The 72089-nt window shown below is 40.3% G+C and overlaps 1 protein-coding gene across 1 annotated transcript; it reads right to left on the bottom strand.

The window, feature by feature from the left end:
- Positions 1–14987: 14987 nt before the first annotated feature.
- On the bottom strand, positions 14988–66425 carry LOC125120747 (coiled-coil domain-containing protein 43-like). The gene is given in 3 exon segments (XM_047769186.1): positions 14988–15644; positions 64657–64740; positions 66354–66425. Coding segments are annotated over 3 exon segments (813 nt in total).
- Between the last annotated feature and the right edge of the window lie 5664 nt (positions 66426–72089).

Genomic DNA, 72089 nt, shown 5'->3' with positions numbered 1-72089 from the left:
ATCTGTGCCCCCATATCCTGTTTCTATCTGAATTGTTTGTTTGAGACTGGTAACTTCGACTATTTTAGCTATATTAGGGTTATTTTGAGGATGGATTGGGAAGAGGTGAGGGTCTACGGGGAGGAGTGGATCTTGGAGATTGGGAAGAAAGAGTATTTTCTTGGGCTGAAGGTACTAACCTAAGAGCCATTCGTCCTACCAGGTCTGTCCCAGAAATATCAGCTCCTAAACCATATATACAAGTTGCCACCAATGGTGGCTGGGCTAGGGTGACTGAATTGTTGATAGTCAACAAGATTGGATTACATGTTAAGTAGGTACAACTAATTGGGAGCTCTCCCTTTGAGATGTGAATCTTGTCTCTTAATGCTTGTAAATTACGAGCATGGGGGAGAGTCCACCCCTTGTATTGGGTGGTCCACCACATGTCATTCCAACTTGTACATGTGTGTTTATAGTCCCATTTCCCCCCTTGTCTATATAGTTCTTGTGGGCTGAGTTCTGCACAAAGATATTTATCTACAGATGAAAGTTGTCTTTGACTTCCTAGAGTTCCACAATCTAGGACCTGGCAAGCATCAAATTTTATGACTATTGGGTTAGGAGTCTGGGTTAAGTTAATAACTAATTTGGGTGGATAACCTGCCCATAATCCCAGGCCCTCGGGAAACACCCCACTGCCTCTAGGAAGACTGGCCAACACCACCAGCCCTCGGGAAACACTCCACAGCAGTGCCAGGGAAAACCCTGCCTGGCCATGGGGAGTACACCTCCACCACAAAAAAGAAAATAACAAGCAAGATGAAGCTCAGAAACCACTCCCAGTTAAACCAACAGGAGAACTCAGCTAAAGCAGTCAGCAATGAAACAGAACTCTGCAGTCTGACAGACACAGAGTTCAAAAGGGAGATAGTGAAAATACTGAAGGAATTAAGAGAAGATATGAACAGTAATGCAGATACCCTCAGAAAGGAACTAGAAAATATAAGGAGGAGCCAAGAAAAACTAGAAAATTCATTTGCAGAGATACCAACTGAGCTAAGGGCAGTAAAAACCAGAATGAATAATATAGAAGAACGAATTAGTGATGTGGAAGATAGAATAATGGAAATCACCCAAACAGGACAGCAGACAGAAAACCAAATGAAAAAACATGAAAGCAATATGAGACCTATGGGATAATATAAAGCAGGCCAAGCTACACATAATAGGAATTCCAAAAGGAGTAGAAAAAGATAAGGGGATGGAAAATATATTTGAAGAAATTATCATTGGAAACTTCCCAAATCTAAAGGATACTGATTTCAAGATACAAGAAGCACAGAGGGCTGCAAACAAGTTGAACCCAAATAGACCCACAGCAAGACACATTATAATAAAAATGGCAAAAGTTAATGATAAAGAGAGGATCCTAAAGGCAGCAAGAGAAAAGCAAAATGTTACTTATAAGGGAACCCCCATAAGGCTATGAGCTGATTTCTCTACAGAAACTCTACAGGCCAGGAGGGAATGGCAAGAGATATTTAAAGTGCTGAAAGGGAAAAAAAATGCAACTTAGAATACTCTATCCAGCAAGAATATCATTTAAAATAGAAGGGGAAATAAAAATTTTTTCCAACACACAAAAGCTAAAAGAATACACCAATACAAAACCCATTCTAAAAGAAATATTGAAAGGAGGGCTTCTCTAAATCAAAGGAAAAAAAAAAGAGAGAAAGAGGAAGAACTAGGATGGAGGAAACCACAATCAGAGAGCAGTCATTCAAATAAGCCAGCATACAGATCTAAGCATGAACATGTTTAAAACAAAATAAAATTAAAAAGAAAAAAAGAGACATCAAAATCACAAAATGTGGGCAAGGGAAGTAAGGAAATAAATAGATTCTTTTTTAATTTTCTTTTTTTTTAATTTTAGTATGGTAATGAAGTGTTTGAACCTATCGGACTATCAGGCTAAAACACACAATTATAGGAAGAGGTTAACATACTTAAAAAACAGGGCAACCACAAATCAAAACCAAACATTACATTTGCAAAAAATGAAAAGAAAAACACTCAAACAGAAAATAATTGGAAACTATCCAACCAAAAAAAGAAAGGAAGAATGGAGAATCACAGAATCAACTGGAAAATGAGGTTTAAAATGGCAATAAATAATCATCTATCAATTTTCACCTTAAATGTCAATGGACAGAATGCCCCAATCAAAAGACACAGAGTGGCTGAGTGGATAAAAAGGCAAAAAACTTCAATCTGCTGCCTACAAGAAACTCACCTTAGGACAAAAGACACATACAGATTGAAAGTGAGGGGGTGGGAAAAACTATTTCATGCCAATGGACATGACAGGAAAGCAGGAGTTGCAATACTGACATCAGACAAAATAGACTTTAAAACGAAATCCATAAAGAAAGACAAAGAAGGACACTATTTAATGATTAAGGGATCCATTCAAGAAGACGATATACTATTGTCAACATATATGCCCTGAATATAGGAGCACCCAGATACATACAACAAATATTAACAGACATAAAGGGAGATATTGATGAGAATACAATCATAGTAGGAGACCTTAATACCCCCCCTCACATCAATGGACAGATCCTCTAGACAGAAAACCAATAAAGCAACAGACATCCTAAAGGAAACAATAGAAAAGTTAGACATAATCAACATCTTCAGGACACTACATCCAAAAAAATCAGAATACACATTCTTCTCAAGTACACATGGGACATTCTCAAGAATTGATCACATATTGAGGCACAAAGCTAACCTCAATAAATTTAGGAGCACAGAAATTATTTCAAGTATCTTCTCTGACCACAATGGTATGAAACTAGAAATCAACCACGGGAAAAGAAATGAGAAAAAACCTACTACATGGAGACTAAACAACATGCTACTAAAAAACCAACGGGTCAATGAGGAAATCAAGAAGGAAATTAAACAATACCTCGAGACAAAAGATAATGAAGGAACAACTGCTCAAAATCTATGGGATGCCACAAAGGCAATGCTCAGAGGGAAATTCATAGCAATACAGGCCTTCCTCAAAAAAGAAGAAAGATCTCAAATTGACAACTTAACCTACCACCTAAATGAATTAGAAAAAGAACAAAAAAGACCTAAAGTCAGCAGAAGGAAGGAAATCATAAAGATCAAAGAAGAAATCAATAAAATAGAGACTCAAAAAACAATAGAGAAAATTAATAAAACCAAGAGCTGGTTCTTTGAAAAGGTAAACAAAATTGACAAACCCCTGGCTAGACTCACTAAGAAGAGGAGAAAAAGAACCCAAATAAACAAAATTAGAAATGAAAAAGGAGGAGTTCCTGTCATGGCTCAGTGGTTAACGAATCCGATTGAGAACCATGAGGTTGCAGGTTCCATCCCTGGCCTTGCTCAGTGGGTTAAGGATCTGGCTGGCGTTGCTGTGAGCTGTGGTGTAGGCTGCAGATGTGGCTCGGATCCCACGTTGCTGTGGCTCTGGGTGTAGGCCGGTGGCTACAGCTCTGATTTGACCCCTAGCCTGGGAACCTCTATATGCTATGGGAGTGGCCCAAGAAATGGCAAAAAGACAAAAAAAGAAAAAGAAAAAAGGAAATGAAAAAGGAGAAATCACAACAGATACTGAAGAAATACAAAAAACCATAAGAGAATACTATGAACAACTATATGCCAACAAATTTGACAATCTGGAAGAAATGGACAATTTTCTAGAATCTTACAGCCTGCCAAAACTGAATCAAGTAGAAACAGACCAACTGAACAGACCAGTCACTAGAAATGAAATTGAATACGTCATAAAAACACTCCCTACAAATAAAAGCCCAGGACCAGATGGCTTCACAGGCAAATTCTACCAAACATACAAAGAGGATCTGGTGCCCATCCTCCTTAAATTTTTTCAAAAGGTTGAGGAAGAAGGAACACTCCCAAAGGCATTCTACAACACCACCATCACGCTAATTCCAAAACCAGGCAAAGATACCACCAAAAAGGAAAAGATATCGGCCAATATCTTTGATGACTATAGACGCAAAAATTCTCAACAAAAATTTTAGCCAACCAAATCCAACAACATATCAAAAAGATCGTACACCATGACCAGGTGGGGTTCATCCCAGGTTCACAAAGATGGTTCAACATACACACATCAATCAACGTCATACACCACATTAACAAAAGATAAGTCAAAAACCATATGATCATCTCAATAGATGCAGAAAAAGCATTTGACAAAGTCCAACATCCATTTATGATAAAAACTCTCGCCAAAGTGGGTATAGAGGGAATATTTCTGAACATAATCAAAGCCATTTATGACAAACCCACAGCAAATATAATACTCAATGGGGAAAAGCTGAAAGCCTTTCCACTCAAATCTGGTATAAGACAGGGATGCTTATTCTCACCACTGCTATTCAACATAGTTTTGGAAGTACTAGCCACAGCAATTAGACAAACAAAAGAAATAAAAGGCATCCAAATAGGAAGAGAAGAAATAAAACTGTCACTGTATGCAGACATGATACTATACATAGAAAACCCTAAGGACTCAACCCAAAAACCACTTGAACTGATTATAAATTCAGCAAAGTAGCAGGATATAAGATTAACACTCAGAAATCAGTCGCATTTCTGTGTACTAACAACAAAACATTAGAAAAGGAATACAAAAATACAATACCTTTTAAAATTGCACCTCACAAAATCAAATACCTGGGAATACACCTGACCAAGGAGGTAAAGGACTTATACACCGAGAACTATAAAACGTTAATCAAGGAAATTAAAGAAGACATAAAGAAATGGAAAGATATTCCATGCTCCATGTTTGGAAAAATTAATATTGTAAAAATGGCCATACTACCCAAAGCAATCTGCAGATTCAATGCAATCCCTATCAAATTACTCATGACATTTTTCACAAAACTAGAACAAACAATCCAAAAATTTATATGGAACCACAAAAGACCCAAAACTGCCAAAGCAATCCTGAGGAACAAAAACCAAGGAGGAGGCATAACTCTCCCACACTTCAGGCAATATTACAAAGCCACAGTCATCAAGACAGTGTGGTACTGGTACCAAAACAGACAGACAGACCAACAGAGAACCCATAAATAAACCCAGACACCTACGGTCAACTAATCTTTGACAAAGGAGGTAAGAATATAAAATGGGAAAAAGACAGTCTTTTCAGTAAGTGGTGCTGGGAAATCTGGACAGCTACATGCAAATCAATGAAATTAGAACACACCCTCACACCATGCAAGAAAATAAACTCAAAATGGCTGAAAGACTTAAATATAAGACAAGACACCATCAAACTCCTGGAAGAGAACATAAGCAAAACATTTTCTGACATCAACCTCATGAATATTTTCTCAGGTCAGTCTCCCAAAGCAACAGAAATAAAAGCAAAAATAAGCCAATGGGACCTAATCAAACTGACAAGCTTTTGCACAGCAAAGAAAATAAAAAAGAAAACAAAAAGACAACTTACAGAATGGGAGAAAATAGTTTCAAATGATGCAACTGACAAGGGCTTAATCTCTATAATACACAAGCAACTTATGCAAGTCAACAGCAAAAAAGCCAACAACCCAATGGAAAAACAGACAAAAGACCTGAATAGACTGTTCTCCAAGGAAGATGTACAGATGGCCAACAAGCATATGAAAAAATGCTCAACATACCTGATTATTAGAGAAATGCAAATCACACTAGTTAGAATGGCCATCATTAATAAGTCCACAAATAACAAATGCTGGAGGGGTTGTGGAGAAAAGGGAACTCTCTTGCATTGTTGGTGGGAATGTAAGCTGGTACAGCCACTATGGAGACCAGTATGGAGGTACCTTAGAAACCTATACATACAATTGCCATATGACCCAGCAATCCCACTCTTGGGCATATATCCAGACAAAACTTTCCTTAAAAAAGACACATGCGGAGTTCCCGTCGTGGCGCAGTGGTTAACGAATCCGACTAGGAACCACGAGGTTGCAGGTTCGATCCCTGGCCTTGCTCAGTGGGTTAAAAGATCCGGCATTGCTGTGAGCTGTGGTGTAGGTTGCAGACACGGCTCAGATCCCACTTTGCTGTGGGTCTGGTGTAGGCTGGTGGCTACAATTCCAATTCGACCCCTAGCTTGGGAAACTCCATATGCCGCAGGAGCAGCCCAAGAAATGGCAAAAAGACAAAAAAAAAAAAAAAGACACATGCACTGCATATTCATTGCAGCACTATTCACAACAGCCAGGGCATGGAAACAACCCAAATGTCCACTGACAGGTGATTGGATTAGGAAGATGTGGTATATATATATACACAATGGAATACTACTCAGCCATCAAAAAGAATGACATAATGCCATTTGCAGCAACATGGATGAAACTAGAGAATCTCATACTGAGTGAAATAAGAAAGAGAAAGACAAATACCATATGATATCACTTATAACTGGAATCTAATATACAGCACAAGTGAACTTTTCCACAGAAAAGAAAATCAGGGACTTGGAGAATAGACTTGTGGCTGCCGGCGGGGGGGAGAGGGAGGGAGTGGGATGGACTGGGAGCTTGGGGTTAACAGATGCTTCCTATTGCTCTTAGAATGGATTTACAATGAGATCCTGCTGTGTAGCATTGAGAACTATGTCTAGATACTTACATCGCAACACAAGAATGGGAGGAAAAAGTATATACATGTATGTGTAACCTGGTCCCCATGCTGTACAGTGGGAAAAATAAAAAGATATTTTAAAAAATTGATCTTTGGTTTCAAAGGTAGGCAGGTCAGATGATCTACTCAGGTAAGGAAGTCCATATAACATTTCATATGGAGATAGACTGACATCCTTTCAGAGAGCAGTTCTAATTCTAAGTAAAGCAATAGGGAGACATTTGGTCCAGGGTAGCCAGGTTTCTAGTATTAATTTAGTTAAGTGAGCTTTTAGAGTTTGGTTCCTTCTCTCAATTCGACCAGAAGAGGGAGGATGCCATGGGTGTGGTATTCCCATTTAATATCTAATTCTCTGGAGAGTCCCTTCATTATCTGAGCTGTACAATGACTTCCATCATCCGAATCTATATTTTCAACCATCCCAAATCGGGGAATAATTTGCTCTAATAGGGTCTTTGTCACATAATTGGTAGTGGCACTGGGTAATGGGGTGGCCTCTACCCAATGAGTTAGATGGTCTACTATGACTAAGAGGTATTTAAGTCGCCCTACTTTGGGCATTTAGGTGTAATCAATTTGGATACTCTGGAAAAGCCTTAAACCAGGAGACCTTCTTCCAGTAGCTGTTTTTCATAAATTCCTTTTATTGGTCTTTTTGCATGTTAAGCAACCTTCTACTACCTGTTTGGTCATTGTACAAATACCAGCACACCCATAGACCCTTAAGACTGTGTCACACATGGCCTGAGGCCCCCAGTGGCTCCCTTGGTGTAGGTGTGTCAGAATTTCTTTCATAATGGGTTTGGATAGCATTTCCCTCTCGTCTGGGAGGAACCATCTTCCCTGAGTGTCAGGTTGGGCCCCCAGCTGTTGTAGCTGTTCCTTCTCTTTCTGAAAAGGAGGGAGAGATCATTATTTTGGGAAGGGAGGGAGTAGATGGAAGATAGAAACCTCCTATTCTAATGCCACTCTCTTGGCTTCCTCATCTGCTAAGGTATTTCCCCGGGGTTCAAATGAGGCCCCCTTCTGGTGTCCTGGCACATATACCACTGCTATCTCTTCTGGGAGTTGGAGATTATTAAGTACTTGTTTAATTATTCTTCATGTATTAGTCCCTGTCCTTTATTGTTAATAAGTCCCCTTTCCATCCAAATTTTTCCAAAGGTATGGACCACTCCAAAGACATATTTAGAGTCAGTATAGATTGTGCCCTCCTTTCTTTGTAAATATTTTAAGGCTTGGTTAAGGGCAGAGAGTTCTCAAGTTTGAGCCGACCATGCATTTGGGAGTCTTCCTGACTCAGTTATTGATTGAGTCTCTCCATCAATGACTGAGTAACCATTGTGTCATTTTCCCTGGATGACCCCAGAAGATCCATCAATGAATAAATGTCTCCCTGAACGGAAGGGAGTTTCCCATAGATTGGGTCAAGTTTTGGTCTGATAGTCTTATTAAATTTAAACAATGATGTTCTCTGGGAGTTCAGAGCTCCCTTTGAGTGAGGAAAGAAGCAGGGTTTAAGGCCTCATCAGTGGTTAAAGTTAAGGCATCCCTTTCCAATAAGATTGCCTCGTATTTTAAAATTCGGGAGTCAGTGAGCCATCTCCCTACCCTTTGGTTTAGGATGGCTCGTACCTGGTGTGGGGTACTCACGGTTAGCCTTCCTCCAAAGGTGAGTTTCCTGCTCTCTTCAGTTAAGAGGGCAATGGCGGCTACCGACTGTATGCACTCTGGCGACAGGGTTCAGGAAGTGGGAAAGAAAGGCCACTGGCTGGCGACTTCCCCCATGTTCCTGTATGAGGACCCCTAGAGCCATTCCCCTGTCCACACTTCAAATAAATGAAAAGGTTTTTCAAGGGGTGGTAGAGCCAGAACAGGGGCACCCGTCAGCGCCTCCTTCAGATCCCTGAATTGTTGTATTTCCTCCTGGCTCCACAGTAGGGGGTCAGGGCCTTCCTCCACAAGCTTAGAATATAGATTTTTAGTTTTTAATGCATAAGAATCAATCCAAAGGCAACAATATCCAATTAGGCCTAGGAATTTTCTAAGTTTGTGTTTGGTAGTTGGTAGAGACAGGCCTATGATTCCCTGTATTCTTTCTGGGCTGAGTTTTCTTTTACCCCCACTTATTAGATGCCTTAAGTATTTTATTTACCTCCTTTTCAACAAATTGTAACTTCTTCTTGGAGACCCCAAGGCCTTGTTCCCCAAGGAAATTGAGAAGGGAAACTGTAGCTGCTCTAAATTTCTTTTGATCAGTGTTTGATAGTAACAAGTCATCTACATATTGGAGTAGACAGGCCCCGTGAGGGGGTATAAAGTCTCCCAACACCTGTTCTAAAATTTGCTTGAAAAGATGTGGGGAGTCTGCAAATCCCTGGGGGAGGACTGTCCATCTATACTGTTGTCCTCTTCCTGTTACTGGGTCCTCCCATTTGAAGGTGAATAGGTCCTGACTGTCTGAGTCCAGGGGGCATACCCAAAAGGCATCCTTTAAGTCAATTACACTGAACCATTGGTGGTCAAATGGAATTTTACTCAGGAGGGTATGGGGATTTGGGACCACTGGATGTTTAGTCTTAACAATGTGGTTAATTGCCCGCAAATCCTGGACTAAGCGATAGGACCCATCTGCCTTACACACAGAAAGAATAGGGGTATTATAGGAAAATATGCAGGGTTCTAAGAGACCCTCTTGAAGTAGTCCCTGTATAATTGGTTTAAGTCCTATCCTTCTTTGTAGAGGGATAGGGTATTGTTTTTTCCAGACTACGTCTCCAGGGATCTTTAACTGTATTTTAATTGGGGTCACTTTAAGTCCCCCATGACTTCCCTCTGATGCCTACACTTGTGGTTGAATTTGTCCCTCCACTGTTGGGGTTAAAAGATTCAATTTTACTTGTAAAGTTTTTTTTGTAACCTGTAAGCTCAGTCCCAATTCGGCCATTAGGTCTCTTCCGCACAGGTTTGTGCCAGCCTCTGGAATAAAAAGTAAGCATATTTTGGCACATCTGTTTTGGAAATTTACTTTGGTTTCTTCTAAAATTTTTGTGGAAAATCCTTCCCCTTTTACCCCAGATACTAGTATTTGTTCATATGAAGGGGAAAGCCCTTTGGGCAAATAACAAAGCGAGGAGCGAGACACCCCTCAATCAATAAGAAAAATCATAATTTCAGGGCTCTGGGTAGGGCACCTGTGGATTTTTAAGTTGGTCAATCACTATTGAGAGCTCCTGACCCCCCTAGTCCTCATCCTCCTCAAATAACATGAGAGGGATTATTTCTTCTTTTTCCACTCAGGGCATTCCCTTTTGAAATGTCCCAGTTTGCCACACCTAAAGCACTTGTTTTCACTTTGCCATCTATTCCCCTTTCCCTATGCCCTGTTTCTGGGTAGCGGTGAGGCTGATATTGTGACCCTCTCTTACTTTTGTTTTTAGGACCCCTTTGATTTGACCTGTCTTGTTTTTGTTGATATGCAAACATGATCTTGGTCCTTTGCCTTTGCTTTTCCTCATCCCTTCTCACATAAACCTTCTGTGCCTCTTTTAATAGGTCCTCTAATGGTTTATCTTTCCAATCCTCTATTTTTTGTAACTTCTTGGAAATATCTGGCCAACTATTAGTTACGAAGTGAAGTCTGAGCATGCCCTGTCCCAGAGGGTCAGTGGAATCTATTCCATCATATCTTCTCATCTGAATTCTGAGTCCTTCCAAAAACTCAGTTGGTCTCTCCTCTTTACCTTGCTGTACCTCAAATGCCTTAGATATATTTTGAGTTCAAGGTACAGCATCCTTAATTCCCTGAAATATCAGATTTCTCAAGTTCATCACATGCCCCCAGTGGACTACATTGTTATTGTCCCATCCGGGGTCCTCGTTGGGAAATTTTGTTTCTGCCCTAACTTCCCCTGGTTGAGGAGGATGGGTTCGTTCCCACAAGGCCATGGCTGCCCTTCAAATCATTCCCCTTTCTTCTCCAGAGAACAGACATTAATTTGGACCATGTATAGACTTGTGGTCCAAGGAATTGATCTAGTTGATCTGCTACCCCATATGGGTCTTCCAGCAATGGTCACAATTGTCTCCTAAAATTTCAGACCTCGGTGCTGGTTAAAGGGGCATTTACATGTCCTATTCCTCCCCCATCTAAGGGAACCTCCCATAGTGGGAAGAGCATTTGTGGCCCTTCTTGTCTATCCCCACGGGTAGCAGTGGGAAAAGGAAAATTTTGAATATCCTCCTGACATTGTTTTAACTCTCTCCTAAGTCTGGAATAAGGCTCTGCCATATCCTCTGGTTTTGTTGAGGCACTGGGCTTTGATCCCGCAGGTTGCAGCAGTGTGCCTATGCCTGTAGTGCCCCCCTCCTGTTCTGACTCCCCAAACAGTGGCAGTGCACTTGTGCCTGCACAGTGGGCTCTAGGCTCCTCCCCTTCCTGCTCTGGCTCAGCTAGTGGGGGCAGTGTGCTTGTGCCTGTGCAATGGGCTCTGCGCCCCTCCCCCTCTCGTGCTAACTCCATGACCAGAGGCAGTGCCCTTGCACCTGTGCGGTGGGCTCTGCACCCCTCTCCCTCTTGTGTTCCCCGGGCAGTGGCAGCTGCGGCTGGAGGGGAGCCAGCGCCATTTGGGGGATTGTAAGGTGGCAGTAGCAAGCCAAGGAGAGGAAGTCCCTGAATGTTCTTGAGTTTCCTCCTCTTTTTCCTTCTTATCCCATGCTCTGAGAGGAAATAAGACCACCAGTCCCTGCCGCCAACAGAGAGCATCATCAGTTTCCTCCTGAGACCCCGGTGTCTTGTTCTGGACAAACTGAATAAGTAGCTGATAGACCCAATCCTTGTCTAATCCGAACTTTGGCCAGAAGACAGATGGGGTGAGGACAGGTGTCCGTGTCAAGATAAAACAGCAATACTTAATCATTTTTCCCATCTTTTTGTCCTTCGTCCAGCGATTGTTGCCCCAATACTTTAACATTAATCCCAGAGGACCATCTGAAGGAATTTGGTCCTGCCCCCCCCCATTTGATCCTCCAGGTGGAGGTACAAGTTAGGAAGACTTACTTTCCATTTCCCAAGATAGTGTTTCAATCCTCCAATTTCACTCGAAATCGTCGGTCTCACCCGAGACCTTTGAGGGTCATGCTCTGATTTTATGATTTCACCCGAAATTGCCCAAATTGATTTCTCAATTCAGGGCCACCGCAACAGAGCCATGGGATGCGTCTCCCCTCCTCAAGAGTTTGCAGTCCAATGGACTCCGAATCCCAGACAACCACCCAAGTCTGTTGGAAATTAAGATAACTCTGGCTCGGGTTGCCAGTGTCGGAAAGTGAGACACATGGACAAGGAGAAATCTCGACAAGGCTCTTTACTTCTGCAGAAGGGCGCAGTTACTCCAAAAAGTGTGCACGCTGAACAAAGGACCCTCCCCTATTTATCCCTAACGCAGGTGATGTACCTGTCCCCTCTCATTGGTCAGGTCAGGGCGCACATTCTTCCTGGTTGGCTAATTGAAACGAACTATTGCTGGGAAAAGAGGTAAAGAGGAAGGGGGTTGCAGGGGCGTTTCAGCCGAAACCGAAACTAGATCAAAATGGAGTAACCAAGATTTCCTTTGGAGTTCCTGTCATGGCGCAGTGGTTAACGAATCCAACTAGGAACCATGAGGTTGCGGGTTCGGTCCCTGCCCTTGCTCAGTGGGTTAATGATCCAGCGTTGCCGTGAGCTGTGGGGTAGGTTGCAGACGCAGCTCGGATCCCGTGTTGCTGTGGCTCCAGCGTAGGCCGGTGGCTACAGCTCCAATTCGACCCCTAGCCTGGGAACCTCCATATGCCGTGGGAGCAGCCCAAGGAAATAACCAAAAAAAAAAGATAGAAAAGACATTATGTTACTTTCCACAAGCACAAGGCAGGCTTGCTTGACTAGTGGAGGCTTGAGAACTGTCGCAGGCCCTTGGGTGGGGGATGGGATGAGGCCTGCATTCAGATTCAGATCAAGGGCAAGAGTTTGAGGACTGCCCTTCCACTGATTTGAATACACACCTTACTGGATACCAAGGAGGAGCTGCTACTCCCAGAAAGGAAGACGTGGGCTTTTCCAACCCCCACTCCCCTTGAAGAATAAAAACTGCAGCCCACTGGATCTGCAGGGCAGAGCTTCAGTGCCTGCCCACTTGCATCTCTCACAAGCGTCCTATCCTAATAAATCTACTTCTTGCCTAGCACTTTATCTCTCACTGAATTCTTCTACTCAGAGACATGAAGAACCTGAACCTCAGTGAGTCCAGACACAAGGTGAGTGATTCTAATTTAAAACCATGGGTTCAAGTCCCAGGCTGGGTTCTGGCTAGGTTCAGGATGTTAATACTGTCAGTTTCAAAGGGAAGCAGACCTCTGGCAGAGAGAACAATAAACGTAAAGGCTATGAGGCAGGAACAGACCTGCAAGTTGGGGGAACAGAAAGGAAGCAACTAGAAAGGCCAGAGGATGCTGAGCATGGGAGAGAAGGGAACACATGAGGGGCTGGGAGAGGCAGGCAGTACCTGGGCCACATGATCAGAGGTCTGACTTTAATCCTGGTTGTCCTGGGAATCTGTGTGTGTGTGTGTGTGTGTGTGTGTGATTTAAATAGTTTATTTTCTAAAAAGGTGGTTATTTTTAAAAACTTTTGCAATGCCACAGTTCTAGGAGTGTAGAGAAGTGACACATCTTCTCCTTCAGCATGCTTTTGACCTTCTGCAAAAAGGTAAAAATTTTTGTTAATCTCATAGTTAATGGTATAAAACAGGGGTCGGCAAACATTTTCTCCAAAGAGCCAGGTAGTAAATATTTTAGGCTTTATAGGTCACATAAGGTCTCTGTCACATATTCTTTCTTTTACAACCCTTTAAAAATGTAAAGTCCATTGTTAGCTTGCCCATACCAAACAGACTGGGCCAAATTTGGTTGCCAACAGTTTGCCCACCCCTGGTAAAAAGTAGCTACTCTGTCTTGTCAGAGAAATTGCTCTCTTCAGCCTTCTTGACAGTCTGCTGCCTGAAGTAGAAAAAGGCCTATTTACAACCAAATGTGGCTTGTGACCAAAGTAGAAATGGCAGAGAGTCCCTGCTTACTTTGGACTCTCCCAAGCGGTTTTTTCCATTCACTCACTCATTCAATAAATCTGTTGAGCACCTACTATGTACACTCTTAAATATCTTTGTGTTAGCAGAGATTTCCAGTGTTTCCTCCTTAAAAGGGTTTCTAAACCTGTAATTATCAGGTCTTTATATGCATATGTTTCAGGGCAGATCAGGATTAAAATCTCTACTGGCACTCAAGAGGATTCATGATTATAAAAATGAATCCAGCTAACAGTAATATCTTTACAGTCAATACTGACACATCCTTCTTAAAAATCACAGCCTAGATAAGGAAAAAAATATAACTACCTCTATTTAAAAGACACTTTGTTTCCTACCATAGGCTGAAACTTTATTTAAAAAAAAAAAAAGCCTCAATTTTAGGACATCCACCAAATAATTTCATCTTCCTTATTTGTTGCCATGTGACATAAAATCTGACCCAGGTAGGGCTCTTCCTTAGTTTCCTATTTCAGCCATAAAACAATACATTTAGGGGTGAATACTACTTTCAAAGCAATTAACACTCCTACATTTCATCTCGGGGAGGGAGTGGTCATGATTCTGCTCCTTCAGGATAAAAACTGTCAGCTTTCTGAATATTCCTGTTTACCCAATGTGACGGAAGACTTTTTTTTTTTTTTGTCTTTTTAGGGCTGCACCCACAGCATACAGAGGTTCCCAGGCTAGGGGTCCAGTCGGAGCGACAGCTGCCAGCCTACAACAGAGCCACAGCAATGCCAGACCTGCGCCGCGTGTGTGACCTACACCACAACTCATGGCAACGCCAGATCCCCAACCCATTGAGTGAGGCCCCATGGTTCCTAGTTGGACTCGTTTCCACTGCACCACGATGGGACTCCCAGGGAAGACTTTTTAAGGTGGGCAAAAGGAGTACGGGGCTTCAGTGTTAAAATACAAAAGCTGCCCACATTCCAGATCTTTGGTACAGACATCAACTACAATAATCTGATTACCCACACCACAGAGACATTGGCACATTTTATAATTAGAAGTGTTTGTGATTTTCCTCTTGACCATGTAAACAAAAGGGGAAATGCCTTGGGAAACCACTTTGCGATGTTCTCTCATTTCTCTTAAATACACATGTGCACAACCAGTTCTCCCTTTGACCAAGTCCACGAGGAGAAAGAACAGAGTGGACCAAGGTTATCACTTTTGCTCCCCTCTTTGTATCCTTTTCTTTTCCTTTTCCTTGTGCTCCTGCTTGGCTCGTTTGTCCCTCTCCCTTTGCAGCTTGTCCTGTTCCTTCTTCCTTTGGGACTCATCCCGAAGCGAGTCCTGCTCCAGTTTTTGGGCATTGAGAACGTCTTCCACATTGGTGTTTTGGAAGAGAGATTTGTCAGAACCAAGGTTCATCGTGGAGGCACCTGAATCATCCTTCTCATCTGCTTCATCCTCTTCGTCTGTCACGTCAGCATACTGGGCCAGGAGCGCGGCTTTCCTCTGCTTCTCCTCTTCTGACACCATCCTGGGCTTCACCACGATCTGCGCCTGCTTCTCAATGAGGGTGGCGATGGCCTGGACCTCATCTTCTTTTTTCACTTTAGTGATAACATTCTGAGTTTCCAACCATCATTCCACAATCTCCTTGCAGATGTTCAGGAGGTAATCTCCTTCCGGAGAAGCAGAGAGGATACCCTGCAGAGCGTCCAGCTTCTCTTCTTCCTCTTTCTCCTGCAGGACCCCCAGGATGTAGGCACCATAAATGGCTTGGTCCACTCCCAGTGCCTCCAATGGTCCATCTAGCCCGGATCCCAAGCCACTGCCTGCTTCATCGCTCTCCCCAGAGGAGGCAGCTGGGAATCTCTTAAAAGACACTGACACAGAAGCTCTTGCCTCATCCCCACTTCCCAAGAGTCAGACAAAATCCTTGCATGTCAGTATCTGCATTTTCCCACAGAAGTGAGGAACACGGCACTATGGATTGCCCCTGTATCTGATAGAGACCCTACCCCTTCACATCTGGGCAAGAATGCAAACTGCTCTGGCAGGCACTAACCAGCATTCCTAAGAAACTTCCAGGCAGTATCTGAGAAGTTCTCTTGCTTAGCACAGCTTTGAAAAGTATTTGTCTACAATGAAGCTGCTCTGATCCTGGGCTTTCCCTGCCCCCAGCAGAGGCTGGCACCCACAAGCACCCAACCTCCTAACAATGTTCTGGGGACCATTTTTTTCCCTGGGCAACTTTTTTTTGCACACAAGCATATCTTCATCTCCTCCAAACCTTTTCTCCCCAGCAACTGGAAAGAACAAGCTTTAGAATCCCATAGTTGTGGTGTATACTGAGACCAACGGATGATTTAGAATTCTGTATTTTGCAGTAACAGAATTATCCTCTTAGAGCTTACATGCCTTATCTACAGAATGATGGTAGAAAAACACATACCACAGGATTGTTGCAGAAAAAAAACATGATGACATAAAAACATGATGACATACGTTGACTAAAAAAATACAACCTGAAAATTAAGTTTTATTTGGGGTAAAATTAGGACCTAAGTCTGGGAGACAGCATTTGGGGTAGCACCAAGAAAACGCTGAGCAGGTGAGCTGGGGGGGTGGGGGTGGGGAGGGTGTGCCAGGGTATGTCAGTTTTGCAACAAAGGGAAGGTAGTAGGAACAAAAGCTTTACAGATAACCAGATTTACAGAAAACCAGTCTCTCTGGGAAGATGTAAATGTCTGTGCTTACTGGAGTCCCTCCGTTGATATGCACCTTAACTTTGGGCCAGTCTTCTTTGTTTCTTCCCTGAGTTCCCTCAGGGCTCACTAGCCCGCCCTTGGGAATGGTTGTTGTCACAGATGACCGTGACATCTTTTGCCCACTAACTGTGGCCCAGGAGGCAGTATTTGCCACTGAAATACTGCCCCAAGGAGGACAGGGGGAATATCCAGATACAAGTCATAAAGGTGAAGGGGGAGGTGCATGCAGCCATGCACACATTTTACAGACGTTTGCTGCTGGTCTCGTGAAGGCTGCTACTAGTCACAGACATCAGTCATCATTGAAGGATTTTAGTGTGTTTCTAGATATGGGGAGATGCAAGAACGGGGCTCATAAAATCTTCTCCTAAAAATATCTTAACTATTGGAAGGCTCGGTCTTCCAGTTTTCCCAGAGCACAGAGTGCCTCACTCCTGGTCTCCACCCTGAGCTCCACTCAGGTGGTGCTACAGGTTGGTAGCTGCAGTGGTTCATGTTTTAGAGGCTGATAGCAAAGTTCAGTTCACACATATGTGAAAGCATCTTGCACAGTGCCTACCATATTTTCAGTGCTCAGAAACATATTTTTGAGACATCTTGCAGACAGTTAATGGCCAGCCGCTTTCTCAGGGCTCTGAAAGTGTACCCGTGAGTGGATGTTGAGTAGCGGAGCCCAAGATGTAGAAGTATGAGAAGATCAAAGAAGTGGTTAAGGGGACTCTACCATCTGTGTGCAACAGCAGCATGAAATGAAAACATGAGAGGAAAATGGTAGCACTGGATGTGGAAGGGTAAAAATTATCAAAGGACACTGTAAGGAGTAGAACAAATTTACTCAGAGGAAGTACTGCATTTTGAGTATGTTACCTCACACTCTCCTGGCCTTCAAGATTCCTCCTAAAGGGGAAGGATCAAAATGGCAGAGGAGTAAGACGTCCTGATCACCTTCTGCCACAAACACATCAAAAAAACACATCTACATGTAGAACAATTTGCACGGAACATCTACTGAACATTGGCAGAAGAAATTAAGCCTCCAAAAAGGGCAAGAAACCCAAGACAAAACTGGTAGAACAAAAGAAAAAAGAAGAGAGAGAGAGAAAAAAAAAAAGGAACCAGGATGGGACTAGCATTCATGAGAGGGAGCTGTGAAAGAGAAAAGGAACTCACACCCTGGGAAGCCACCTATCTGACAGGGAGATCAGCCAAGATGGAGGGACCTCAAAGTCATCGAGAAAAGCTCAGCAGCTGAACTGAGGAGGACAAAGTAGAGTGAGAGCTGCACAGACCATCTGCACCACTGCCCAGGACACCATAGCCTGAGATGCTTGGGTAGGGGCTGAGCGCTGAGACTCAGGCTCTGGAGGATGAAGAAGGAACACTCCCAAAGACATTCTATGAAGCCATCACTGGAATACCAAAACCAAAGATACTACCAAAAAAGAAAATTATAGGCCACTATCTCTGATGAATATAGACACAAAAATTCTCAACAAAAATTTTAGCCAACTGAATCCAACAACATATAAAAAAGATCATACACCACAACCAAGTGGGATTCATCCCAGGTTCACAGGATGGTTCAACATATGCAAATCAATGTCATACACCACATAAACAAAAGAAAAATCAAAAACCACATGATCACCAATAGATGCACAAAAAGCATTTCAAGTCCAACATCCATTCATGATAAAAACTCTTACCAAAGTGGTTTAGAAGGAACATACTTAACATAATAAAAGCGATTTATGACAAACCCAGAGCCAATATAACACTCAATGAAGAAAAGCTGAAAGCCTTCCCACTAAAATCTGGAACAAGACAAGGCTGCCCACTCTCATCACTTTTATTCAATATGTTGAATACTAGAAGTCCTAGCTATAGCAGTTTGACAAACAAAAGAAATAAAAGGTATCCAAATTGGAAGAGTTAAAATTGTCACTATATGGAGATGGCATGATACTATATATAGAAAACCCTAAGGACTCCATACAAAAACTACTCAAACTGATCAACAAATTCAGCAAAGTAGCAGGACACAAGATTAACACTCAGAAATTGGTTGCATTTCTGTATACTCTCAATGAACTATTCGAAAAGGAATACAAAAATACAATACCTTTTAAAATCACACCCAGGAGTTTCCATCGTGGCTCAGCATTTAGTGAGTCTGACTAGGATCCATGAGGGTGCAGGTTTGATCCCTGGCCTCGATCAGTGGGTTAGGGATCCAGTGTTGCCATGAGATGTGTTGTAAGTAGCAGATGTGACTCAGATCCTGCATTGCTGTGGCTGTGGAATAGGCTGGAGGCTACAGTTCTGATTGGACCCCTAGCTTGAGAACCTCCATATGGGTGGTGTGGCTCTAGAAGACAAAAAGACCAAAAATAAATAAATAAAATAAAATAAAATCGTACCCCCCAAAATTAAATATCTGGGAATAAACCTGATCAAGGAGGTGAAAGACTTATCTGCTGAGAAGTATAAAACACTAAACAAGGAAAGTATAAAACACTAAACAAGAAGATTCAAAGAAATGGAAAGATATTCCATGCAACTGGGTTGGAAAAATTAATACTGTAAAAATGGCCACACCACCCAAAACAATCTACAGATTCAAATTACCCATGACATTTTTCACAGAACTAGAACAAACAATCCAAAAATTTATATGGAACCATAAAAGACCCAGAATTGCCAAAGCAATCCTGAGGAACAAAAACCAAGCAGGAGGCATAACCCTCCCAGACTTCAGGTAATATTACAAAGCTACTGCAATCAAGACAATGCGGTACCAGTACCAAAACAGACATACTGACCCATGGATCAGAACAGAAAACCCAGAAAATAAAGTCAGGCACCTATGGTCGATTAATCTTTGACAAAGGAGGTAAGAATATAAAATGGGAAAAAGACAGTCTTTTCGGCAAGTGGTGCTGGGAAAACTGGACAACTGCATGTAAATAAATGAAACTGGAACACACCCTCACACCATGCACAAAAATAAACTCAAAATGGCTTAAAGACTTAAACATAAAACAAGACACCATCAAACTCCTAGAAGAGAACATAGGCAAAACATTCTCTGACGTCAACATTATAAATGTTTTCTCAGGTCAGTCTCCCAAGGCAATAGGAAAAAAAAAAAAAAAAAAAAGCCAATGGGACCTAATCAAACTGACAAGCTTTTGCACAACAAAGGAAACCATTAAAAAAAAAAAAGACAACAAAGGAAACCATTTAAAAAAAAAAACCTACAGAATTGTCAAACAATGCAACTGACAAGGGCTTAATCTCTAAAATATACAAACTTATACAACTCCACAGCAAAAAAAAAAAAAAAAACTCAATTGAAAAATGGACAAAAAAATCTGAACAGACATTTCTCCAAAGAAGATATATAGATGGCCAACCAGCACATGACAAAATGCTAAACATCACTGATTATTAGTGAAATGCAAATCAAAACTACTATGAGGTACCACCTCACACCAGTCAGAATGGCCATCATTAATACTTCCATAAACAACAAATGTTGGAGAGGGTGTGGAGAAAAGGGAATCCTCCTACACTGTTGGTGGGAATGTAAATTGCTACAACTACTATGGAAAACACTATGGAGGTACCTCGAAAAACCAAATATATAACTACCGTATGATCTAGCCATCCCACTCTTGGGCACACATGCAGACAAAACTTTCCTTGAATAAGACACATGTAGGAGTTCCCATCATGGCACAGGGGAAACAAATCCGACTAGGAACCATGACATTGCTGGTTCAATCCCTGACCTCGGTCAGTAGACTAAGGATCTGGCATTGCTGTGAGCTGTGGTGTAGGTTGCAGAAGCGGCTCGGATCCTGCAGAAGCTGTTGCTGTGGTGTAGGCTGGCAGCTGTAGCTGATTGGACCCCTAGCCTGGGAACCTCCATATGCAGCAAGAGCAGTCCTAAAAAGACCAAAAGAAAAAAAAAAAGACACATGCACCCATATGTTCATTGCAGCACTATTCACAAGAGCCAAGACATGGAAACAACCTCAATGTCCATCAATAGATGAATGGATTAAGAAGATGTGATATATATACACAATGGAATACTACTCAGCCATAAAAAAGAACAAAATAATGCCATTTGCAACAACATGGATGGAGCTAGAGACTCTCATACACGTTAAGTAAGTAAGAAAGAGAAAGACAAATACCATATTATATCACTTATATCTGGAATCTAATACATGGCACAAATGAACCATTCACAGAAAAGAAACTCATGTACTTGGAGAACAGACTTGTGGTTGCCAAGGGGGAGGGAGTGGGATGGACTGGGAATCTGGGGTTAACAGATGCAAACTATTGCCTTTGGAATGGATAAGCAATGAGATCCTGCTGTATACCGCTGGGAACTATATCTATCATTTGTGATGGAGCATGATGGAGGATAATGTGAGTAAAAGATTTTATATATATGTGTGTGTGCGTGTGTGTGCGTGTGTGTGTGTGTGTGTGTGTGTGTGTGTGTGTGTGATTGGGTCACTTTGCTGTACAGCAGAAAACTGACAGAACACCGTAAACCAACTATAATGGAAAAAATAAACATATTTAATAAAAAAATTAAAAAAGATTTCTGCTAAAAAGTCTGCTTATAATCTTAATAGAGTTCTGTTCTAAAAAAAAACCCATATATTTTTTAAAAAATGGAGCAGTTATTAAACCTTGTCACCTGAACCTAGGATCAGATAAGAAACACTGCCTGGGAATTTCCATAAGCCACCTGCATCCTCTATCTGTGGAAGAAGAGAAGAAGACAAGAACAACTTCACATTCAAAATATTGCTTCAAAATACAAATATATTCACCATTGAAAATAATGTAAAATTTAAATATTAGAATCAAACTTGGGAGAGAGGAAAATGAATAATAAATGCAGGTAAAAATTTAGAGTTCTGTTTTATGCATACAAGGGGAGTAATTAACTAATCTCAAAACATGTAAATGAAGGCTTAGAAGCATTTTCAAAATACCACATCCAATTCCAGTTACATATGCAGAATTTGCTACATTATAATAATTAGGTTTTTTTTTTTTACAAAAGATTTATTTATTTTGAATAGAAGTATTAAATATTATACTAATTACTGGTTATTTTACTTTGTACCCAGGGAAAAGAAATGAATATTCATTAGCTCCTTAAGCTACTGATCCTCCACCAACTAGACAGATTCCAACATTACCGAGAAGCTATGGGTGGGTGGAAAATGCTCCCTGTAAAATCAGGCTCATGCTACAAATCACAGCTCAATCTATTCTGCTAACGTGCACATGCTAGAACCCCCAAGTGAATTCTGCTAACACTGTACTCCCAGAGTCCCCAGCTGAATAGCCAATAAGTGAGAATAACTATTAAACTAATCACAAGACAACAGAATTTTTCTGTCTACATAATCCAGGGACCTAAAGACAACTCTTAAAATATTAAACCTGGTTTCACACAGTAAAATTAACATTTCCATCTGTCCAAAACATGCCTAGTTCATTCCAAAAGAATATTTCAATATACATATTTCAACCATTTAGCTCATTTGGTTTTTGATCCAACACTAAGGAAAAGAACCTCCCAAAAGAACAGGCTTGAGATTTCAACTTGTAAGCAATTTTCACCATAGTTCAACAGGCAAACACTATTTTTTTTTTTCTCCAACGAAAGGGAAAACTAAGTAAGCAATATATTTTTCAAGACAGCAGCCCAGTTACCTTTTTAACCTTTGCTCAGTTTAGGGCACCTCTGTGTTAAGAGTCTGCGCAGCTTGATTTTTGTGTTTTGGTTTGTGAAATTTTGTGAGCCATTTCATGACCGAGCAAGTCACTACCCCAGAGCAGGGAAGGGGCCGTAGCTCTGGGGAACCTTGTCTAGCAGAAGGGGCCTCTGGGTTCCCTCTTTGCCTGTGATGCAGACCCACAGTCCCTGCGGGACATCTCTCCAGGGCAGAGATTGCTCATCATGCTAGACTGGGCTGGGAAAGGGTGACTGGATCAGACCTGCAGAGCAACACTAGCTACGGGAAAAACAGCCCTAGGACCTGCAGGCAGAACATTGGGATGCGCATAGAGGTGTGTAAAATATAATAGTGTGACAGCTCTCCAGAAAGTAAAACTACCTCACAGTCTCACAGAGAGAACAAAGAGGAAGGGTGTGTTCCTAACACGTGGATTCACATTGTGGGGGTTAAGAAAGAAGAAGACTCATTCAAAAAATTATTAAGTACCAAGCATGGGCTCTACACTCTTGCTACTTCAAGTGTGTTTCCTGGACCAGCCACTATGACATAACCTGGAACTTCTTAGAAATCCAAGTTCAAGGGTTTCTCCAGACTCAATGAGTCAGCATTCTGAAGTGGTTCCTACGTTAAAGTTCGAGAAGCACTGTTAACACACTGTGTTTGGTGTCCACCATTGATCTCCATTTACCAAAATGAAAAATCCAAGTCACACACAGGCTTATGTCACAACTGAAGAGACGGCTCTAACTCACTGCAAGGGACATGACATAGGCATTTACAAGGATGTGAAATAATAAGGGACCTTTCATAAAGACCTCATGTGCTAAGCCAAGGAAGGGCCTCACTTCAGAGCCAATAAATGTGCCTCAAATGACCACATGCAGGCAATCCAACAGAGCTCCCGTTTCTAATGCAGGTTGGAAGAGTTTCCACATAGAAACTCCAGACACTAGGAAGACCTAGGAAATACAGGCTGGTCTCCTCTGGTTTCCAGGTGGCAATGAGTGAGGGCTAGAAGGAGAATTAGCCAGTTCAGCTAGCCAGCAAATTTATTTAGGTCTCTTGCCAGTCCATGGCCCTTGCACAGAAGAAATCACAGGACGTAGATAAATGTGGGGGGGAGGATGTCTCCCCTGATTTCACTGATCCTTTGTGTTACCTTTTTTCTTCATTTTCTGCTCTAACAGATGCTAGTAATACTTTCTGACAGGTTGTATAGAGCCACAGATTTTCTGGAACCAAATGGAAGTGACTTTAAAGATACTACAGAAATTAATGACCTGTGAAGGTTTTCTATGGACTTATAACCACTCTTCCCAGAGGTTTCTCCATGTCATTCTTTGTCAACTTGTCTGTTTCCCAACATCTCACATTTTTAATTTCTCATTACAAAATCATTATGTAAATTCATGTTCTAGAAAAAATGAAAACAATGCAAAAATATATATAGTAAAAACATGAAATACCTCCTTTACTCTCCTACTCAAAGCTGAGTAATGTTAACCTTGGGATGCTTTTTTCCAGACCTTATTCCGTGCTTTTATATATATATATAAATACCCACAAGTAGTTTTACATACTTGGACCTTATTATTACTCTGCAACTTGTTTTGGTTAACTGCTTTTTTCAATTTATCCTGGAGATGGTTCTCTTCCTCACCATATATGTATCTACATATATATAAAAACTCTAAAGAGCTGCATAATATTCCACAGACTAGATTTACCCTAATTACTTTAATCATTTCCCTTGATGAAGATTGAGATTATTTACAATGAATTTTTAAACAATTATAACTTTTTTCAGATGGCTAGACATAACAGCAACATAAAAATCAAGACCTTTTCATATACCATCAGTAACTAATTACAAAACATAATATTTAAAAAGACCATTCACAGAAGATATATGTAAGAACAATATTTTCAAAAATTTGTATAATGTATTGACAGACATACAAGAAAATAGGAAGAGAAGAGACACATACCTTGTTTCCAGGTACAATATTGCAAACATAAAAACTATCTCAGTTATCTTTACAAAAAAACAGTGCAATCCCAAACAAATAGCAGTGGGATAGTTTATTCACAACCTGCCAAATTGAGTGTAAAATTATTCTGGAATAGTAAGTGTGAGCAATAGGCAAGTACATTTGGGGAGGAAAAAGAAGAGACTGCCGAGATATTCTCAATTTTGGTAAGTAGATTTGTTGTAATTCTAATATCACTGCAACATAGGAGCCCAAAGCCAGCAGAATAAGCATGTTTTTGTACTAGAGGCCCCAGTGAGAGAGACAGCAAGCGAGGAGAGGGAGAGAGAGGGAAAGGACCAAAATCCAATTTAAGGTAAATTTGCAAAGAAAATTTCAGAAAACTATCACTTAAAAAATCAGCCAATAAAGTCGACATAGTCTTTGCGACCATCTGTCAACTACAGAAAATACTCAGGAGTTATTTGAAAGGAACAGCAGTTCTCCATTTGTGGGCTAAAAAAAATAACACATATTGAGGAGTTCATGTCGTGGCTCAGCGGAAATGAACCCATGAGGATGCGGGTTCAATCGCTGGCCTCGCTTAGCAGGTTAAGGATCCTTAAGGATCCGGCGTTGCTGTGAGCTGTGGTGTAGGTACAGATGCAGCTCAAATCTGGCAATGCTGTGGCTGTGGTGTAGGCCGGCAGTTGCAGCTCAGATTCGACCCCTAGCCCGGGAACTTCCATATGCCGTGGGTGCAGCCCTAAAAAGCAAAATAAATAAATAAATATATAAGCATATAAACGTGTATGTATATATGGCATATTTTTGTACTCAAAGCAGATAATGTCACCCAAACAAGTAAATATTTTTGGTTCAACATGGTATATTGATTCTTGAGAGAGGTGAACACTGTGTCTTTCTTTAGCTTAGGGAAATTTTATTTTATTATAGCTATGATTAATTCCTCCTTTTATTTCTCACTCTGTCTTCATCACCTCTGTTGTTAATGTCCCCCCTGCTTCTCCTCTCCCCTTTGCTTTCCCTCCTCTTTCTTCCTCCTTCCTCAATCCCTGCCTCATTATCTCATTTTCAGTGAATTATTTTGAAGCAAATCCCAGACATCATGTCATTTCAGCTCTACATACTTCCATATGCATGTCTTGAAAATACAGCATTCTTGTATATTAACCATTTTTATATACATAGGTAAATGTAAAATTTTTCTTGAGATCAACCAACACAGGCACATTCAAATTTCTCAAAAACCCCATAAAACTACTTTTACATTTGTTTTTATGGGATCTAAACAAGGTCCACACATTATATTTAGTTATCTAAAGTCTCTCAATCTAAAATTGTCTCTCCTTCCTCCTTTTTATTTATTCCTTCTTTTTCACATAATCAACTTGTGAAAAAACCAAGTGTATTTTCCTATAGAAGATCCAAAATTTGGGGTTTGTCTGTTTACAAAATCAAAATCTATAAGTCACTGCATATCCAAGGTCATCTCAGGTTTTCTCTTATACATCTTCTAAGACTTTAATAGTTTCGCATTTCACATTCAGGTTTATGATACACACGAGTTAATTTTTGTCAAGGCTGTTAAGGTATGTGTCTAAATTCTTTAAAAAAATTTTTTTCATGTGGCTTTTTAGTTGTTCCAGCATGATTTGTTGAAGAAACTAACTTTGCTCCACTGTAGTACCTTTGCTCCTTTGTCAAAAATTGACTATGTTTATGGGGTCTACGTCTGGTCTCCCTGTTCTGTCCCATTCATTTATTTGTGTGTTACTTTCTGTTCTTTTGGGTTTTTTTCTATTTTTTTATTTAATGATTTTTATTTTTTCCATTATAGCTGGTTTACAGTGTTCTGTCAGTTTTCTGCTGTATAAGCAAGGTGACCCAGTCACTACATACACATATATATTATTTATTCTCACATTATCATGCTCTATCATAAGTGACTAGATACAGTTCCCAGGGCTACACAGCAGGATCTCATTGCTTATCCATTCCAAAGGCAATAGTTCATATCTATTAACCCCAAATATCCAGTCCATCCCATTCACTCCCCCTTCCCGCCTTGGCAACCACAAGTCTGTTCTCCATGTCCATGATTCTCTTTTCTGTGGAAAGGTTCTTTGGGCCATATATTAGATTCCAGATAGAAGTGACAGCATATGCTATCTGTCTTTCTCTTTCTTACTTACTTCACTTGTATGCGAGTCTCTAGTTCCATCCATGTTGCTGCAAATGGCATTATTTCATTTTTTATGGCTGAGTAGTATTCCATTGTGTATATATACCACATCTTCTTAATCCATTCATCTATTGATGGACATTGAGGTTGTTTCCATGTCTTGGCTCTTGTGAATAGTGCTCCAATGAACATACAGGTGCATGTGTCTTTTTCAAGGAAAGTTTTGTCTGCATATATGCCCAAGAGTGGGATTGCTGGGTCATATGGTAGTTCTATGTATAGTTTTCTAAGGTATCTCCATATTGTTTTCCATAGTGGTTGTACCAATTATTTGTGTGTTATTTTCATCAATACCACACTGTCTTGATTTCAACAGCTTTATAGTAAGTCTTGAAGCTGGGTATGTCAGTCCTCCATCTGTGCTGTTTTCCTCCAACAGTGTTTGTTGTTCCAGGTCTTTTGTCTCTCCATATAAACTTGAGAATCAGTCTGTTGATATTCACAAAATAAGTTGCTAATATTTTCTTTGAGATTTCATTGAACCTATTGATCAAGCTGTGAAAAATTTACAGCATAATATTCAATCTTCCTATCCATGTACATAGAATACCTTTCCATTTATTTAGTTTTAAATTTATTCATCAGAGTTTTGAAGTTTTCTTCATATATATCTTTTTGCTATATATATTTTGTTAAATTTGCACCTAAATATTTCTTTTGGGTGGGGAATGCTAATGTAAATGGTATCCAGCTTCTAATTCCAAATTCTACTTGTTCATGCTGGTATTTAGGAAAATGACTTTTGTATATTAATCTTTTATCTTGCAAACATGCTATAATCACTTATTAGTTCCAAGAGATTTTTGTCTATTCTTTTGGATTTTCTACACTGAAAATCAAGTCATCTGAGAACAAAGATTTCTTCCTTCCCAATATATAAACCTTTTACTTACTTTTTTTGTCTTATTGCATTAGTTATAACTTCCAGTACAATGCTGAAAAGGAGTACTCTGAGGAACACATTGTCTTGTACCTGGATTTTAGAGGGAAAGCTTTGAGTTTCTCACCCTTAAGTATGATGTCACCTGCAGATTTTTTTTTTATAGTCTTTAGCAAGTTGATGAAGTTTCACTCTATTCCTAGTTTACTGAGAGTTTTTGTTTTTGTTTTTGTTTTTTTACCATGAATGAACATTGGATTTTGTCAAATGTTTTTTCTGCATTTATTGCTATGATCATGTGATTTTTCTTTTTTAGCATGATGACATGCGATGGATTACATTAACCGCTTTTCAACCACCAAACCAGCTTTGCTCATCTTCTTCAATGTGTACAAAAATATTTCCATAATTTTTAAATACAATCTAATATTTTGCTGAGATTTATTTATTTATTTTGCTTTTTAGGGCCACAACTGCAGCATATGGAGGTTCCCAGGCTATGAGTCTAATTGGAGCTATAGGCACCAGTCTATGCCACAGCCACAGCAATGTCAGATCTGAGCCATGTCTATGACCTATACCACAGCTCACAGCAACACTGGATCCTTAACCCACTGAGTGATGCCAGGAATTGAACCTGCAACCTCAAGGTTACTAGTCAGATTTTTTTCCACTGAGCCATGACGGGAACTCCTGCTAAGAATTTTTACATCTGTGTTCAGAAGAGATATTTGCTTGCAGTTTTCTTTTCTTCTGATGTCTACCTGGTGTTGGTATTAGGGTAATGATGGCCTCAAGAGAATAAATGAGGAAGTGTTCCCTCTGTTTCTATCTTCTGAAAAAGAAGGTAGAAAATTAGTGTAATGTCTTCCTTACATGTCTGGCGGTATTCACCAGTGAACCCACTTGGGCCTGGGGCCTTCTGTTTTGGAAGGTTATTAATTACTGATTCAATTTCTTTCATAGATATAGCCCTTTTCAGATTGCTTATTTCTTCTTGTGTGAATTTTGGCAAATCATGTCTAAAAGAAAGAACTGGTTCATTTCCTCTAGGTTACCAAATTAGTGGAGATAGAGTTGTTCATAATACCCCTTGATTACCCTTTTACTGGCTATAGTATCTGTAGTGATGTTGAATGTTCCATTTTTTATATTAGTAATTTGTGTCATCACTCTTTTTTCTTAGCCTAGCCAGAGGCTTATTGATATTATTGATCTTTTCAAAGAAACATCGTTTGAGTTCATTAATTCTATTGATTTCCTATTTTCAATTTCATTGGTTTATGCTCTAATTATTTATTTTCTTCTGCCCACTTTGGATTTAGTTTGCTCTTCTTTTTCTAGCCGTCAGAGGTAAAGGCTTAGATGGCTGATTACAAATTTTTCTTCTTTTTTAACATGTATTCAATGCTATCATTGTTTTTCTAATCAGTGCTTTCATAGCATCCCACAAATTTTGATAAATTGTGTTTTATTTTCATTTAGCTCAAAATGTTTTAAAATTACTTGATATTTCTTATGTGTTTATTCTTTGAACAAACATTTTATTGAGCTTCTTATCCTGCCCCTGGTACTAAGGATACAGAGTTACATAAAACATTTTTTTTGTCCTCAAGGAATTCTATCTAGTAAAGATGAAGATTTTAGAACCACTAACTATAATGAAATATAATAAACAATGGAGATAGTATATATTATTCTTGGGTGAAAGATGAAAGAAGATTAAACCTGCCCTGGAAGTCAGGAAACATTCTCTTAAGCTACTCTTACTCAAATGTAATCTTTATTTATTTCTCTCCTTGATGGTTTCAGACAGGATTAATTTAATTAAAGAAGTATTTTCATAACACTTTTTATATTCATCAACCATATCAGATATCACATTTTACTGGTTTTTTTATAACTCTATCACTAACATGAAATTCTAAGTTGTTTGAAAGCATGGTACAGAGCTTACTCATCTTTGTATTTCTAGTACCCAATAGTGTCAACAATAAGAGTTTAGCAAATTTTTTATATGTAAGTATACACACATATGGATGGATAAATGAGGTAATTCATGACATTATTTTAAAAGGTATATTTAATAACAAACAATAATTTGTGCAAATATTGAAGCTATGACATATTGAGCTTGAAAAAAGGGAGCCTCAACTGAATACATGGATAACTATCAATATGATATTAAAATTCATATTATTTATTTTAAATAACAAATTATAGTTATTCTCTGTATACCTTGTTGAAAAATTTCCCCTATTTGATCAAATATTTCTCTGCTGTTTGAAAGTGCTAAAATTAATATATAACTACTTTTATTTTCTGCCTAAAGTTGGAGAATCACTTGGTTATCTTCGAGGCCAACATAACCATTCAAGGTGGCTATTATAATTCCAAGATGATGAATTCAGATGTATCTAGAGATGCTTTTAGGAAAAAACCCCGGAGTCATGCCTATCACTAAGGTGGAGGGAAAATTAGCAAAGGCTCAAAGGGTAAAACACCAAATTCTGACACTTTAATATTTGACTGTACAAAACATGTCTCTAAGAGTCATAACATACACCATTTCTATGCTTCCCTTTGGAAATGGAATTCACATCCTTGCACTAACTGGAAATGGTAAATTCTTAAATTGTTAATAACTTCCCCGGGCTTCTGCTCCTTTGCTATGCAATCATTTTGGCTTCAAATTATGAAAATATTGCAATGTGTGTTCATCAGCCTGCAATCCTAAGGCTCTTTCTACCACTGAAAACAACTTTTGCACTAGGGAATAAACTATGGGGTCCACTTCTGGATGAGAAGTTATTTTAACATGCAAATCCATTGCATATTTTACACCTGATTTCTTGGATATTGACAGATAACACATTTGGACTTTAGGCTTAACTTCATTTTGCTCAAACACAATGTCATGCTTAACATATAGTAAATCTTGCCAACTGTCTTGAGTTCAGTGCTTGAGGGGGTAGGGTGGCAGAAGATGTCTGCTGGCAATCAGTATGTGTCTAGAGGAGGCACTGAATGGGGGAGGAAGGGGTAGAGCTCAAAAAAATAAGAAAAAGAGATCTTACAAGAATATAAATGCAACCAGCTTCGAGAAATTAAAGAAACGTAGGCAGAGGGAAAACAAAGTAAGAACTATTCAGATAAAGTAAGCAGACAAAAGAACAGTGGACAACAAATTAGAATTCAGAGTCCCAACTATTACTGCAAAGATGGGAACACCATTCATATGTTCCATGGTATCCATGAGAAAGACAGATGCCCAGCGTAATACCCAATAAAAATTTCTCATCTATGTCTTCATGAAGAGTCCACTGTGTGCAAGTAGAGATGCACTGAGTCACTTACGGAAACTTCTGAAAACCTTAAAAACTATATTACTTATTGTTTGTAGACACTTGGACATGCACTAACAGCACACAAAGTGTGGACAGGAAAGATACATATCAGCTGTAGGACAGTGGTTACCTCTAAGGAGTGAGGAATGGAACGGAAATGTTCAGCTGTCTTTCTAACATTCTATTTCTCTTTCCAAAAAATGAGAGCAAAAAGGAAACTTTTCTCATGACACTTTGGGGTCTCTCACTTTCTTTGTGTTTGACATATTTTATAAACATAAAGAAATGACTTGAAGTTTACATGCATAATGTAATGAGCAATGAATTTCAGCAACCTTAAAATGAACACACATACAAGGCCTTTCGGCCCTTTCTTTTTAACATGGCTTGATGAAAGCCAATAGTAAATGGCTGAAAGAAATGTAGGTCAGTATAAATCACTCTGTGAGGTGGGAAGGTGGTCAAAATGATGCCAGCTGGATATTTTGGGTGGTCCAAAGGTGGTGTAGCCTTTGGGGCTCTGGCCACCCAGCAATGGAGAGCACCAAGTTGGATAAGCAACAGACAGCCCTGGGTTCCAAGTTTTATTCACTGCCAAGTTCTTATATCTTTTGTTAAATTCAGTCAAGCTGGCATAGAACAGATGTCCTCCTCAGAGGGTTGTAGAGCCCCACAAAGACAAATGTCTGGATAAAAGCCCCCCTCATAGCAAGCAGCACTGCGGGTACCTGTGGGCAGAAATGGCCTGGATTCCAGGTGGGGAGGGGCAAGGCATTGAATTTCCATGCAGTGTCACATCACTACCATTTCAGACTTGACTTCCTTTTCAAATGGATAGTTTAATCAATGATAACGGTTGTGTTTCTGTATGAAGTTTAATCAATGAAACAAGGGAGCAGTTTGGGCAACTACATTAAATATTAAACTGTAGTGCCTAAGAGCAAAAGTGTTAATTGTATTCTTTTATTGCTAGGTTATTTTCACTGAAATACACCAGAAAATAAATAAACTTGCCTCCATTTGAGCATTTTCAAGCAGATGTAACCCAACTGCCACCTTGGTAATTAAAAATAATAATGTCGCTAAAAATTCCAGAAAAGCAGCCATAGTTTTAGAGATCTGAATGCATACATCATCCTGTAACTTTCTCTGACTCCTGTTACAAAGACAAAGGAATGATGTTTCTATCTTCCCTTCCATCTGCTCTTTTCTTGTCCATTTCCAGACTTCCCGTCATAGACACTTTAACTGATCACACATATAACAGTAACTGGAAGGCAATCCATGAGATTTTTCCTTGCGCTGCATCCCACCCACTGTCCCTGAGCATGACCATAACTACACAAACTAACTTTTCTGGCAGAGTCCTTTATAAGCATTCAAACAAATGGCCTCACCTTGGTATGCTGTGGAGGCCAGAGAGGTGTGAGCCTACAGAAGAGCCTAGGTGTGGTCCCCTCCCCCTCTGACCAACACTCTTTCACAGACCAAAGAACGCTAAGGTGTACAGAGTGTCTAGATCTTCAAGATTTTATGTCTCTAGTCTGGACCAATGGTTCTCCAAGTGTGGTCTCTAAGCCATCTGCCTCAGCATCACCTGGGAACTTGTTAAAAACACAAATTTTCTAGCTTCATCCCAGACCAGCTGAATCAGAAAACTCAGAAACTCAGCAGTGAGTGTCAGAAATCTCAACCCTCCTGGTAATTCTGATGCTGGCTGCAGTTTAAGAACCAGAGATCATTCTCAGTTATGGCTCACTAGAGGTGGAATAGTGGGAACAGTGTGGATTGTGGAACCAGACTTTCTGACTCCAAATTCTAGGTGTCCCACTCACCAGATGCTACTGAGCAAACTGCTTCATCTTTCTGTGCCTCAGTTTTAATATCTGTAAAATGGGGTTAATGGTAGTATACCTATCCATTAAGGTAATGTAAGGATTAAATGAATTGTGTTCTGTGTTTTTCTTTTTATGGCTGCATGAGCAGCATATGGAAGTTTCTGGGCTAGGGCTCAAATCAGAGCTGCAGCTAAAGTCTACGCCACAGTCACAGCCATACTGGATCCAAGATACATCTATGACCTACACCACAAACTTGCAGCAACACCAGAGCCTTAACCTACTGAACGAGGCCAGGGATGGAACCTGCCTCCTTACAGAGACAATGTCGAGTCCTTAACATGCTGAGCCACAATGGGAACTCCTAAATGAATTGTTTTAATAACTGTTAGCTATTTTTATGAAGTTAAACTACTCACTGATGCATATTCTAAGGAAGGAAGATCTGGCTCAAGTTCTGCCTTAGGCAAGTCCCTTTACTTCTCTGAGATACCATGACTTCATCTATAGAAGGCATCATTATGTCCGAACCACTTGCATCACTGGGCTGGGGGAAGTTCTTTGTAAATTGAAAGAGCTATTTCAGGCAGGGTAGCAAACATCTGCCACATTCACCAACCAGATTGTGACTTTCTCCCCACCAGGCACAGTGCAAATCCAATGACCTGTCTCTTTCAGTTTCTTTCTGCCAGCTGATCATCCTACCCTCTTCTTAGGGAACACTCAATTCATCCTGAGAACAGCTGCCACAGTCTACAAGCTATTTTTCCACTGTCTTCTGTAGTCCTTGTTTAGGTACCAGATATTATCTCTCCCCTTCAGGGATGTCATTCTCACTAAATAAATATTTGTTATTTCCCCAATGTTTTCCATCTGAGTTGAAAATATGCCATAGTTACAGGATGACTGACTTGTTGATATCCTGCCAAACTTGAACAATAAGTATACTAAAGACACATTACAATAATCACCACTTAATTGAGCAACTATTGGGAACAAGGTGCTGCACTAAGGCTCCCTGCACCTCATTTCATTCAATCTTCAAAACATCCCCATGGAGCAAGCACTACGACTATCCCTATTTTATACAAGAGAAAACCAAGGCTAAGAGAAGGTAAGTATCTTGTCCAAAGCTTTCCAGGTAGGAAAATTAGGAAGATCTCTCTGATTGCTAGAATTCTCTCAATGACCCACCCTATACAATAAAATCATATTGTACTGAACTCTTCTGGCACTTTGAAAAATAAACACACTAAGACAAGAACAAAGACAAGTAAAGCAGCTCATATAACATGCCACTCAGTAAGAAAACCACATTTGGGCAGAGTTCAAGTGGTATTATAAGAATGAATGGTCAATTTGCAGATGACATGATATTTGGCAAAGTCGCAGGATACAAAATTAATACATAGAAATTGACTGCATTTCTATATACTAACAATGAAAGATCAGAAAGAGAAATTAGGGAAGCAATTCCGTTTACCATCACATCCAAAAGAATAAAATACCTAGGAGTAAACCTATCTAAAGAGACAAAAGACCTGTACTCTGAAAACTATAAGACACTGATGAAAGAAATCAAAGATGACACAGGAGTTCCCGTCGTGGCGCGTGGTTAATGAATCCGACTAAGAACCATGAGGTTGCGGGTTCGGTTCCTGCCCTTGCTCAGTGGGTTAACGATCCAGCGTTGCTGTGAGCTACGGTGTAGGTTGCAGACACGGCTCAGATCCCATGTTGCTGTGGCTCTGGCGTAGGCAGGTGGCTACAGCTCTGATTAGACCCCCAGCCTGGGAACCTCCATATGCCATGGGAGCAGCCCAAGAAATAGCAAAAAGACAAAAAAAAAAAAAAAAAGACACAAATAGATGGAAAGACATACCATGCTCTTGGATTGGAAGAGTCAATATTACCAAAATGACTATACTACCTAAGGCAATCTACAGATTCAATGCAATCCCTATCAAATTACCAAAGACATTTTTCACAGAACTTTAATGAAATGACATCATTTGTCGATTCAAAAATATCCTTTATTGACTCTGATTTATTTTTCATATGGCTTTCAGCACTGCAACTCAATCTACAAAATCTTAAAGTTTATTTAGAAAAGTGAGCTATGTAAGAAAATTCTATTTACTCATAACATCACCTTAGGATGCAAGAAAAAAAGTCCAGTGATCACCAAGCAGGTGTTTATAAAAGTCTACAACAGCAAACACTTAAACAGAGCTAAAAGATGTCTCGACTCATGTATTTGCTTGACAGATGTCATGTCTGAGGGCTTCCAGAGACTCACCCTTTAACTGGTAGAAGTGATGCTTACAACTCAGTTTTATTTAAATGGGTTTTTTTGCTTTGCTTTGTTACAGTGCCTTGAAAAACAAATCTATGTCGTTTCCCAAGCATACAGACCTGAGAATTGCCCTCCAGAAATATTTGAATAAATTAATTTGCTAACTCAAATGCAAATGATGTGTAATTCAGTAGATCTTTTCATCCCGAGCTTGAATTCTGTTGAGGTTCAGAGTGCATTTGCTTCAACTTTTGAAGTAGATTTTATAAAGATCCTTAGTTGCTACTCATGGATGGATTTATGGAGTGCTAGACTGGATAAAAATAGCATTATAACATAAAATGCATCATTAATACTTTAAAACTCAGTATGATTTATATTTATATAAATAACATAAAAGAAGCCAATTAAACCAAAGTCACTGGAGTGTAAATAGCATAAAAACTTATTGTTCTGCAAGCTACTGAAAATAAACTAATAATGAAAGTATTTATCATACGTCTAAAAACCAAGTAGGTATGAGTGGATTAAGCAGACTGTAGGGGAAAACATTTTTTTATTTCTCTGACATCTTTTAATGTAGGCCTAACACTTTCATCCAATTCGGATCCATTTAAAATGTGACATTACATGTGAAAGTTGCCTTTTGTCCATTTGAGTAATTAATAATTTAAGTGTAACAAGGACATCTTGATTCAAACACTTTGTAATGTGACTAGGAGGATATTTAAAATTCATTACAGTACATTAAACTTGCACTGAACAGTTAGCTTCATCGAAAAATAAATAAATAGCCAATTTGCTTTGATCAGCAGAAATTCTGATAAAATCAGCAAAACACCAATTAAAATATGAAAAATGTCACCTACCATAGTTACTCTAATGGAACATGGACTTAGAGGAAGGAACTGATTCAATGTTTATTTTCATAGCAGCTGTGGCTTCCAAATGTAAATCATTCCACTTTTCACTAGTGCGGCGAGCTTCCACAAGGCCCCTGCATTGGTCCTATGGGTGAACCATTTGTGTTACATAATAAGGATGCTCCATGGGGGCTGCGGTTGAATTCCCTTAACTACCTGGCAAATCACTGTTTTCTTTAAAGGTTTTACAAGTCTTCCCCTCTCAAGGAGTCCTGTCCACTGATTGAGGGTACAAGCTGTGACCAAATAACCTCCAGTCCTTCCTGGCATGTGTGAACACTGTCCTGTGTGGAGGCAGTCTCTCTTGGAAGAAGCATGGCCCTCTGATCTTGTCACATTGGTCATTTTCACCCATCAGGAAAACACTGCTATCTGTCCACAGTAACTCAGACTTCTGTCATAGCATGGCAAGTTCAAGTTCCATGTGTGTCTGTTCATCTCTCGAACTTATCCTTGTGCCGAGTGCCATCTGCCAAGTGTCTTGTGGGTGCTCCAAAAACCAGCGCTGGAAGGCCCAGAAATCCACCTGCACGTCAGTCCCTTTCTCTTTAATTCTATGGCAGGTGCTTGAACCTCCTTGATCTCAGAACCCAGAAATCAAGTCTCAGGATTTCAGCCCCTTTGAAATAAAGGAATAATTATGGTGAAAAAGGGAAAAAAAAAAAAAAAAACCTGCTTAAAACTTCATTGCATGCCTTGTTTATGGAATTAAAAAGAAAAAAAGAACAAAAACCCAAAAGTGCTTCGAATTGCAAGATGAGTTTTCTTTTCTCCTCTGCCCTTTTCTTCCAAGTAGGCAGTTTCTTCTTGACAGAAACCATGAATTCATTTCTAACAAGCACTGTGGAATCTCTGTCAGTTCTGGCCACTTCAGAAATCACTAACAGGAAAGGAATGTGCAAGAATGAAAATCATGGTGCTGTGTCGTGGGCGCTGTTTTCTTCTTTTGAGTTTTTTCAAAATGTTGTTTCATCATCTTTTCAATAATCACACACAGTAGATATTTACGAAGAAATGTTATGATGAGACCCTCCGCCTGAAACCTGGCCCATCTGCAAATGAACTCGTTTATCATCTAATTAGAAGATGGAGCCTATATTTAAGCAAACCCACAATTCAAAAGCCCTCAAATTAAGTTGAAACACCTCTCAGCACACATGATGAGTTTAAAATTAAATGAAATAACCACAATTTTACTGAGTTCATAACAACTAATTGTTTGGGAGCTGCTTTCACTCATTTCAAGTTTTGTCCAATTACTGCCATTGCATTTCACACCCTGAGTTTATATTTCTGTCATAGTTAAGAGATTTGTTTTAATAATAAGGGAATGGGCCAGTCCATCTGCCAATAAGATGAGTTCTACATGTATGCCTTAACATACACACTGCAAAATTCAAATGTGAGTATGTCTCTATGAATTTAAGACTCTATTTGTATCCTTAAAGAAAGGTTGGTAAGACATATTATGATCTTATCTGCAACTAGTCATTTGTTTTCATTTAACTAGAATACACAGGGCAATGAAATCAGAAAGGTCTTGGTACAGACCCCAGCCACCACCCTCCACACCACCGACTGCAGAGATCTCAGGCAAGTGCCTTAACCTCCCTAAGCCTCATTTTCCTGTATTTGTAAATGGGATAACAATACATCTAATTGGCACTGTTGTGAAGACTGAGTGACCATAAATGAGAACATTTAGGAGAGCGCACAGCACATAGTAAACACTCAATAAACTCCAGCCGCTATAATTAGTTACCCCTTTGGGCAAGTTAATAAGATGTAGGGTCCTAGTCCTCAAAAGGGCTGCTGAATGTAGCAACTTAAAATACAGGATGCAATATTTGGGACACAGCCTGTACTAAAAAATTATTCAGGGTTTGTCTGAAATTCAAATTTAATGGGGCACCCTGTATTTTATCCAGCAACTTGGTACTCAAGTGCTGGTACTTAAAAGATCTCACAATTGCATAGGATCCTTTAAATACTTGGAAATCAAACAAAGGGCAGGTTAGAAGTGAAATGTTGAGATTATTGCCTTAATTCTTCACTTTATTTTGGTCATAGAAAGTTTCCACTGTCACTCTGGATGTCCTTGGGTCACCATGACATGCAATCAACATCACCTGTGCTAGCTGATAATTCAGAGGATATGATGCCCTTGTTTATAGCACCTTCAATTGCACAGACATTTTTACTTGACTAATTCACTGTTTCATACCAGCCAGAGGGTGGGGAGGAAATCATTCAAACCAAATGCTACTCTGAAGTTCAGTTACTTGGCTGGAAGGAGCAGATAAATTGATCATTGCAAATGGCCTGAAATCTGAATGATTCTTTTTCCACTTCAACTAAATCTATTGAGCACACCCAAATAATTTAAAAGTGCTGAAAATAAGCAGTATTGGGGATTAATGAAAGCAATATATTCACTCTGTTGCATTTATTATTTTTAAATTATAGTGCTCCTACTTGAAGGAATGCAATGAGGTTGAAATGAAGCAATTTTGTTGTTAAATATTGTCATTTAGAATAAAACGCATGTGACTCTGGAACTGAAACAGCACAAGCTGTTGCTGTTTTCTGTTTATCCTTAGATATTTTCGAGTGAACAAAAACAACAAAAATTGTACTAATGACAAAATCCCATGTCTCAATGACGCCACAGGAGATTGACAAGAGTTGGCACAAAAGTTGCTAAGTATGTGAGGACCAAGGAGGTAGAGATGGGCATTCAGATCGCAGGCAGCTCTTTCTGGGGTCCAACTAGGAATGGCTCCTCTTGCTTATGGACTGGCTCTAACCTAGTACCTCCAAGAAGAGAGTGGGGTCATTAGAGAGGAAAGAGTGGGCAAAGATCAACACCTGGGCATTGCTTTCTTTGGAGTAAAGACTGAGTTCTTTGCCCTCACTGAGCTTTCTTCTGGGAGGAGACAAACAAAAAATATTTTGTCAGGTGGTGTTAAGTGCTATGGAAGAAAAATAGGCTTTTTGGCTGTGTGTCTTTAGGCAAATTACTTATGCTCTCTGAGCCTCAATTTCCTTATCTGAAGAATGGAAGATACCATCTACCATGCAGGGGGTTTGTGAGGACTAGAAATGATGTATACAAAAGGGAATGTAGTTCCTGGGGAATGCAAGTGTCGTAATGGTTTCTTTCCTTTCTTTTTTCTTTTTCTTTTTTTTTTTTTTTTTTTTGCTTTCTCTCATTAGAAACGGAAACCAACAAAGGTAGAGTTGCCAGGTAAAGTACAGGATGTGCAGTTAAATAATGTATGTTGTTTTTTTAGTATACACATGTCCTACACAACATACAGAACATGCTCACACTTCGCTTGTCTGAAATCCAAATTTAACTTGAAATCTTGCATTTCTCCCCAAATATGGCAACCCTAAGCAAAGGTCCCTTCCAAGAAACCTGTTGAAACTAAAATCCCTCTAAGTTCTTCTTTCCTACAGTGATGCTTTTTTTTTTCTGCTTTTTGGGGCCGCGCCTGTAGCATATGGAGGAGGTTCCCAGGCTAGGGGTCCAATGGGAGCTACAGCTGCCAGCCACAGCCACAGCCACAGCAACACAGGATACAAGCCACATCTGTGACCTACACCGCAGCTCACAGCAACACCAGATCCTTAACCCACTGAGTGAGGCCAGGGATCGAACAGCAACCTCATGGTTCCTAGTCAGATTCATTTCTGCTGCGCCACAACGGGAACTCCTGATACTTTCTTTTGTCTTTTTGTCTTTTCTAGGGCCACTGCTGAGACATATGGAGGTTCCCAGGCTAGGGATCTAATCAAAGCTGTAGCCACCGGCCTACACCACAGCTCATAGCAACGCCAGATCCTTAACCCACTGAGGAAGACCAGGGATTGAACCCACAACCTCAGGGTTCCGAGTCAGATTTGTTAACCACTGAGCCATGATGGGAACTCCGTGATGCTTTTTTAACTTCAATTTATTTTTAAATTTGTGTGAGACAGCAAATTCCCTATTAGGAAGAAGGGGCAGAGCGCTAATACCCTCAGTGCGGCTCTGTATTGCTTAGAGCAGAGTCTGTGGGCTCACTAGGTGGGCATCCTTAAATGTAAAATGGGGTGTAAAGTAACAGTCACCTACTTTATAGGTCACTGCAGATGGCACACACTAAAGGGTGGGGGGAACTCAATGCAGCGATTAAACAAAAAGAGAGGCTATTATTATTATTCACGCATTCACTCAAGAAACCTTCCTTGAGTTTCCATGCTATGGCAGGCACTGGTGAGGCCCTGGGAGTACAACATGAGCAATCCCCAATTTGCTGGGAGGTTTTGTATGGCACAGACCCAATCCTTGCAGAGCTGACTTTCTAATGGAGAAGACAGGCAAACAAATACAAATACATTGTCATTTGATGGTCAATGCTATGAAAAGAAAAAAAAAGAGTGGGTTAGAGAATGATAGTGAGTTGTTCTCAACAAGGTGGCTGCAGAAGGAAGGCAGCCCTACTGAGTGATATTTGAGTGGAACCCTTCATGACATTAGGAGTAAACTACATGAATCACTGGGTGAAGAACATTCTAGGAAGAGAGGACAGTAAGCACCAATACCCTGATGCAGGCAAGTGCCAACATGTTGAAGGAAACTCCATTATTGATGAGCCTGCTCAGGAAAACATACTTTGGATTCCACAAGCCAGTTACCTGGAAATGCTGGCTTTATATAGACCTCAGGATCTCAATTTCAGCCCAGTTTGAACCACTACCCACAAAGTTTATTCTAACAACCCCGTATATGTGTCTCAAGGTCTGAGAAAGTATCCCTCTGAGGACCTGTTCTTAAGGAGAGCTAACAATCTCCCAGCTGCTGCCACTGCCTTTGTCCAGCCTTATCAACACTAAAAAGTGACCCTTCCAACTCTATGGAAGTTCCTTAAAAAAAAATAAATACAGGAGTTCCCGTCGTGGCGCAGTGGTTAACGAATGCAACTAGGAACCATGAGGTTGTGGGTTCAATCCCTGGCCTTTCTCAGTGGGTTAAGGATCTGGTGTTGCCGTGAGCTGTGGCATAGGTCACAGATGCGGCTCAGATCCTGTGTTACTGTGGCTCTGGCGTAGGCCAGCAGATACAGCTCCAATTCAACCCCTACCCTGGGAACCTCCATATGCCACGGGAATGGCCCAAGAAATGGCAAAAAAGACAATAAATAAATACATACATACATACATACATACATAACTACCATATGATCCAGCAATCCCACTCCTGGGCATATATCCAGGGAAAACTGTAATTCAAAAAGATACCATGCACCCCCAAGGTTCACTGCAGCACCATTTACAACATCCAGGACATGGAAGTAACCTAAGTGCCCACGGACAGATGAATGGATAAAGAAGATGTGGTACATATATACAATGGAATATTACTCAGCCATAAAAATGAATGAAATAATGTCATTTGTACCAACATGGATGGACCTAGAGATTATCATACTAAGTGAAGTGAGTCAGACAAAGAAAGACAAACATTGTATGAAATCACTAATACCTGGAATATAACAAAAATGATACAAAAGAACTTAAGCAACAGAAACAGACTCAAAGATTTTGAAACAGAATTTATGGTTACCAAAGGGAAAATGCGGGGGGAGGGATGAATTAGGGGATTGGGATGGACATGTACACATTACTATACATAAAATGTCAGGTTAACAAGGACATACTGTACAGCACAGAGTAATCTACTCAATACTGTGTAATAACCTACAAGGGAAAAGAATCTGAAAAAGAATTTATATATGTATATGCGTAACTGATTTCTTTACTGAACTACCACAACTTTGTAAGTCAACTATATTTCAATAAAACTAATATGAAAAAAAAGAGGTGATGTTCCCATAGCCACCCGAATGTTGTTTTAAACGTAGGATCTCACAATGAGAACAGAACTTCCAGCACTCCTTATCCATCTCTACCTTTGCTTTTTATTTCAGCCATTTTCTTTCTTGACTTTTCATTTCTATCCTTTACCACATTAAATGGTTATTACAAAATTCTGTCCCTGTGTCTCATGTACAACCTGGCCCATGGCACTGGCATTTGTCCATTCTTTGTCATCATGCATTGCAGGTAACTTAAGTAAGATAACCTTCAGGAGAAGTCTAGGTTATTTAAAATCTTTTTTAAAAAGCAGCTTGACTAGTTTTTTAGTACCTTCACATTTTCTTCCACTAGAGCTCTTGAAAGTGCTTCCAAGCACTGAGCAGAATTATTTAAAATAATCAAATTCATTTTTAATCTGCCAGCACTATGTTCAAGTAGTTCATGGATTCAGTAACTGTATCTCACTCTTAAGTAGTGTAAACATTTCTTTCATTTACATTACTGTCTTCTATTTTTCTTCTATATAAAGCATAAAGATCAACTCTGGGAAATTAACCTTTTACAATCTATACATTCAATGTTGTGAAGGGCTTCTTATTTTCAAAGTTCTTTTTATTCTTTTCAGTAAATATTTTATCACTGCAGTGGTGAGTAGAATAGATATTATGACATTTTTCTTGCTGCTACTCCTTTCAGAATTAACCCTGATACTTCCAAAATACTAGAGTAGAAAAAGTTCCCTCTGATAGAGCTTCTGAAAGTTTAGTAGGAGCAGTTGAAGACCTGGGAACAATGGTTTCTTGAACTTTCTGCTCAAGAACTTATTGGCACATTACTGACTGTTTTTTATCAAGACTTCTGAGCAAATTCCAGGTTACTGACAACACAAAAACTCACAAAGGGGAAAGTGATTTAGACTAGAAGTTCCCTATGTTGAATCCTTTAACATATTGAGGAAAATGCCAAGGTGAATAGTGTACTGTTAAGCTTTGGGAGCCAGTTAAGACATCCTTCAGAGAGATGAAGCTTCCTCTACATTTTCCCTACCCAAATGTTTAGCAAGGGTTTCCACTTCTATGAGAAATGGCCACCATCTCACATTTCCTTGGACTGAGATCCTTGGCTATAGTTTCTATCTCCTCAGACCCGGTTTTAACTCTCAAAAAGGAACTCATTTAAAAACAAACAAACAAACAAAAAAAACAATACACAGAGACTCTCAGCCTAATCTACCAGGCCCAGTGTATCTAGATTTGGCTTACAAAAAGAGGGCTATACTGGGTATCCACCCGATAGAAGCACCAACCTACTGAAGCCCAACTTCCCATGGTAATGACCTGCCTGAAAAAAAAAAAAAAGAAAAAGCTACCTGAAAGTGGAACTGCTCCTGAACATATTATTTCTGAAGATGAATCCCAATCTCCCAGAAGTTCTTTCCACCCCACAACAAAAATATAAGATGCAGAACATCTTAACAACAACATCATCCTCTCCCACCTTCAAAATAACCTGGAGAGAAGAACGGTAGCTTTCCATAAGCAAACACCATGAAAACATAACGTACTGATGAATAAAGAAAAATAAAGTTTCCTCTCCCTGCTGTTCAGTTATCCTGTTCATTTCTTAATAGTCCTACATTCATAAAAGGCCAAAGGACTCTGACCTTGACAAGCTAACTGAGCAGGAAAAGGCAATCATGTGTACAAGGCTGTCACCCACCTCACAAATTATGATAAAATATACCTCAGCATCAGAAAAAAGAGTTGCATATCTCCAGTGACATCCACAGTAGTACATCTAAGGATTTGAATAGAATAGCAATTTATTTTGCACTAACATGGTTTATGGTTATCATCAAGCATTATGTCTTCAGAGACTGAAAGGTGATGTTTTTATGGACTCTGGATCCTTGCTGCAATATCTTCACAGCTCAGAAATTATCCCTCTCTCTATTTTTAATCTCCCCTTTCCTACTCCCTACCTTTACCCCTCTTTTAACAAAGCAGCTGTTTTTATAAAAGAATAAAATGAATCTACACTACACAAAGGGCACAAAATGAACAGATTTCCAACCCTGAATAGTTTCAAAATGAATGATTATCTGGCTAATTAGTGAAATAAATAATAATAATTGCCTGTCCCTCCTCATTAGAGCCCTTAATAGTAAATGAAACTCCAGTGCAGAGTTTCAGTGAGCTGGTTTCACAGCACCAGACTCAGTTCTGTGTGGGGAAAAAAGAGACATGATACTATCTCGCAGGCAGCCACAAGCCAGCCCCTACAACCAGAAGAGCAATAAAAATGGGGGGGGGGTTCCACAATTTGCAAGGGAGATGGCTGGGGGCTGAGAGGGACTATTTCTGGTTTCCTTCCATGCTTAAAGATTATACTATGTTCCAAGCATCCAAGAAATGAGAGCAAGAGCTATGAACACAGACTACTGGGGCCAGAACATCGAGAAAGGATTCCTACTTGTGCAAAGATTATCTATCCAGCAGTGTCTATGTTCTTCAAGTCTGATCTAATCCATCTGCAAGATCATTTACGCAAGCCGCTTGTTAAACCTGTGAGTTCTAAGCTCCCTCTTAGACCCAGTCACTCAGGGACTATGGGGGTGGCCCAGGGTCTGCACGTTTAATGAGATTTTCAGGTGCTGAATATGCAGCATTTCTGCAAGAGTCGGTGGATGGTGACACTGGGCCATGCTGTGGAATAGACCCTTGGGCAGAAGACACTGTAGCAGGCAATCTCATCAAATTGGACCATCCTCTCGTAGAGATTTTTATCCTGTGGTTCAGCCACAACATCCGCTTGCCGGGGCTCCGCTCTGCACCATCCTGGCCACAATATCTGAAATTAGCAGAGAACCTCACCACTGCTCTGCTTTTGGAGCCAGCCCAGCCAAAACTATTACTCAACACTGAAAGCATCTGATTGGCTTCTAATGAGGCAGCAGATCAGCTTTTAGGGGTCTGTTCTCAGTGTGATGTATGAATGGAGCTCCTGTTAAGGTTAATCAGTGGGGAGTTCCCACTGCTCAAGCAACTCTATTGTAAAGCCCTTGCTACATGCATGATGCTCAAATCATCTTCTGTGTTTTGAAGTCCACCAGCATTCAGGCACTAGCAGGAAATGAGAATAAAAAGACTATCTTCAATCTTTCCCTGAATTCTGAATAAACCACCTTTCAAGACTCTCTGAGGCCTGGAGTTTCCGTCGTGGCGTAGTGGAAATGAATCTGACTAGGAACCATGAGGTTGCAGGTTCGATCCTTGGCCTCGCTAAGTGAGTTGTGGTGTAGGTCGCAGATGCAGCTCGGATCTGGCGTTGCTGTGGCTCTGGTGTAAGCAAGCGGTAGCAGCTCCAATTAGACCCCTAGCCTGGGACCCTCCACATGCCGTGGGTGCAGCCCTAAAAAGACAAAAAAAAAAAAAGCAAAAAAACACCTCTCTGAGGCCCAAATCCATGCTGCTCCCTCCACAATGATACATTTAACCCAACCACATTAGGTAATTAACTAGTGTAACTATAATATGCTGAGTACCAAGAAGAGAGGTGTTTCTTGAGTTTGATGAACTCATAGTTTATCCTGGGAGACAGATGGGTTAAGTGAGAGTGACAAAACACTACAGTACATAGAGAAAGGACAGAAAAGGAAACTTGAATGGAATCTCAAATGAAGAAGAGATGCTCAAGAAGAAAAGAAATGACACTTAAAGAAGAAAATACTTGGAGTTCTGCTGTGGCACAATGGGTTAATGATCCGGCGGCTTGTATCTCTGGAGGCAGGGGTTCAATCCGCAGCCCAGCACAGTGTGGTAAGGATCCAGCATTGCTGTGGCTGTGGTGTAGGTTCAGCTCTGGCTCAGACTTGATCCCTGGCTTGGGAACTTCCATATCCTGAGGGCACAGCCCCCCCTCCCAAAAAAAAATGGAAAAGAAGAAGATGCTTGAAAGAAAAACAACCCAGCAAGGAAAGGAAGAGCTTACACCAGGGTCAGCTCAGCCTATAGCTCCAACGTGTCTGAGCCTCCTACAGTAAGCACAAGGCCCAAGACCCAACCTACTTTAGGGGACTCCAGAAATGTGTTTGTTCTAATTTATTTTATTTTACTTTATTTATTTATTTATTTATTTATTTATTTATTTATTTATTTATTTATTATGTTTTGCTTCTTAGGGCCGCACCCTCGGCATATGGAAGCTCCCAGGCTAAGGGCTGAATCAGAGCTATAGTTGTCGGCCTACAGCACAGCTCACAACAACACCAGATCCTTAACCCACTGAGCGAGGCCAGGGATTGAACCTGTATCCTCATGGATACTAGTCGAGTTCATAGCCTGCTAAGCCACAATGGAACTCCTGTCCTAATTTATTTTAAGAGCAAAGAATGAATACAATGATAATGAACATAGAATGCTGAATTTGACATGGGTTATACTCATCTTTATACCAGCATGGTCATAAAACACAATAGTTAATTTTTTCTGTTTGTTTTGGTTTGGTTTGGTTTTTAGGGCTGCACCCATGGCATTGAAGATTCTCAGGCTAGGGATCCAACTGGAGCTGTTGCTGCCGGCCTACACCACAGCCACAGCAAGGTGGGATATAAGCTGAGTCTGTGTCCTACACCCCAGCTCATGGCAACGCCAGATCCTTAACCCACTGTGCAGGCTCACGAAGGCAAAAATACCTAGGGCCTCAAAAGTCACAATGCAGAAGTCATAGCCCTGGCTTACACAAAGATACAGGTGAGCAATAAGGTCTGGAAGGACAAGTGATGATGCCTAAAACATATCGAGCCCTTACCCTGCACCTTACCAAGTGCCTTATCAAGGCACTTTTCTAAGAGCCTTGGAAGCAGTAACCTCTTTACTCCTCACAATCCTACGACACATGTATAGGGACCACCACCACCATTTTACAGATAAAGAAATCAAGGCAGAACAGAATAAGCTCCCCAAAGTCATAGAGACAAGCAGGGCAACCCACCTAGGCCCTGTAACTCCAGACTCCATACAAGGAAACATTATATGGAAATATACCAAATCATGAATTATCTGTGATGAAGAGTCCATCTGCTTTCCTTCCAATCAGTCACAGGCCAATACTTTTGTCAAAAGCAATAAAAACGAATTGCTAGAAAAATGAAATACAAAACATAGAACAGACAAGCCCATTTTTAAAAAAAAATTAAATTCAAGAGACATACGTTGTACTTTAGCAGTTGTACTTTGATGTTGCAGCCATGTCAAATTTATATAAAAGTTTCTCAAAGCTTACCCTCCATGTTTCTGCTTACCTGATCTCAAAGCTGTGAAGACTAGCACGGACCCATGCAGCACAGGCTAAGAACCCTGCTCTGGGTAGGAAGCACTGCAGTTTCTCTCAGAGGGGAGGGGAAGGGAGGCACACCAAGGAGGATGCCACCTCCCCAAAATGACAGAGGACTTACTGGAGGAGGGGGAGGGATGGGAGCCCATGGTCAATCAGGTGTGTACCTCTGTCAACCAACTTGAGGGTACACTTCATACTAAGCACCCATGTGTGACAGGCAGAGCTGGGGGCCATGTTGCCTGAGCCACCCACCCATTAAAAGCCTCACGTTTTAGACTTTTGGTTCACCGTCAAATGAGTTGGTACCTGCATACCATCATTGAGGCATACTCACAGGATCATAATAAGATGCTCAACTATGAATTTTAAACTGGGTCCCATTAAAGTTCACACTCCCTATGGTACTCTATTAATTAGCATTTTTAACTGAACCTCTCATTTGTCTTAGAGATCATACAGCTGCATTGCATTACACAATTCTGCATCAAAACCTAGCTATTCATTAAATGTAAACACAATATATACTACAACCTTGTGTTTCCATTCTATGTCTTGTTTCCTATCATGAGTATATTCCTGAAAAAAAAAAAATAGGACAAAGTAGGGTTTTGTTGGCACAGTAATATTTTAAATTTCCCAAGAGGGAGTTCCCGTTGTGACTCAGTGGATTATGAACCTGACTAGTGTCCATGAGGATGCAGATTCAATCCCTGGCCTCTCTCATGGGGTTAAGAATCTGGCATTTCTGCAAGTTGCCGCACAGATCACAGATGCAGCTCAGATCAGGCATTGCTGTGGCTGTCGTGCAGGCTGGCAGCTTCCACCTCAATTCAACCCCTAGCCTGGGAACCTCCACAGGCTTCAGGTGCGGCCCTTTAAAAAAAAAAAAGAGAGAGAGAGAAAGAAAAAAAAATCCTAGGAGATAATATAATAGACTGATAAGCAGACTGTTTATAATAAATTTTGTTTCCTTATCTCTAAAATGAAAATAACCTATGAGATGTAAAAGACTGAAAACCCTAAAGTGTTATTTTTAAGCTATTAGTTATTGGTAGTGTTAAAAACACAATAGGCCCCCAAATGGAGTCACTTATGCTACGTCCTACGTTCCCAAACCAAGAATTCACTTAATTACAGTTTAGGCTCTCCCAGAAATGGAATCTGAAACCAGTCAGATACTGCCTAATTGGCACTTGTTAGGAAATCTGCCTGCTCCCTTCTACTTATAAAAGTCTATCATTTTGTACAGCTCCTCACTCCCTGGATCTCCTTTTTGTCTGCTAGATTAAATGCTAAGTTGTCTGCTAATTCTAATCAATTTTTGCTCAATAAACTCTTAAAATGTTTGTGAGCCCCAGTTTACCTTTTAACAGCTCTAGGGTCAGAGATGGAAATTGAGGAGGCCTCCAAGACCTCCAGAAGCAAAGAGCAACCAGGCACAGGCACCTGTGAGACCCTCAAGCTCGCTGCGTTCTCACTGGCTTGGCTCCAGGGGTGTGGGTGTATCTCTCTGGGAACCTAGTTCCAAAGTTTTTGCATTATGAACTTTCAGACTTTATTTAAGCATTTCTCTTTCTACACTGGGTCTGGAAATTGGCCAGAGTCACTGACTTAAATCAGAGAGGACCTGGGGTCAGACTTGGTCTGACTTAGAAACCAGACTAGGTCCAGGGTCAGAGTGGGCCTGACTCTAAGCTGGACTTGGACCAGTGTGAGGCTCCAGGTGAATAAAATTTTGCTTTAAGGCTGAACAAGTAGGTTAACCCTACCAAAGTCAATCCTGAGTTACAAAAGCCACAGTGGGGAACTTTCAACCTAGATGAGCTTATCAGTTTAGAATGGGCCCTAGAGAAAAAGGGGTCTGAGCCAAGCACTTACCCTAAAGAGTAGAGGGATAACTATTTTTCCTCCTCTACAGATTCTGGTGACCAAGATGAGACCCACTTGGACACCTGCTCTCTCCAGGCCTGCAGAGAGGATTTGGGGAAAACTGGCAAAGGGTGAGAATTCTTACCAAAGTTAGTACTCCCAGATCTCTGCTGTCTGTGGTGCCTCATTGAAAGGATGGTAAATTTTCATGTGGTCCCTTTCTTTCAAAATTCAGATTGGCAGACCTAACATTTACAAAAATTAGATCTTTGCACTATGACTCATTAACATGCTTTTGGGTTCTCATGTTCATAAGGTTGTTCAATATTGCCAGGAATACTTAATACTGGTCCTGGATGAAACCTGACAAGCTATTCAAAAGGATTTTTTTTTTAAGTAGCTCTATGGGCAGAAGTTGGCCAAACAGGAAGCTGACATTGAGGGCTTGAAAAAAGAAACAACCAAAACACTTTTGTAGGTCTTATCCCAAACCTAAACTGCAACTATGTACCCAGAGGGAAATAACAACATCCTGAAGCCTTTTGCTGGAAGATTTACTAAAACCTCCCAAAGACAAACAGCTCTAAATCTAGAACACTTGAACCTCTGGATTTCCCTCTTCATGGAAGACCTTCTCTCTGATACAAAGAAACCAACTGAAGATACTGCAGCTGGAGGAGTGGTCAGCACCTTGACATCATTCAGGTTGCTGCCTTTTTTTTTTTTTTTTAGGAATTAAAAGCAACTGCATTGTCTTACATATCAAGTCTGCAAGAACAGAAATGCGACTCTGGAAAGAATGCAAATCCCACCTATCCTTTTTACCAATCCCAGATCCTCCCTGATCATCTCAAAAGGTCTGTAGATATTATTGAAAAAACAAAAAACAAAAAGCAAACCTGGGCCTAGGGAACAAAAATCCTTCTTGGTACAATTTGCCTTCTTCCTGTGTGCCTTTTAAGATATAAGTGTTCTACCCGGTGTTCTGCAGGAATCAAGGTAATTCTTATCAGAAAGAGAAAAAAGGGGGGAGGGGGAAGCTATTTTGAAAACCTGGTCTATGAAAATCCTTAAAATCCCTTCCACAAATATCAGTAAAAAGTTCATCTGAGCAGAGAACCTTAACCTATACCATCTTCCAGAAATAATCTGGATCCAACTATTCTTTTATAAACTAGTGAGTTTGCATTATCATACCTGTTTTATGACTAAAATTCTAAAACAAAAGCTATAGGATCTCTGGATCATCTGCTTGTATGCTTATGTCGGTCTATGTATGTATGTTATAAATGTGTGAATTTTTTCACTTCCAATGGTATTGCCAAAATTAATTCACAAAGAGCTCTGTTCAATTGGCTTGAAGATTTAAAAAAAGTCAAATCTTGCCTGAGGCCAAGAGATATGGTTTTCCTCAAGACAGACTGAGGAGGCACCACAGTGGATTTGGGATAAGTGCCTGGGTGTGATCGAGTCTGCAGGAAAAGAGTGCACCCTGAGGTCTGAAGAAGGCCTCTGCAGACTTTTTAACCCAGGATGTTTTTTTCTTAAATTGCAGCATAGAGCCTTCCTTTCCTGGACGGTCCCAGGTAGTTTACTCGCTTCTTTCTCAGGCGTTATTTTAACAGGGCTTCTTTTATAGCAGGACCCAGCCTTTAAATGTGGCTGCTCTTGCATTTTGTGGTCCACTGGGATGCTAGACTCTCTCAACTGGATTCCAGAGCTCTCACAAAGCAACCTTTTTGAGGGTGGACATGGGAGCTGCTCCCAGGAAACCTATACTTGCACTTGCAGCAGAACTATTTGAATGAGGGGGGAGTCCAGATGGCAGTGTAGGAGGATGTGGAGCTCACCTCTTCCAACAAACACATCAGGAATACATCTACGAATGGAATAATTCTCACAGAACACCTACTGAATATTGGCAGACAACCTCAAACACTGAAAGGACAACAAGGATCTCCATGTGATTGGGTAGAAAGAAGAAAAAAAAAAAAGAGGCAAAGAGAACACGGGACGGGACCTGTACCCTGAGAAGGAGCTGAAGGAGAGGAGAGGTCCCCATGCCAGGGAAATCCCCTCACCAGCAGGGAGATCTGCTGGGACAGAAAAGTGGCTTCAGAGGCTTGGAGGAGAGTGAGGCAGCCAGTCTGTGGGAGGGAGGACAGAATCAGACTTACAGAGGGTCCATGCCACCTGCCCTGTGTGCCCCCTGGTATGGGTAGGGGCTGAGGGCTGAGCATGGGATTTGAGGAACAGGCCTGGGGAGAGGACTTCTGTTGGCTGCATGGAGACAGCCTGAGATTGGAGCGCTGCAGCCAGGAATGTTCATGAAGGAAACCAGGAGTGCCATAGAAGCAATGTGCCACTGTTGAGGGGCGGGGAAGGGGGCCAAGGCTACCACTGCAGCCTCTTTCCCCACAGACCTACCCCTGTCTCTGTGGGCTCTAGAGAAGCTCCCGCCAAGGCCGGCCCACAATCCCCCTGGCCTCCAGCCCAGCCTGATTCCTGCCTGGAAAGCTCATGTGCTCTGGCCACCTCAGAAACAGGTGCTAGTAAGTTGCCTACAAGCAGAGATGGGGCCAAAATCACAGCTGGGCCCCAGGGGCCATGCAACTTAGGAAGAAGAGCTAAAATCTCTCCTTGCGGCTGTGCAAACTGAGTTTTATACCTCCACTGCCAACTTGGTAAATTCAGTGCCTGCAGGTCATCTGAATGGACAAGTGCTCTCATAAATGAGATGGGTCTGGCTTTAGCAGCTGTGGGCTCTGTGGGCACATACTCATGAGGGCTGGGCCAGGTTAGGATCTGAGCGGCCTCCATTGGTCCCAGAGAGGGTGCAGGTGCACAACTACTCTAGTACTAAGACTTGACTTCAGTAGATCTTCGATGATGGCCTGGTGAAAACACCTGAAAGACACCAGGGCCAACTGCCAGCATACCCACAGTTGAGATGAAGCCGAGAGCAGTGCCACCAGCAGTGTACTTTGTCGGTCCATACAACAAAGGAGAGGTGACGCAACAGAGCATATTCATAGGTGAACAGCTCCAGCAGAGGAATACTCAGGGGCTCCTTTCCCAGTGGGAGTGTTCTAACCCTGCCTACCTTGCACCACAGATCAAAAACACAGCTCAGAAATAGATCTGAGGGATTCTATCCACTAGGAAGCAGACTGTAACCCTATAGGGCAGTGACAACCACAGAGCAAGGAGGAGGCCCCACTCAAATATCCAGGGCAGGCTGTGGTCACCACAACATCAGTCACATCTCCTATCAAGGGGATGGCCAGCATCCAAGGAAAGATAAGGCAGGCATCCGTACTAAAAACAGCCCTCATACTAAAAAACATTAAACCCACACAGGCTACACAAGGATTTCCCACATAAAAATAACCCTCCAAGACAGTCTAGGTGTCTGGCATCAGAGGAGAGCATTTGGCTTTGAGGGCATGTGGGACTTGAGTGCAGGAGCTTCACAGGACTGGAGGAAACAGAGACTTCACTCTTGGAGAGTACACACAAGGTTTCAGTACCAAGCCGTAACTCCATAGGAACCTGGGCTAGTCCCACCTACAAGTCTTGAAGGGTCTCCTGGAAGTGGGTGGGGTTTTTCTGTGGCTCACTATGGGGTCAAGGACACAGGTGGCAGAGACCCCAGGGAATACTAATTGGCGTGAGCCCTCCTAGAAGTCACAATTTTGACAACAAGACCTAGTCCCACCCAACAGTCTGCAGGCTCCAGTGCTAGAACACTGGATGGAAACGCAGCCCCTACCCATTAGCAGACAGGCTACCTAAAGTCATACTGAGCTTACAGCCACCTCTAATCACACCGCAAGAGGCACAAGACCCAGCTCCACCTCACAGTAGGCAGGCACCAGTCCCTCCCACCAGGAAGCCTGCACAAGCCCCTGGACCAACCTCACCTATCATTAGGGAGATGTAAGAAGCAAAAGGAACTACTATCCTGCAGCCTGTGGAAAGGAGACCACAAGACACAGAAAGTTAGACAAAATAAGATGACAGAGAAATATGTTTCAGCTAAAGCAACAAAATAAAAACCCATAAAAATAACTGAATGAAGAGAAGATAGGCAATCTACCTGAAAAAGAATTCAAAGTAATGAGGATACAGATGATCTAAGACCTCAGAAAAAGAATGGAAGCACTGACTGAGAAGTTGTAAGAAATATTTCACAAAGAGCTAGGTTTAAGGAACAAAGATGAACAATACAGTAACTAAAACAAAAATTACAGGAGAAGGAATCAATAGCAGAACAACTGAAGCAGAAGAACAAATAAGTGAGCTGGAAGACAGAAAAGTAGAAATCACTGTCATGGAACAGAATAAAGAAAGAAATGAAATGATGACAGTCTAAGAAAACTCTGGGACAACAATAAATACACCAACATTCACATTCATATTACAGGGGTCCCAGAAGGAGGAGAGAGAGAGACAGGGCCTGAGGAAATATTTGAAGAGATTATAGCCAAAAACTTGCCTAACATGGGAAAGGAAACTCTCACTCAATGCGAGGAAATGCAAAGAAACTCATGAAGAATAAACTCATGGAAGAATATACTGAGATAAATATTAATTAGAATTACCATATGATCCATAAATAGCACTCCTGGGCATACACCCACGGAAAAGTATAATTCAAAAAGGTACATAAATTGCATGTTTTCCTTTCAGAGTTTTATAGTATTCAGCCTTAGGATTAAGTCTTTAATCCATTTTGAGTTTAATTCAAAAAGGTACATGCACCCCAATATTCAATGCAGTGCTATTTACAATAGCCAAGACATGAAAGCAATGTCCATCAAGAGAGGAATTAAGAAGATGTGGCACATACATACAATGGCATACCAGTCAGCCATAACTCCCCTCCAATAATGAAAATTGCAGCAACATGGATGGACCTAGAGATTATCATACTAAGCATAGTAAGTCAGAAAGGGAAAGACAAATATCGCAGGAGATCACTAATATATGGTATCTAATAAAAATGCTATAAAAGAACTTACTTACAAAGCAGAAACAGACTCACAGAGTTTGAAATCAAACTTATAACCATTACCAAAGGGGAAATGTGGTGAGTAGGGATAAATTAGGAGTTTGGGATTAACATATACACACTATTATATATAAAACAGACAACCAACAAGGACCTACTATATAGCACAGGGAACTCTACTCCATATTCTATAATCTCAGAGATCAATCTGAGAAAGAATGGATCTATATATATATTCGTATATAACTGATTCATTTTGCCATACACCTGAAATTAACACAACATGGTAAGTCAAGTATTTTTTTTTAAATTGAACCAAGATGGACTTATACTAAATGATTTCAAAGTTTATTATGAAGCTACAATAATTAAGGCAGCGTGGTATTGGAATAAGGACAGATAAATAGATTAGTGAAACAAAACAGGCAGTCTAGAAAAAGACCAATATATGATTAACTGATTTTTAACAAAGGTGCCTTGGTATTTCAATGGGGAAAAGATAATCTTTTCAACAAATAATGCTGGAGTAACCAGATATCCACAAGCAAAACAATTAACCTAGATGCTAATCTCACACTGCACACAAAAATTACCTCAGAAAAAAACACAAACCTAAATGTAAAATTATAAAACGTCTAGATATAAATTAGAAAAAAAACTTTGTGATTTAGGTAAACATTTCTTACACATGACCCACATAAGGATAAACCAGAGAGGAAAAAAAGATTAATTATATTCCAAAATTATACCCTTTGTCCTTCAAAAAATACTGTTAAGAAGAGGAAAAGGTAAATCACACAGTGGAAGAAACTCTTTGCAAAATATGTAACTGATAAAGACCTTATATCCAAAATACAGAGACAACTCTTCCAACTTAAGAAGACAAGCCAATAAAAAAAATGATAAAAAGATCTGAAGATATGAAACAGACACTTTAACACAGAAGATATAACAATGTCAAAAACACTCATGAAAAGATACTCAGCATAATCATTCATAAGGAAATACAAAAAAGAACCACGAAATACTTGCAAAAATCTTCTTAAATTGCTGAAACTAAAAACAGACATTATTGAAAGTTGCCAAGGATATGCAGCAAGTAGGAAAGCAAAAAATTTTATATGCATCATGAGCTATAGTTTGGCAGTTTGCTATTAATTAAGCATACCATTACATAAGGTCCATCAGACCTAGTCTTAGATATTTACTTAACAGAAATGAAAACATGTTCACACAATGACTTGCAATAAAAGACTCACAGCAACTTTATCACAGTAGTCTCAAAGTGGAAACAATCCAAATGTCCATCAGCAAGTCAACAGATAAATGTGATATATCCATATAATGAACTAATACAGGGCAATAAAAAAATAACCATGTACTAACAAATTCAACGATATGGAAAAATCTCCACAGCATTATGCTAAATCAAAGAAGCCAAATGCAAATTTTATTATATCCCGATTCTATTTATATGACATTATAGAAAAAGCAAAACTATAGTGACAGAATGTGAATTAGTGACTGCCAGGAACAAGAGGCAGAGTGAAGTAATTAATTTTAAAATGCCACAGGGAATATTCTGCATTTATGGCCTACATCATGATTATGGTCACAACAACACAACTATACAAGACTTTGTCAAGTCTTGTTGAATCATACACTTAAAATTGGCAAATTTTTTCAATTTTAAAAGATGAGCAAATTTTATTTTATTTAAATAATGTCAATGTAGCTGGTAAATCCAGTTTTATACTTTTAAAAAAACTTTTTTCTCTCACTTTCTGGCCCAATTATATTGAACAGCACTTCTAGAATTATAGTAAATAACAGTGGCGACAGAACAACCTTGGGCTTTATCCTGATTTCATGACTTGTGCACTATTAAGTGTGATGATAGACTGTTGGTTTGGAATAAAATGTTCTTACCATGTTTGGTAAGTATATTGTATCCTAGTTTTGCTAAGTATTTACACAAGAAATACCTGCTGGAACCTGTCTATACTAGCACATATATAGATTTAAAAATTTGAAATTATACCAATTATAAATTACACTAACAGATTTTGTAATATTAAATCATCTGTGACAGAGTAGTGGTGTAAAAACATGCTTTTTAAGTGTTATTTTTTAAATGTAGGAGCTTGCCTCTATTTTTTAAAGTGAGATCACTTGTTTTTTTCTCTGCTCTATTTTTATAGATCATAAAATGAACTGGAAAGTGTTCCTTCTTATATGCTTTGAAACATCTTAATAAAATAACATAATTTCAAAAAAAGATAAACAAGTGTTTACATGAGTCAAATAAAATTGAATATACTTTCAGAAATATAGAAACTAACTCCAATGTTTTCTAAGCACATATGATCTAGTAAATAAAGGCTCATTTAAGTTTATTGATTTAATTAAAATAGGCATGGCATAACATTACCAGCATTACATTTAACACTTTTATTCTAGCTAGGCTTACTAAAAGTGAAAACAGCTCATGCTAGCTCTGTTACAGAATTTGTCACAAGAAAGGTAACTTAGGATGACAGTTAGTTGTTTCCACCTCGTGAAATTTTCATGACTAATCTAAACAATTGCTAAGAACAAGTGAATTAAACAGATGTAAGATAAAGGTTAATTATAAATGGATTTTTCAACAGCAATTATATTTTATAGTATGACTATTTAAAAAAAGTTTCCAAAATCTTCTGGGGAACCTGAAACTTTAATGTTATAATGAGATAAGTTAAATGACAGATATTCATTCAGTATATAGATCATTTCCAAATATGATAAAATACTGAAACATCAACTACTAAACATAGGATTTATCTACTTTTGGTTTCCTTTTACAGAGGAACTAAAGATATTTGAGTCTATTAGTAAACATGTTTTGAGCCACAATGGAAAATTAACTATTAGGAAGAATATATTTCTAGAAAATACAAAATGTATTTATAAATTTGCCAATCCCCAGAATGCTTGTTTAACAAACAGTCCACAACTGTTTACTTCATGGTTTTCACTAGGAATAAAGAATTCTAAGGATTAAGAAATAATTAAGATTAAGTCAATATGTAATTAAAATAGATTAGAAATAATAAGGGTGGAAAAAACAACTATATATGAAAAGTAGGTAAGGAAAGTAATATGACTGCTTGTTTTAAAACAAGAACAAAGAAAAAACATAAGACAAAATCTGAAAGGATGTAAAAATGGTGGGGGAAGTTTGTGGAAAAGCAATCTCAGGAAAAGAACTTTATGTGTGGTCAAGCTAAGATTGGAATGGGTTTAAAGTTTTTAAAGAATGAATTTTGATACCAAATATACACTGGCACAAAATTATAGTCTTATTTTCTTTCTGTTAACACAAGTTTTATTGGACTATTGATCTGATCTTTTTATTATTTTTTTAATGGTCACACCTGCAACATATGGAAGTTCCCAAACCAATAAATGAATCTATGCCATAGCTATGATCTATGCCATAGACACGGCAATGACAGATCCTTCAACCCATTGCACCAGGTCAGGGATCAAACCTGCACCGCCACAGCAACCCAAGCCACTGCAGTCAGTTCTAAACCCCTGATTTGCTCTTGATAAGAGACTAGAGAAGTTAGGTTTTGTTTGTTTGTTTGTTTATCTTTTGGATAAACTACCTGGAAAGCAAAGATTCTGTGTTTTACTAAAATTTACTGTGCTTCACATTCTCTTTATCGGGTCTTTGATAACTCTAGAAACCCCAGACTTCATACTATTAAAAGAGCTAAGTTTTGTTCAGAACTATATAATCTGCTGTATTTGCCTTTAAATTTTCCTATTTTTACTTTGGTTCAATAGATGATTAAACATTATTTCATAATAATCTGTGATTTACTCAAATGCTTAAACCCTTTGATCTTTTGATGGGTTCCCCAAATCAAATTCTAAAAAGAGTCTTTCTGACCTCAAAGTATCTTAAAGATTTCCCAGAGAACCCCTGGAAAATCTCAAGGGATTTGTCTCTCACATTGTAAAAGACAGATGTTAAACCAAATAGTGGTATTTGGAATGTTAAATGACATGGGAAGCACTGTCAAGTAAGTGGCAATAAACTTTTTAAAGCTATACTTGTAGGGATGCATGTTATTAGTAACAATGTTCTAGAAATTGTAGAAAATTCCTAAAAACCAAACATATCCTGGTATGCCATCAGTCACAATTCCAATTATTATTTTAAAATTTTGTATGTCACAGAAATAACTAAGTTTCCTTATCAATTCCAATAAAATAAACTCTCATCAGGTCCTTACCACAGGCATTTGTCTGTCTTCCGTCATTTACAGACAGCTACTGTTTTACTCCGATGCTTTCACAAACGTGAGATTTATGGAAAGAAAGGATCCTAACAAGTGTTCCTGGCCACTGATATCACTGCCAAATTTCAAGATGTTGAAATTTGGGTGTGTATTTCAAAGCTGAAGAAGGCTCCAACTGACATCTGGTCCTATGGAAACACTAGAGAACTCAAAATCAAACTGACTAGTAAAAGCAACAGCCAACATCAAGGTAAAGTGCTTCCTCCCAAGATATTAAATCAAGAACGTGTGGAGTTCCCATCGCAGCGGAAATGAATCCAACTAGGAACCCTGAGGTTGCAGGTTTGATCCCTGGCCTCACTCAGTGGGTTAAGGATCCACATTGCTGAGAGCTGTGGTGTAGGTTGTAGACACTACAGGCCAGCGGCTACAGCTCTGATTTGACCCCTATTCTGAGAACTCCACATGCTACAGGTGTGGTCCTAAAAAAGACAAAAGACAAAAAAAAAGACCAAAAAAAAAGGAACATTTCTTTCCATTTCTCCCTCCCTAACTATCCTCTTCCTAATTTTTACGGCACGAAGGTCTTAATGATGATTCTTTTATCTTGCTCTGGCCTAGGGGAAAAAAAATGCCACCACTTACGCATCTCTGGCCATTGCAAGGAAGAGTGATTCAATCACCAAAAGACTGCTTGATGTGCCACAAAGCTGGCGATCCTGTACCAAGAAGTCTAGGGCCCATCATAGACTTCTTCCTGATTTCCAAGGCCTCAGTTTCTCTGGAACAATCTCAGTCCCCTCTCTATTGTGCTAAGATTCCTTAACTATGGGATTCCATTTCCCTGCCTCTGACTGACAACCAGAAACCCAAGGAAACTTGGGTCCAGGCTCTGTTCAAAAAAGTAGGCACAGGCAGGGAGTTCCCGTCGTGGCGCAGTGGTTAACGAATCCGACTAGGAACCATGAGGTTGCGGGTTCGGTCCCTGCCCTTGCTCAGTGGGTTAATGATCCGGCGTTGCCGTGAGCTGTGGTGTAGGTTGCAGACGTGGCTCGGATCCCGCGTTGCTGTGGCTCTGGCGTAGGCCGGCGGCTACAGCTCCGATTCGACCCCTAGCCTGGGAGCATCCATATGCCGCGGGAGCGGCCCAAGAAATAGCAACAGCAACAACAACAACAACTACAACAACAAAAAAAAAGACAAAAAAGACAAAAAAAAAAAAGTAGGCACAGGCAAGGGGAACTGGGATAAAACTACCTGTGCAGTCTCCAGACTCTTAAATCTTCCTGGCCTCCACGGCTGTCACCTTTTTGGTCCTGAACCACAGACTCAAATGGCAATTACCAGGAAGCATTCGTGATTCAAAATCAGCTTCCTGTGGCAGATCCCTACTGCTCTGGCCAGAAGTAAGTACAAATGAGGCTAGGATCAAGAATCTCTCCTTAACTTTGGAAGGAAGACATTGCAGAATCTGCAGCTGAAGCAAGAGCTGCTCGAAAACAATCCCTAGATTCTCTGGTCAAAGTTGTTTCTGACAGTAGGATAGCCCTAGGTAATCTTTTAGCTGAGTGAGGTGTTTATGCTGTGGCCAACACCACTCGCTGTTCGTGGGTTGACACTTCTAGGGAAGTTGAGACTCAATTACAAAAGATCACCGAACAAGCCAACTGGCTTAACAAAGTGACCCCTTTAATGGCAGTCTTTCTTTGACTTGTTCGATTCTGGCTGGTGTGGGTCCTGGGGAACAGAGCTCCAAAGTATACTCCCCACATGGAGATTATCCTACTTATAATAATCATAGCAGTCTGATAATGCTATATTCTCTCAAAAGCTTTAAATGCATATTTACAGCTGCTAACCTCCAAGCAAATGACTCAACTCCCTGAGATGAGAATGTAAGAAAGGAATGAAGAGAATGAATGATTTCAAGACTATAAACGCAGCATGGTGACTTGTGAATATCACAAGGAGATTCAGTAAAAAAGACATTATAACCTGTGACTATCTCACGGGATCAAGAGAAACTGTGAAAACCTCAGAGCTGGGAGTAGTGCTAATACCGTCCATTTTGTTCACATCTCTCAGTGATGCTGAGTTTGATCAAAAGGGTGGAATCATTCAAACAAGATGAAAGGCCCAAAATGGAGTCATTTACACCAAGTTCCATGTCACCAAACAGAGACTTAATTGCATTTTCAGTTCTCCCCAAAATGGACTCTTAAACCAGTCAACCAGGAATCTCCTGATCAACACGTGTTAGGTAATCTGCCTGATGCACCCCTGCCATTCCCTGAAGGAAAGTGACTTTGCAATAACCAACCTACTTTTTGGCCTAGTTGAAATACCTTGTTCCCTCTCTCTTCTGGCTTTAAGAGTCTTTCACTTTGCATAGTTCCATGGAGCTCCTTTCTATCTGCTAGACTGAATACTGCCTGATTTGAATTGATTTTGCTGCAAATAAACTCTTCATCCCAGTATGTCCTGGTTTTTCTTTTAACAGAGGTAGTCGCTTTAGATATCCAGACTTTCGTACCAAAGTTTGTACAGAGCAAGATCCATCTTGATTTTTTGGTACAGAATTACAGTGACTATCTTAGATCACTTGCTGCTTTCCGTGTTCATCTCAATCGGGACACTCTATGGTGGTAATTATCCTTACCCTGAAAGGGATTATTTCAAGCGCCTAAAGAAAGGATGTTTACATGTGTTATTTCATTCAGGTCCCCCGCCTGAATAATCTTAACATCTGATCTGAATTCCACCATGTTCTCATTCATCTACTTTCCTTTCATCAGGAATTTCACCCAGGTAGGAAGGTTCCATATGGGGATAGAGTACGGAAGCAAATCTTGCTCTTTTCCCACAGAAGACATGGCTGACAGGGATTTGGAGATTTAGAATTTCTTGTTAGTGATAAAATCTGGGATGCTGTTGAAACTTGGGCAGCTAGTCCATGATGGTCACCATCCTGAAGGAAAAAGGGCAGTCTGGGGAAGAGAAACTGCTCAGCGGGATCAACACCACATCAACACCCACCCAGAAACGGACCCACATAACCACTCAGCAAATATCAATACAATACCCATGGGGAGGAGGCAGACCCACCCATGGGGAGCGGAACAACACCACCTCCTAAAAAGTGATGCATCACATGTATTTCTATCCAATCACCTGGAAGGTACAGAGCTGCCCAGGAGGCCTAGGGAGCTGTTATGCTGACTTCAAAAGCACTCATCCAAGTGCATTACAGCCTTATTGAATTTTCATGACAACCTTGTGAAATAAACACTGCTGGTTTACAGACAGAGAAATGGAGGCATGGAAACAACAAGTAATTTTCCAGAGGCGACACAGCAAGTCACTGGCAGTGCTGGGATTTGAATGTGGTTGCACAAGAAAGTGTTTAGTGCAATTTATTATATGAATAACACCCCTATTCTTCCATGCAGATGCTTTACACAGCTCACGGGAGGGCTCTCTCTTTTTCAAGACTAATATCAGAATGTAAAGAGACAGGCAGGCTAGTACTAGCAGCACTAAAAATAGCAGTTGTAAATAGTAACAGTCATAAATAACATCTATAATAGTAACAGTTGCAAAGAGCATGTACACAATAAAAATATTTCATTATTGTATTTCTTTCTCTACATTGCCCAAAATTCATATTCTATCAGACCCATATTACATATGAGCAAACGGTGGCTTCAAGAGTTTAGGTAGTTACCACAGTTACACAATAATAGATTCTGCCTAGATTAGGGATTCGAATCTGCTACTTCTAATTCTTCTCTACCTCCCAATGGCCCAACCATTGTTCTGTGTTTGCAGGACAAGCTATTCCTATCTGTGGGCCCCACCCTCTCCTCTACCCTGTCCCATCATCATTTCTCCAGGTTGCCTTTACCTACTCCCTGAGAGCCAAGATGAAAACTACTGAGACAGTTTAAAACTTAGTTGCAAATTTTAGGGTAGGGAAGTACTGCCCTCCCTGAGGCAGACTCCTTCCCTGTGCATCATGAAGTCAGAGGAGCCTCCCAAAAGGCACAGGCACTTCGCATAAACTGAGCTGAAACCAAGCAACCCAACTCGGAGCACTGATAATTACCGAAATTTGTTGAGAATAACAATAGCTCAGTAAAGCCCAGTGTTTCCCTAAAGGGCAAGTATAATAGGCCTATAACTTCAAACGTGTGAGAATAATTTGTTATTCATGTTAATCCCCTCGCCATGGCCAGCCACATCAATCTTTTTCAAAGGGGGACACTGGAAAAAAACGTTGATGTCTGAAGGGAAAAGACAGGCACATTAGGTGAGCAGCAGAAGCTAGCAAAGCAAATCCATGGTTCCGCTTGTTGCTGCCCAAGACTTGGAATGGTTCCTCGGGGTTCACCCTTCACTCCAGGCCCATCTGGCATCAACTTCCCAGTAAGGCAGGGAGGCAGGCCCAAGGGGAGAACACCATCAAGCCATTTCTGGCTATTTTTACAAGGAGAATGTTCTTTAAGAACTTTTACCACAGAGGTCCAGGTAAGACTACTCACCCCGGGTGAAGCTAAGGTAGTCCCTACCGATTCCGTTTCAACTCAGAAACAGCACTCACTTTGGAAACTGTACACACACCCAGACAGCCACACTGGTTTCCAGGACTTAGCTTTCAAAGTTGCAGAAGTGTCTCAACCAAAAAGAATGCTGAGGAATACAGAGTAGCTAACAACAAAAGAAGGAAAACGGAATGTGGATGTAGAAGACTCTGGAAAACTGAGTACTCAAACGAACTGAAAGGACGGCCTGCAGCTGAACATCTTCCCAGGAAAGAAAGGAACAGTGCTGGCGGTTTTCATGGCATCCCTCTCCCCCTTCACCCCAATCAGTAATGAAGATTTACAGGAGGCATTTCCCACCCAGAGTCCCTTGTCCCATGCACACGAAAGAGAAGGGAAAGGAAAGATTTTTTGTTTCCACTCTGGTTGGCCTTGACATGACACCAGAAAACAGAAGCTACGGTCACGTGTTGCTTGCTCAGCTCTTGGCACTGGGGGAAAACAAGGCTCCTTTCTAAGTGGATACAGATCAAAGCATGGGAAGTCAATTCAATGTTCACTTTCACATCACCAGGCATCTGATCCTCCTCTCTGCCATCAGCATGGAGCAAGCCATACAGAGAAGGGGAACCCCAGCCAGTGGCCCATACTGGGGGGTTCTTGAGCCAATATATTCTGCAGCCTATAACAAGGCCACCTCTTTCCAGTGTTGCCTGGGAAATCATTGGAGAAGGGGTCTTGGCTCCACTCTCTGGAGGGGACCCCACACTGTCAGGGACAGGCCCAAGAGACGGAGGGTTGGTGTGGGCAAAGTGAAGCCCAGCAGGTTCCAACCACTGTCCCAATAAATTAAGTCTAGATTTGCCTGTAGCTTAGAAGCTGCAAACAGGTTTTACCTCTGGGATCTATTTTTTTTCTCTTTAGCATAGCACCTTAAATTAAAAGAATTACTCATTATATAATATTTTAGCAACAGAAGTGTACAAAATAAAAGTAAGAATTTATGTCTTTCCCCCATCACCCTATTCCCCAACACTATCAACACTGTGGGACGTATCCATCCAAAAAGTCTTCTAAGTAAATACACTGGCACATATTTTCTGCAGGTTGGTGCTCTTGGCCTCTGAAACCTGTGTCGCTCTGAGTTTGCCCTTTCTCTCTTAAGTCCTGGTCTGTAACATCGGCTATACCCTTCACCTCATGTCTGCCACAGATATCAGTTAGGTCCCCACAACACCCACAACTTGGCGCTGACAGCTTGCCCCTGCTTTGAGTCAGTTCAGCCACTGACCATAATTAAGCTGTGCTGAACCTGAACACGTGTTTTTTTAAAGACCCTCCTGGCCTTCCTCTCATCAACAATAGAGGAGAGTTGGCTGTGGTAGTCTCATTAGCCAAAATGCAAACAAGTTGTGAATAAGACCTTCAAGCCTATAGAGAAGGAAGAGTATTTCCTAAGTTCAATGAAAATGTTGCTTATAAGATTTATCGGCAGATATATGGTGAGAAGACAACAAAATACCAATTTAAGCATGTTTATGAACTGTATGTAAGATGATTTTATAAAGTATAAAACATGGACATGTTTTTATATGCATTTTTGAATCAAGGAAATATAGTACTTTAACTCAATCACCTTTCAAAATCTGAACTACAACCTATGCTCCAACCCCCTCTTTGGCAGGGTCTACCCCAATATGTTATCTTAGGAATCTATGACCTTAAAAGATGAGTAGTCTCAAATACTGGATCTTAATGTGAACATGAGTTGGAACCTGAATTCATCTAAATCATCCTGACGTTCTGCACTGGCAAACTCATCTTTGCTATGAAAAGGCTGTCTGGAATGATTTCTCCACTAGGAATTCTGCCCATGGCCCCTGAAAAATAAATCATACCTGTAGGTGATCTTCCTCCTCGTGGTTGTGGCAGAAAGCACAGGTCTTAGTTGCAAGTCTAAAGACTGACAACGAAGATAGTATCTAGAAACACAAGGGTTAGGGAAGAATGTGAAACTAAGAATGATCTTTTCTGTTTCGGGATGATGTTATCAAATGAGATCATGAGATGAGGCAGTAACGGGTCACATAACCACAGGCACCACACACCCTTGCTCAGTCTCCCCTCAGCCAACCAGCAATTCCTCTAATAAATAGTCTTAAGCGCCCACATCCATGGGATGATGAAGCAACAAGCCTAGCCTGATGAGTGGGTATGATCTAAGACATACTAAATATCAAGACCTCACCCAACTTCTTATGACATCTACAATTCTACCACTAGAAAGTCATTTATTTGCATTTCTGAGTCCCTGAGAAGAACAATACCTTAAGCTATTCTCATTTGACTAACTCACAATTGGAAAGCTTCCAGGACTTAACCATGAGGAACAAGATAGTAAGGGAAGGCTGGGAAGGCAAAGAAAAATATTTAAAAGGAAGTTAAGCGGTCAAAACCAAACTTCGGTCTCTTCTTCATCTTGCTTATGGCTTGCCCTTTCTTGGAAAAATTTCTTCTTAAGAGTGAAAAATCCAAATAATGAAAAATCACTCACTCTAAGGGAGTTGGAAGAGGATTCTTTCTAAGCAGATACTTTATTCTTTGGAACCAAAAGGGGAAGAAGTCTTTATGGACTCTAACCACCCTGACCCTTTTCCAGCCTAGCCTTGAATATCAACAATAATGTTAATACACATAAAGAGATACCAGGGAGGGGAACAAGAGCTAGGACTGAATCCAACCAAAAGGCAACCCCACTTGGTTTCAGGACCCTCCCTGCTGTGGGGCTAATTCCTAACAGAAAACAACAAAACTATTAAAAATTTTAATAAAGTAACCAATTAAATACTTTAGAGTACCTCATTAAAACACTTCACTATTTGCACTGATTATCATGTGGCTGCTTATACGGACGCCCATAAATCTGACTGCATTAGGTTCTCAGGCCTTTATTTCAGACAATTTCTTCTCCCTATGTGGACTTGCCCAGGAAATGAGATTTAATGAGTCACCATTCTCTGTGATAATCACAGGAGAGCTCATTAGCTTTTTGTCAGATTTGTACCTACTATCTGCCCCCAATATGCCTATGACTTCTTTTGAATTGAGATCCAAAGGGATGTCTGCTGAATGCTGCAGACTTGAAACACTATATAAATATTTTTACATATGTTAAAAGGCATCTAAGAGGAGAAGAGAAAAAAAAAGTAACAGAAACACACCCCCTATTGATAGTATTGCTATGTGGACGACACACACCATTAAAAAGAAATAAAGTTAGACATCTACACCTGTAGAAGCTCTGCCAAATCTGTTCAAATGCCTGGGCTGAATCAAAGCAAGAAAGGGTTCAAAGAACAGAGGAAAAGAGTGTCATGATTCTTAGAATTCTTCAAATTTGGGGCATCTTCCATCATGAATTGTAGGAAGCTTTACCAAGGTCTCCCAATCTCATGACCTTTGCTTTTCACAGGAAATGACCAGAATGCTCTTATGCACTTCATGAGAAGGCATGAAGTCCTACACTGCTCTCAAAGAAAGATTAAGTGAATCTTCAGTCCTCCTATAGACCATCTTAGTAATAAGTTTGACTCACCCTGCACTGAAACTGCCTATAAAGGAAGTCATGATGTGAATCGATTTCCACAGAAAACATCTGAGTGACCATCTGGGTTCTTGTTTGGGTCCTTCCCAAGTACAGGTAGAGCTACTTGGATAAGAGTTCTTCCTGCAAGGCTTGATGGCTACCAGAGACCAATGCCTGGATCCCAACCAAAGTTTACTGAGCTAAACAAGGGCCGTCAAGCCTACGGGGAATGCAAAGACTATTTTAGCTCTAAAGTCCCTGCATTCAAACAAAAGTACTTCTTTTTTTTTTTCCTGTCCTTTGTCTTTTTAGGGCTGCACCTGCAGCATATGAAGTTCCAGGCTAGAGGACGAATCAGAGCTATAGCCGCCAGCCTACTCCACAGCCACAGCAACGCCAGATCCGAGCCATGTCTGCAACCTACACCACAGCTCACGCAACACTGGATCCTTAATCCACCGAGCAAGGCCAGGGATCGAACCCACAACCTCATGGTCCCTAATTGGATTTGTTTCCGCTGCGCCATGATGGGAACTCCCCAAAAGTACTTCTTAAACCCTCTTCGGGTGTTATGTCTTTTAAAGAATCTGACGAAGGAGGAGTTCCCATTGTGGCACAGTAGTAACGAACCCAACTAGTGACCATGAGGATGGAGGTTTGATCTCTGGCTCTGCTCTGTGGATTAAGGATCCAGCATTGCCATTAGCTGTGGTATAGGTCGAAGACTCAGCTCAGATCTGGCGTTGCTCTGGCTGTGGCACAGGCTGGCAGCTGTAGCTCTGATTTGACCCCTAGCCTGGAACTTCATGTGCTGCAGGTACAGCCTTAAAAAGACAAAAAAAAAAGAATCTGATGAAAAAATATGAACTAGCTCCAAAGAAAAATGCCCCACCCCCTTACAAGTGCACACAGAAACACAAAGACACACACAGAAAGAATAATTTGGGGTACAATTCTGGAGAGTTCTCCAGCACTCTGATCTTATTTCTAGAACTGCTTTGGGCTTCTTGGACCTAAGAGTAGGTCTTCTAGAATTATGCCATCAAGGGGTGAAATAAAAAGTAATACTCACTGAGAACTTACTATATTAAAAATAGGCACTATAACACCTCATTTAACACTGACAACAACCCTAAGATATTCTATTATCCCCATTTTACAAAAGAGGAAACCAAAGCACAGGTCATTTAAACAGCATTCACAACAGCTATCAGGGTTAGGGTTAGGGTTTGGTGGCAGAGTCAGAGCTTCAAACCCAGGGTGGCTCTGCAGTCCATGCACTGAAGACTAGGTTACTCCCCCTCTTATACAACATATTTTTAAGGCACGTTCACCTCTGTTTTCTCATTTTTGCAACCCCCTCTAGTCATCAGGTTAGGCAGCTATCCCCACCTGAGTGGGTGTTGAGAGAACCTCCAAAGAGGGAGCAGGAGATTTGCTCTTCACTCTCTTTTTCAGACAATGAAGTCACGGTTGATGAAATTAAAAATTAAAAACAAAAACTCTGACTTGAGCCTCCCTCCTCCATTAACTACAGGTTGAAACGTCCCAGGAACACATCTAATTCCCTTCTTCGTAACCGTCCACCGCCTTGAGGACTAAGTCAGCATGGTGAATTTTTGAAGCCATGTGGGGTTTCCTGCAAAAACCTGGTTTCCTGCAGTTCAGAGAGCACAGTTTTGTTTCTACAAAGGAAAAGGCAAAGGGAACAGCAGAAAGAAGACGAAAAGTAATCAATCTGGGAAAATAACAACACTGTGCATAGGATCATGCTGAATATTAGATGGACACCTCTGTTCTCACGTGGTGCTCTAAATCTAATTGACATGTAAAAAAGAATGTTAAGTATTTAACCCTCCCTCATCTGAACTCTAGCGAACATTCTTCCATGCTTGGCTGTTTCTACTCTGGAGTGATTTCCTCCCTCCCTAAAACCCCATCAGCAGGTACCGCCAGTTCTAACCTATCATTCAATGTCAGGCTAGGCCCACCTTCTTGTTCCAGTGAAACGGCAGACTGCACCAACACAGCCCCCATCCTCCCTCCTCTAAACATGCATAGAGACACTGGGGGAAATGTAGCAAAAACTTTTTTGAAAGAGAACCAAACTTGGAAGAAAGAATGAGGAAGAGAGCCAAGAAGAGAAGAAATTGCCAGGTAATAGAAATGAAAAAGAATACATAGCCAGAGCGGCCATCTTGCATCTGTAAATTCATGCTCCAGTGGCCTAGCAGGATGTTGAGTCTACATATTGGCCCCAACGTGAGAGGCTGGGGTTCAACTGCCTATATAGTAATAGGAAAGGCAGAATAGGGCCCGTGCAAGATGGAAAACTAGAACTGACAAGCTCATATGAAGTCAGGATCCTAGGAGGCATATTTGGGCATGCAGGGTACAGGGTCCAAACTCATGTTATCCACACCAGTGAAGCAATTAAAGTAAGAATTGGCTGTAGACCAATAAAACCACTGAAATGCCCATCATAAGAAAATGCAAAACTACCCTGTAGAAACATTCTCACAATTCAAGAAGCATGGGATGTCTCCTAAATGGGGTAAACCCGTTGCTAAAAGTAAGCTCTCAACTCGAAGAAAAAAAATCACAAGAGGAAATAATCCTCTAAATGAATAAGCAGACAGGTAGAATAAAAGGGGAGATGAATACTCTAAGAATTTTCAGAACAACCTGAAGCAGGCAATAAAAATAAATATATTCAAAATGATTAAAGACATAAAAGAAAGACTGGAAGCCATGATGTAATAACAAGACACCATATTAAAAAAAAAATAGCTATGACTAAGTCATGTTATACTTCTGGAAAAAACAAAACAGAATTTTTTTTTTTTTTTTGTCCATGCCTGAGACCAATGGCAGATTTCTCTTCAGCAAAAACAGAAACCAAAACAAACTAATCTATGCTGATAGAAGTCTGGATAGGGTTTAACTGCTGGGGGTGAGGGGGTAGTGACCAGCAGGGAGCATGAGAGGGGCTCCTGGGTGTTGACCAGCTTCTGTTTCTTGATCTAGGTTTTGATTACATGGGCTCGTTGAGCTGTATACTAATTACATATGTGCTTTTCTATATGTACATTATATTTCAACAAAAATTTTTAAAAGAGAGGGCAGAATACAAAGGAATAGTATCTTCAAAGCACTAAGGAGAGAAAGTCAGCAAAATGATTGTTCAAGTAGCATGATAAAACAAGATATTTTTCAATCAAATGAAGATTGTGAGACTTTACTATTCACCAGCCATGGTGAAAGAACCACTAAAGGATGCACTGTAGCAGGAAGAAAATTGAACCCACAATGAAGGAATAACATTGCAAGGAGCAATAGTGAGGCAAGAAGTTGATTAACATGTAAGGTAAATTTAAGTTGTACTCACTGAAAAACCAGCAGTAAAGAAGACTAGTTTTTAACCAAGGAAGAATTAAAATACTGAGGGGGGAAAACTTCATGGATAATGAGAGGGATCTTTGGGTACAAAGGTCCTTGTATAATTTGGGAAAAGGGAAGAAAAATTAAATTTTGCCTTTAAGTAGACATGTTAAAAAATTAATGATAAAAACTCAAAGATAATTGTAACATATAAATTTCAAACCAATGAAAATGGGAAAATGAATAAAGAAAATTCAAGCTAATCAAGTGAAGCCAGAAAAAGGAACAAAGTAAGCCAAGAAAAGACAGGTAGACTGAAATAACAAACAAGATTATAGGGAGAAGTCCAATGAATTCATGATTTAAATAATTAAATTTAAGTGAATTGGTCAATTAAAGAGATTTTTTTTATTTTTAATAATTCAGTTATATGTTATTTAACACACATGAAACACAGTGACACACTAAGTTAAAAGGTTAGAAATGAAAAAAGACATGCCAGTCAAGTATTAACCCAAAGAAAATTTAAAAAAAAACAAAGATCAGAAAGAATTTAAGGGGGGGGGACCTTATTAAGAGTTAAAAAGAGTATTGGTTTATGAGAAGTAAAAGGACGAATTAAGTGTTCAAGAAAGTATAACAATTATGAGGTTGAGTAAACCAAACAACATGGTCTCAAACTGCATAAAGAAAAATTAACCAAATTGTAAGAAATTGATAAATTCTCCATCATGCTGGGAGATTTTTTTTTTTAATACTCCTGGTTTAGATCTGAGAAGTCTTATAGTAATGTTTACATTTCATCCTCACAACTAAACCCTAAAATCCTTGAAGTCAAGATGTGTGCCTTCAGCCATGTTCCCCTCAGAGTAACTATACACAGCCCCTTCTCATACAACGGATGGAAGCCTAAGTGTTATAAGCAAGGGCCAAGCACAGAAAAAGTTCATACTAATAGTTTTGAGTGATAGCAACACCTTTAACAAGCAACACTAATTAACAGTAGACTAACTAATGAAGATTTAAAATAATGGATGGAAAAGAGAAAAAAAATGTATTATCTCATTGTACTTCTTTTGCAGCATTTATGAGACACCAGGTTCATTTCTTAAGTTACAAAATTATCGTATTAACAAGAAGATCACTCATATTCCTTCTAAATGGGAAAAAAAATTACACCTGGATTAAAGAAGTGGAAACATAATTTGCATTTAATAGACACAAGACAATAGCAATTTTGCTACCCCCTAGTGGCAGAGCACAGCAAGCCAAAGAGTTTTATGTCTACAGCTTGTATCCCTAACAAAAATACTAAGCTATAAACCATAGAGTTGATAGTGATGTGTTCAATTAATGTCCGCTATTGTCGTCACTATCATCATCATTTTCATCTTGCTCAGCCTATAGCTAAGTGCCTTTGGACAGCCAGCAATTTCCAGGCCATCAGCTCTGGCCAGGGCTTGCAAGGTCATACCACATAGGGCAATCTGTCTTCAGGGAACAGCCTATGGCCGCTTTTCTCAGAAGGTGGCAGTGTAACCATCAGATACTTAGACACTTCCCGGCCTTTCCAGTGCATCATGCAAAAGCAGTTCTTTATTTTATTTTACTTTATTTGTCTTCTTCTAGGGCCACAACCGTGATATGGAGGTTCCCAGGCTAGGGGTCTACAGCAATGTCGGATCCGAGCCATGTCTGTGACCTATACCACAGCTCACAGCAACACCAGATCCTTAACCCACACCCACTGAGCGAGGCCAGGGACCGAACCTGCAACCTCATGGTTCCTAGTCAGATTCCTTAACCACTGAGCCATAACGGGTACTCCCCAAAAGCAGTTCTTTAAAGATCAGTAATGTGAGGTTCTATCCTAAACAACACTAAGGGTGTCCAGCATGGAAAAGAATGCCACTTTCACATGGCTTTCAATTAAAAGAAATGAAGGAAGACAGACGTTTTGGTCATAACTCCATAGGTCCCATCCCATGTGTATGCATGTCCCACAGGAAGTGTATAAATTCATGTTAAAAAGGAGTTAAAGCCCCTATTTGCTAAGGGATTCTCCCATAGTAAATGCCATAACCTCTAGGTAGCAGGCAGCAATTTTATCACTTCTTACTTTAACAAGGATCCACACATGAATTTGTAGAGAAGGCCTAGCATGCATGTGGTTTCCACTAGGCATTCCTCTAAACCCAGTACCCCAGTTAGGGCTTTCTACAAGCTATTTCTTGAACAGAAAAGCAGTTTTAGAATCCTTGCATATCTTGTCATATACATGAAATACTACTCCTTGTAACTTGAGTCATTTCCCCTAGGCTCTAGGTCATTTGAGTTGTGTGTCCTTTAGACCAGTCAGGTGGA

The sequence above is a fragment of the Phacochoerus africanus genome, chromosome 2, assembly GCF_016906955.1.
Source record: "Phacochoerus africanus isolate WHEZ1 chromosome 2, ROS_Pafr_v1, whole genome shotgun sequence".
Lineage (NCBI taxonomy): Eukaryota > Metazoa > Chordata > Mammalia > Artiodactyla > Suidae > Phacochoerus > Phacochoerus africanus.
This window is presented reverse-complemented; position numbering and strand designations above follow the sequence as displayed.